At 38.2% G+C, this 71,830-nt stretch overlaps 3 protein-coding genes and 1 long non-coding RNA gene across 13 annotated transcripts in view; 2 read left to right on the top strand and 2 right to left on the bottom strand.

Moving 5' to 3' along the window:
• Positions 1-766, bottom strand: part of LOC112166904 — a 3,215-nt gene extending 2,449 nt beyond the window's left edge. For 6 of the 7 annotated variants that reach the window (XR_005800084.1, XR_005800080.1, XR_005800078.1 and 3 more), the window contains exons 1-2: positions 628-766; positions 58-334 (exon numbers count right to left, since the gene is read on the bottom strand). This is a non-coding gene — a long non-coding RNA (uncharacterized LOC112166904). The remainder of the gene's footprint in view (positions 1-57; positions 335-627) is intronic. The other variant, XR_005800079.1, reaches the window with a different exon arrangement.
• Positions 767-44,532: 43,766 nt separating this feature from the next.
• LOC112202552 (glutamate receptor 2.8) lies at positions 44,533-49,562 on the top strand. 2 transcript variants are annotated; one of them, XM_040507119.1, is made up of 5 exons: positions 44,533-44,814; positions 46,431-47,734; positions 47,871-48,180; positions 48,307-48,713; positions 48,823-49,562. In XM_040507119.1, exons 1-5 carry the CDS (start codon positions 44,547-44,549, stop codon positions 49,423-49,425), a joined length of 2,892 nt encoding a protein of 963 aa, XP_040363053.1. In that variant the 5' UTR covers positions 44,533-44,546; the 3' UTR covers positions 49,426-49,562. The 2 variants fall into 2 exon arrangements, with proteins under 2 accessions (XP_040363053.1, XP_024199330.1); XM_024343562.2 differs by having other exon boundaries at positions 47,868-48,180.
• A 7,238-nt stretch (positions 49,563-56,800) lies between these two features.
• LOC112201503 (AUGMIN subunit 4) lies at positions 56,801-66,431 on the top strand. 3 transcript variants are annotated; one of them, XM_040507401.1, is made up of 14 exons: positions 56,801-56,961; positions 62,146-62,610; positions 62,684-62,731; positions 62,840-62,905; positions 63,368-63,715; positions 63,943-64,042; positions 64,309-64,357; positions 64,803-64,896; positions 64,994-65,065; positions 65,200-65,258; positions 65,462-65,530; positions 65,609-65,660; positions 66,002-66,079; positions 66,246-66,431. In XM_040507401.1, the coding sequence occupies exons 2-14, from the start codon at positions 62,476-62,478 to the stop codon at positions 66,387-66,389; spliced, it is 1,314 nt and encodes a 437-aa protein (XP_040363335.1). In that variant the 5' UTR covers positions 56,801-56,961; positions 62,146-62,475; the 3' UTR covers positions 66,390-66,431. The 3 variants fall into 3 exon arrangements, with proteins under 3 accessions (XP_040363335.1, XP_040363336.1, XP_024198155.1); XM_040507402.1 differs by having other exon boundaries at positions 62,131-62,610; XM_024342387.2 differs by having other exon boundaries at positions 66,146-66,382.
• A 141-nt stretch (positions 66,432-66,572) lies between these two features.
• LOC112201504 (uncharacterized protein At4g14342) lies at positions 66,573-69,232 on the bottom strand. Its single transcript, XM_024342388.2, has 4 exons — positions 69,092-69,232; positions 68,833-68,918; positions 68,598-68,721; positions 66,573-66,916 (listed from the first exon to the last, which is right to left on the bottom strand). The coding sequence occupies exons 1-4, from the start codon at positions 69,095-69,097 to the stop codon at positions 66,869-66,871; spliced, it is 264 nt and encodes an 87-aa protein (XP_024198156.1). The 5' UTR covers positions 69,098-69,232; the 3' UTR covers positions 66,573-66,868.
• Positions 69,233-71,830: the final 2,598 nt, after the last annotated feature.

The following is a 71,830-nucleotide window of genomic DNA, read 5'->3' as shown; positions in this document are numbered from 1 at the left end:
ATACAATGCTATTAGGAAAAAATCCCACCATGAAGCTGAAAGCAATAATTTGCTTACCTCTTTCCAAATCAAGCAAGTTACAACAAACATTCATCACAATTGATATTGTAAATCTTCAGGGGAATGCTCAGTGCCTCACATAACAACAAACTGATGTATGGCCAATTCTTCATACCCTGATCTATGACAACCCCAAATCAAACTGTTTCAAGAAATGACAACCGCCGCCTTCATAGTCAAAAACACTCCAAAAGCATAATCCAACGAACCAATCTTTCCATACATGGCAATCAACGAATTCCCAAGTAGCAAATTCGACAAATCCAGACCTTTCCTAATTATAAAGACAACAGAATTTTAATTTAGCTATCTAGAAAACGCATCCTAGATTTACAATTGACAATATAAACCTCTTCATGACAAAACAGAAAGCAGAGAGAAAATACAATTCTATATAATCATGATTAAATCCATATATGTATACACACATCAATACAACACTGAATTTCAGAAATCACCACCAAACTACTTCAGAAACCATCAAATTTTTATAGACCAGTTGGGAAATTAAAGATTCAATTTTGAAGAACCTCAACAATCAATTATCAGGAAATTGAGATAGTTTACCTGAGTATTGGAAGCATTCACCAACAATCAATTACTTGATTTCTTCATGGCTTCTTCCTCCTTTCCAAAGAAGAAGAGATGAAACAGTCGGAGATTGGAGAGGTCGAACACCGGCCTTGAATCGATTATTGATTCTTCACCGAAGATGGAAAGAATCAACGACTTTCCTTATATATCACAACCAATGGCAACGTGTAAATCGGCAAAAGATGAGTGCAAGGTTGTAATTCTAAAGGTCATTCCCTCAAATTTGAACTATTCTATCTGAAGTAAACAATGTTGCTTACATTAAGCTTTTGGTCAACTGCAAATTTACTATGCTTTCATCTTCTTCCAGATGCAATCATCATCTTCTTCCAGTTGCAATCGTTTGTTTCATATGCATTGGGTCCACATTTAGATCCATTGAAACTGATAGAACTTCACATATATTTTCAAATATTTATTTTAGTGACCACTTTCAAATATTTATAAGTGTACAAAAATTTTTTTTTTTGTATTTCAAGTAAAAAACTATAGTAACAAAATTATTCATAATTCCATCAATATATAATACAATATATGTTCAAATGTCTAAACCTTGCAAAACATCTTTGTACACTATATTTTTGGTATATTTGTTTGGTATATCATCGCTATTGTTTATCAAAATTTTTAAACCATTTATTGACGTAACTCTTGAAAGTGCAACATAAAACTGTCCGTGAGTAAAAACAGGTTCAGGGAAATATATACCAACTTGATTTAATGAATGACCTTGACTTTTATTAATTGTCATAGCATAACATGGTCTAACTGGAAATTGATGTCTTTGAAAAATAAATGGCCATTTATTTTCAGTTGCTGTAAGAACAATTCTAGGTATAAAAATTTTTTTACCTGTATTATTTCCTGTTAATATTTTAGCCTCTATTAATCGATCAAATAAATTTGTGACTATTAATCTTGTACCATTACATAAACCAGATACTTGATTTAAATTTCTTAACAACATGATTGGCATTCCGATTTTCAATGTCAATTTATGGGATGGTAATCCGGTGAATTCAAGTTTATTCAAAAATTCTATGGGATACAAAAGATCAATATTTTCTTAATAGTGTCTGAACTTAGATAAGTTGTTACGTTACCTAGTAATAGATTTATAGCATAATCATTTATATCACATACTAGTATTCGTTACCTAGTATTCGTGGTGTTATTATTGCTCGTTCTTTTAAATAATCAAATTTATTGTAATTTGTGTTAAAATTTGAATAAGTTGCCAAAAAAAATTTACGTTACCTAGTATTCGTGGTGTTATTATTGCTCGTTCTTTTAAATAATCAAATTTATTGTAATTTGTGTTAAAATTTGAATAAGTTGCCAAAAAAAATTGCTTCTATTGGATTTGTATAAGCACGAATAAGTATATCATTTGGAATTTCAATCCAAGATGTATCTCTATCATTTTCATAATTAATTGAATGTATTTTACCCTCTCTGATTTGTAATAACCAGTTTGCAAAAGCTAAAATATTTTTTTATCTTGATCACTTAGATTTGGTCTTGATAATCTCATATTTTCTATTAAATGAAATATTTTAAATGATTGCCACAAATATGAGTGGTTTGATGAGGCTTCAATTATTTGCTCTTTAGTTCCTCCTGATATAACAGGTAAAATTTGTCTAAAATCGCCTCCCAATAAAATAGGTTTACAGCCAAATGGTTTATCAGCTTGTGTATTGTTTGTATCAGATAGAATATCGCGTAAAGATTTATCTAATGCTTCAAAACAATATTTGTGGCACATTGGGGCTTCATCCCAAATAATTAATTCTGTTTTATAAATTAATTTTGCAAGGTGAGTACCTTTTTTTATTGGACATATTGACAAATTAGTGATCATTCCTGCGTGAATGACTACGTATATATATATTTACGTGAAATATATATATATATATATGGATGGAGGGCCAAGTGGTCCGAAGTCTGACGGTTACAGTGGTAACCTGTTGTTAAGTTATCGGATGCTTGCACCTTGGTCAAGGGGGCAGGTTACAATACAGTTGGGGTGTAAGTCATCAGGTGCTTGCACCTTAGTCAAGGGGGCAGGTTACAATACAGTTATCAGATACTTGTACCTTGGTCAAGGGGGTAGGTTATGATACAGTTGGGATGTAAGTCATCGGATGCTTGCACCTTGGTCAAGGGGGCAGGTTACGATACAGTATGAGTTCTAGTCTGTCGTAGTTCAGGGAAGGTTTCTGGGATTCTTTCTTTAGTGTTTACGTGAGATTTGAGATCTCCATGAATTCTATTATTGATTTTTAAGTAATCTCCTGAACTAAACCATATGCACGGATTACTAAGGTTTCTTTGTTTGATTTTTATGTAATCTCCTAAACTAAACTATATGCAGGGATTACTATGGTTTGAATTGTTTGTTTTAATGTAATTTCCTGAACTAAACTATATGCAGGAATTGCTATGATTTGAATTGTGTGATTTTGGGTGATCTCCTGAACTAATTTTCTATACAGGGATTACTAATTGTTTACCTAGTGTGATTGTATGTTTGGTTGTGTTTTGTGGAGTTAAATGTTGTTGTTTTAATTTATCTCATGAGTTGAGAAATTATAAGCATGAGTGACGTGACTCATTTTAATTGAGTTTACTCATACGAGCTTAAAAATCTTACTGGGTTTGTTGTTTGCAATCCCGGTGCACTATTCTATGGTGTAGCGGTTATTCTTGCAGGTGAGGACCATCAGGAATGAGTACGAGGGCATGGTTGCAGCAGTGTAGGTTAAGAACCTATTTTTGTTAGTGTACTACTGTGTTTGGTATGCTCCTAGCGAGCGTCTACTTTTGTATTTCTTTCTTTCGAGCCTTGTAAACACTTGTTGATGTGATATTCGACTTAAGTGATCGAATCTTTATTGACGTTTTGTTGTTGCTTAGATTAATTTGAGAATGTTTCTATAGTATTTTTGGGAAGTTGGTTAAGTTATTACGTTTTGAATTCGAATATCTTTATTCAAAATTCAGGGCGTGACAACCCCAACTGAATTCACTATCTTACTATGCCCCAGTTATAAACAACAGTCAAGCTGTGACTGGAGGGACCTCAGAAAAATAAAAAAAGTGAGCTCAGCAGACAAAAGAATGAATGCATTGTTGGCATGAGTCATGCCATGTAATTAGGATTGTGAATTTTGTGTATTATTAGGATTATTCTCTTGTAATTAGTTTCCTAATAGGTCTGGTAATTAGTTTCCTAATAGGTCTTGATGTATCTTGTATATATATACTCCGTTCTTGGAGAAGGTAAAATACATCAGAAAATTCTCAATCTCTTATTCCTTTGTTCTGTTTGACTTGGTATCAGAGCCGAGATCCATTCGGACTCGGTTTGTTCTTTCCGCTGCGAATATAGGGTTCTTTTGATTCAGTCCTTTTTGATTTGGTTGAATTGGTTCTTTTGGGTTAGTTGATTCTCTTGCCTTGGTTCTTCTTGTCGAATTGGTTCTTTTGCTTCTGCAAGTCGTGAATTGGTTCTTTTGCTTCTACAAGTTGATTTCATCCTTTGTCCATCAGTTCATCCTTTTTTTTTTTTTTTTTTTTGTTCTTGTGTCTGTCCATATCCATCCTGGTTCTTTGGTATTCTTTTGTTACAATTTGTAGGGTCTGAAAAAGAAAAAGAAAAAAAAAAAAAAAAGATGGTGGATTTGACTGAAATTTCTGGTTTAGCAATCCATGCTACACCTCCACCTCCACCTCAACCTCAGATTGGGAATTCTACCCTAGTTTCATCTCAGAGTCAGTATCAGCCACAGAATCAGGGATATCAGCAGAACCAGAATTATAATCAAAGGTCTTGCAACTATTGCAAGGAAGTTGGCCATTTCAAGAATCAATGTCCTAAGCTGCGAATGTTTAATTACAACAACTCTGGTTGGAGAGGAGGCAATAATACTGGAGGACGTGGTGGTGGTCAAAGAGACAAAGCGGCAGTCCAATTGGTGCCAGAACCTGACTTCTACGGCATTGCAGGGCACGATCCCTCACAGGGTAATGTTTCCTTGACTAAGGGAACTCGAGGTAAAATTGGTGTTGCTTTACATGTTTCTGACTTTACTGGTAGTGATACATGGATAATTGATTCTGGTGCGTCTGACCATATGACCTATGATAAGTCTTTCTTTATGTCTATGTCATCCCCTTCTATATCCCATGTTTCTAATGCGAATGGTGCGTTTTTTCCAGTCTTAGGTATTGGGTCTGTTCAGGTTACACCATCCATTGTATTGCATGATGTGCTTTATGTACCCTCATTGTCTCATCATCTTTTGTCTGTATCCCAGTTGGGGTCACAAAATAAATGCTCTGTAACTTTTTATCCAATGTATGTTATTTTTCAGAATCTGTGCACCAGGGTGATCATGGGCAAGGGAGACCTGAGGGGGAGACTGTTTCACTTGGATTGCATGTACGCAGAGCCAACACAAGCACCGGAACAGCCTTTAGCCCTGACATTGAATTCTGACAGGTTAAGTAAGCTATGGTTGTGGCATAGGCGTTTGGGTCATCCATCTTTTGGAGTTATGAAGAAGTCCATGCCTTCATTGTTTCTGGGAGTTAGTGAGTCTAGCCTGCATTGTGAAACTTGTGCTTTGGCTAAGAGTCATAGGTCTAGTTATCCTTCGAGTTTTCATTCTAGTACTATGCCTTTTGAGTTAATTCATTCAGATGTATGAGGTCCTTCTAAACATTCTACCCTTTCTGGAATGCGATATTTTGTGTTATTCATTGATGACTTTACTCGATTATCCTGGGTGGTTTTACTTAAGTCAAAAGATTCTGTTTTCTCTGCTTTTACAGCATTCCATAAGCTTGTTCGTACTCAATATGATGCTCATGTTAAGGTCTTTCGTTCCGATAATGGGGGTGAGTTTGTCAATCATTCTTTTCATGAATATTTCCAACACCATGGCATCATACATCAAACTTCATGCCCATAGACACTTGAGCAAAATGGGGTGTCTGAACGGAAAAATCGTCATCTTCTGGACATGGCTCGGTCTCTTCTACTTAGTGCTAACATGCCTAAGTATCTTTGGGGAGAGGCCGTATTGTGTGCTTCTCATCTAATCAATCGTCTTCCGTCTGTCCCTCTTCAAGGTCGTGTCCCACTTGAGGTCCTGTCTCACTATGTTTCTATTCCATCTTCTAATACTCTTCCTGCTCGTGTCTTTGGTTGTATTGCTTATGTTCATCTATATAAGAATCAGAGGTCAAAGTTGGATGCTAGAGCCCTTAAGTGTGTGTTTGTGGGGTATGGTTCTCATCAGAAAGGTTACAAATGTTATCATCCTCAATCCCAGAAGTTTTATGTCACCAGGGATGTTACGTTCAGTGAAGATGCATGTTATTTTTTGCCTCCTGTGACTCCTCATCAGGGGGAGAAGTCTTGTTATTATGAAGATTTGTTTAGTGGGCAAGAAGGGAGACTAGCATCCGAGTTCTCAAGGCTGGAGTGTTTTAGAACGGAACTTGAAAAAGAGGACAACAGCCCACCGAATGGAGAAGAGAATTGGGGTAGTCAGCTACTGACCAGTCTACCGGATCAGTCTGACCGGTCGGTTGAAGAGGAAGTTTCTGATTCTGTTTCCGATGAAATTCCTGATGTCACCAATGCCGTTTTGAACAGTTCTTCTGTCTCTCCCTCTCCTTCAGTGGTCTCGCCTACTCAATCATCACCCGAGGTATGTTCTAATCCTTCTTTATCTAATACTCCTTCTGTGTCAACTAGTGTTCCTTCTTCTGTGTCAGATATTGTTCCCACCAAAACTTTGCCTAGTCGTTCCACCCGTGGTCAACCCCCGAAGCACTATGAACCTACTCTAAATGCCAAAGCTAAATACCCCGTTGCTAATTATGTGTCGACCCATAGGCTGTCTAAACCGTATGTAGCCTTTGTGAATCAATTATCTTCTGTGTCTCTCCCTAGTAAAGTGCAGGATGCAATGAGGGATGAGAAGTGGATGCAAGCAATGACAGTCGAAATGGATGCTCTTGAGAAGAATTGTACGTGGGAGCTAGTATCATTACCACCCGGGAAGAAGACAGTTGGTTGTCGGTGGGTGTATACTGTGAAACACAATTCAGATGGATCGGTGGACAGGTACAAGGCAAGACTAGTGGCTAAAGGCTATACTCAGAAGTATGGAGTGGATTATGATGAGACATTTGCACCAGTGGCCAAAATTAACACAATTCGGGTACTTCTTTCGTTAGCTGCTAATCTTGATTGGCCTTTACAATAGTTTGATGTTAAGAATGCATTCTTGCATGGTGATTTACATGAAGAGGTTTATATGGATTTGCCTCCTGGATATGGTACTTCCACTGGAGAGCAGGTGGTGTGCAGATTGAAAAAATCTCTTTATGGTTTGAAGCAGTCTCCCAGAGCTTGGTTTGGCAGGTTCACCAAGTTCATGAAGAAAATTGGCTACCGGCAAAGCAATTCAGATCACACCTTGTTCCTTAAACATCGGTGTGGTAAAGTGACTGCCTTGATTATTTATGTTGATGACATGGTTGTGACAGGTGATGACTTTGAGGAGATTCAAAGGTTACAAGGTCAATTATCTTTAGAATTTGAGATGAAAGATTTAGGTAATTTGAAATATTTCTTGGGAATTGAAGTTGCTCGTGGGAAGGATTGTATTGTGTTGAGTCAGAGGAAGTATGTTCTCGACTTGCTGGCAGAAACAGGTATGCTTGACTGTCAACCTGTTGATACTCCTATTGAGCAAAATCATCGATTAGCAGAGTACTTGGATCAAGTACCTACAAATAAAGCAAGATACCAGAGGTTAGTTGGCCGGTTGATTTATTTGTCCCACACTAGACCAGATTTAGCCTATGCTGTTAGTGTGGTGAGTCAGTTTATGCATAATCCCAGTAAGACTCATATGGATGCTGTATTTCGTATTTTGCAGTATTTAAAGTCTGCTCCAGGGAAGGGATTACTCTTTTCAAAACACAGTCACTTGGATGTTTCGGGATACACAGACGCGGACTGGGCAGGTAATATTACAGATCGCAGGTCTACGTCGGGCTACTTCACATTTGTGGGTGGTAACTTGGTTACTTGGAAGAGCAAGAAACAAAAGGTGGTGGCTCGTTCTAGTGCAGAAGCAGAGTATAGAGGAATGGCCCGAGGACTTTGTGAGTTGTTGTGGTTGAGAAATTTGTTGAGGGATTTGGGGTTCAGGCAGGAAAAGGCTATGCCACTTTATTGTGATAATAGAGCTGCAATTGAAATTGCTCACAATCCTGTTCAGCATGATCGCACGAAGCATGTGGAGGTAGATCGACACTTCATTAAAGAGAAGCTGGATGGACAGATCATTATGTTTCCCTTCGTTCCCACTGAAGAACAGTTGGCGGATATTCTTACAAAGGCTCTCTCAAGTAAAGCCTTCTATGACTCACTTGACAAGTTGGGCATCCGTGATCTGTATGCACCAACTTGAGGGGGAGTGTTGGCGTGAGTCATGCCATGTAATTAGGATTGTGAATTTTGTGTATTATTAGGATTATTCTCTTGTAATTAGTTTCCTAATAGGTCTGGTAATTAGTTTCCTAATAGGTCTTGATGTATCTTGTATATATACTCCGTTCTTGGAGAAGGTAAAATACATCATAAAATTCTCAATCTCTTATTCCTTTGTTCTGTTTGACTTGCATCTCAACTGTTGGCAGTGTTCCAAGCTAACCAAGAATCTGTGAAGATCTACTTTTTAGTTCAAGGATTGATTGAGAAGGTTAGTAAATCCCCTAATCTCTGTAAACATTTAATCTTCACTGTACCCTTTAGTACTGAAAGAAAAAAAAGGGAAAACAGAGATAAATTGAAAGAGCACTCAGTTTTTTCAATTACATGGTCAGATCAAGTTGATATGCAAGTCACAAACATAAAGCAAAGCAACTAAGGACGAACATAATAGGTATATTGCTAGACACAAAACAAATCCCCAAACCCAATCACCAAACACCAATATTTTGAACCCAAACTACCAAAACACCAGTATCTTGAACCCAAATCAAGAACGAAGACCATTACCTGGTCAGATTGACCAATGAAAGAAGCAAAAAACAGTGAGATTCCCTGGTACCTCTAGACGGAGAGATTTCGCACTCGTTTTCAACCTCTGTATCTCAAAGCCTGATTGATGGGGTTGACACTTGACCCTGATGCTACGCTTCTATCGGATAGATTGATGGCCACGGCTGTATCACCAAACTCAAGGAGTGATTTTTAGGGTTTGAGGTGGATTTTGACTTGGGTGTGAGAGATTAGAGTAGATGCTCTAGAAGAGAGAAGAAGATTAGATCGATGCACAGCAGAACAAAAAAATCTCAAAGAGGGCAGAACCGTCCTTTCCAGCCCCACGCACTGTTCCGCATTGTTGCCTTAGGAACAGTGGCACAGAGGAACTCATCTTTAAAAATATCAGAGGGCAGAACCGTCCTTTCCAGCCCCACGCACTGTTGCCTTAGGAACAGTGACACAGAGGAACTCATCTTTAGTATATAGTAAATATGCAGTTCCTTATGAGTTGATTCCCTATGCATATCCTAATGGCACTAGCACTGGCACTTATAATGATTTAATCTATCAAGTATACCTTGGGGTAAATTTCTTTACAATTGTGTTGATGCATACTTTCAATTTTTCTATTTAAATTTTTGTTGGAAAGATATAAACTAATTTGTTTACTTGACATTTCTTTTCTGGTGGCCTACTTGATAGAATTTCGACGGTGTGGTCGGAGATGCAACAATTAGAGCAAACAGAACATTATATGTGGACTTTGCAATGCCATATACGGAGTCTGGTGTAGTGATGGTTGTGCCAATCATAGACAGCAGAACCAAAAATGCATGGGTTTTTTTGCATCCTTTAACATGGGACCTTTGGATGACTACTTTGGGTTTTTTCATCTTTATTGGTTTTGTGATTTGGGTGCTTGAACCCCGAATTAATGAAGATTTCCGTGGTCCTCCTTCACATCAAGTTGGCAAAAGCGTTTGGTTCTCTTTTTAAAATTTCAACTATGGTTTTTTTACTTTTTTCACATAGTAATTTCTCATTGCCTCACACTACCTAATTACTTTCTTTTTCCTTGGGTGAACCATGTCTATTTAGATTGAATACTTTCAGCATGTTTTTTTTTATGTGGAATTCATTTGACATGTAGGGGAGAGAGTGGTGAGCAACCTCGGAAGATTTGTGATGATTATTTGGGTATTTGTTGTGCTGATAGTGGCACAATGCTTCACTGCTAATCTAGCGTCACTATTAAATGTCCAACAACTCCGACCAGCTGTCAATGATATAAATGATCTTCGAAGGAATGGTGATAACGTGGGCTACATGAGGGGTGCTTTTGTTTATGATCTCTTAAGAGAAGTAAAGTTTGATGATGCCAAGCTCAAGGCTTATGGATCTATGGAAGAAATAGATGACGCTCTTTCAAAAGGAAGTGCAAATGGTGGTATTGCTGCAATTGTTCATGAAAACCCCTACATGAAGCTACTCATTGCAAAATATTGTTCCAAGTATACTATGATTGGACCAATATTTAAAACCGATGGCTTTGGCTTCGTAAGATCTCTCTCTCCCCTCATACTATCTTATTTTCTATATTTTAAGGTTTACAAAATTCATATATACGAGATTCTAAAATTTCTCATGCATATGATTTTTTTCTTTGGTGGTGACTTTACAGGCATTTCCAAAAAATTCCCCTCTTGTATCTGACATTACACAAGCAATCCTAAATTTGACGGATGATGGATTGATGACAAAGATTGAAGATAAATGGATCAAGAAAGATAGTAACTGTAAAGACTCTAATGGGAATTTTTCTAGCAGTGCTCTTGGTCTTGAGAGCTTTTGGGGCCTTTTTTTAATTGCAGGGATAACGTCAATATTTGCTCTAATCATATTAGTAACTTCCTTCTTGTACGAGCATAAGCATGTCTTGATGCACCCTGATTCAGGCACCTCTAAGTCAAAAAGGATCAGAACCATGTTTGAGATCTTCAACAAAAAAAAACTCAGCTCTCATACATTTAGAAGCAGCCAACATTCAGACAGTGGTGTTAGTGCTCAAGATCATGAAGTGAAAGTATCACCAAATAACAACTCGCCAGAAAGTCCACAGAGCTATACCAACCACACCGATGCGACTTCTGTATTTTCTCAGGAACAAGAAACACCGTCTCATGGTCAAGCATCTCCGGAAACCATTCCAACTATTGAGTTTGCCATCACTATTCAAGAAACCCATGAAACTCTTGATACAACTCGATCAAGAGCATAAAGGAAATGGAAAACACTAGTTGATACAACTTTTCTTCTCTTGTCCTTGACTTTCTTCGCTCTCCCCAATTGGTTCCTTGGCAATTAGGAGTTCAATGGAGAAACTGTTTGCACCGTATTTTTATGATGCAATTTCGCTCGTCTCACATTTTTCGGGAAGGTAATAAAGTTGCAGACTTGTTAGCGAACTATGGTACTACTTCTACAGCCTTGGTTTGGTGGGATTTGATCCCAGCCTTCATTCTTTCATCATGTATTAGTAACCGTTTAGGTCTTCCGCAATTTTGTTATAGATAGTTTGTTCTTGTTTGCCTGTTATTACTCACTAGGGAGGTATTGGTTTAGTCCCCCTATCTTTGTATCTCTTTTATTTTTCTTTTAATAAATTTTGAGGCGATAAGGAGGTTTTTGGCTCCCTTATCCCTCTATTTAGTTTATACAACTTTTCTTCATGTACATAAGCATTCAACATTAATAGACAGTTAGCTTTTAATAAGAAGCTTGTATATCCTTTCGATCATCATCTTGTATTTATGGTTATTTATGTCAATGTTAGGGTGAAACTCATAAACAGGCAACCCTTTTTGTTGGACTTTTGATTGTTATTGATCAACAAGAAGTTAATAGGAAAGTTGCAAACAAATTCTCCAATCCAGAAAATATGTTTTACGTAGTGGAGGTTGAATGAGATGCCGTAGGGCAAAGATAATGAGTTAGTGGTACCCATTCCAAAGACGAAATTCTATTTTTGATACAAAATGACATTTTGGGATAGGTAAAGTCATAGATTAACAAAAGGAGTAAAATTTTGTTGTGAATCTTGTTTGTATCTATATATTCCATTTTAGGATGGGATGCACATGAGGTCAAAGGTTCTTCTATAAGTTTCCATAGATGCATAAATGCTGATAAAATAAATTGGAAAAAATAAGCTAGCGTTCACTTCTTTGATACTTATGTCAGTAATAGTGTAAGTTTGAAACAGTAACAGAAAAATGTTGCAGGAAATCAAGATATTGTGTGCCTAGTCCAAATATGTTTAGGATTACTTAACCTGGTTATAAACTTGTAATAGAGTTAGCATATTCCGACTTGGACTCGAAGATATTGTATATGTAATCCTTTATATATAGAAACCCCTATTATTAATGAAAGTATCTCAATCTACTCCCGCATTCTCTTTCTCTAAAACATGCTATTTTCACGAGCCATAACCCTGACCTCATGTGCCTCTCCTACACCACTGCTGCTGCCGTGAAGCACTGCAGCGCTGCCAACAAGCAACTCTCACCGATCGGGATCGCAAGCCTGCAATAATCCTGCAACAGGATCAAAATTACCATTGCAATCCTAGTAAATAGCCTCCGCGAAATTTTCCAAGTAAGTTATATTAAACGTTCCTGCTTTGTTTAAATTTCTCACTTTCCTTTTAGGATTCTTATATTTGTAATTCTACCTCTCACATTTCTTGTAATATGGAATTTAAAGCCAAATTGTGGGGGTTCATGCTAGTCTGAACATAGCTCCATTGAGAATTTGAATGATCAACCATTTATACACTATTGTTCCGTTGAGAATTTGAAAGATCAACCATAACTCATGGAAATTAATTTCTTGGTAGCGATTTGCGCTTAGAAACTTACTTTGTTTTCATGGAAGATTTAAACTCCGAAACTAATTGTTCTTGTTTTCCAACATTAGTCCTAGCTTTTCTTCATATAGGCTCATCCAAAGTGGATACGATGTCTAGGCTTGAGTTGAGATAAGTGTACTTAAGCGAGCTTTGCTCCACCAACATCTATTTTTTCTTACTTGGTTGTGTTTATTTTGGAGTTACCAAAAGAAGTTGAGTGATACCATTATTAATATTAATAGTTATTTGGATTAGATTTTGGGGTTAATTACATATAAGTGTATCTTGGAATGATTTTTTAGCCATAAGGCCACCAATTAGTTTTTTCCCTCATAAGGCTACCAGATTAAAAAAAGTGTTATATTTTGGATATTAAAAACCAATATATTTATATAAATGCCACTAGAGTACAAAATCAACAGGCATTCTCTCTCTCCTCTCCGGCGAGGTCTCCGGTCAACTTCGGCGGGTCTCCGGCCGACCTCCGGCGAACTTCGGCTGATTTCCGGTGGGTCTCTGGCCAACTTCCTGTCAACTCCGGCGACCACAAAAGCTACTGTCACTAACACCAAAAGCTACTATAGCTAGCAACAAAAGCTATTCTGATGAGATTTCCGACAACCTCCGGTGAGGTCACAAAAGCTACTATCACTAGCAACAAAAACTACTGTCACTAGCAACAAAAGCTACTCTGGTGAGATTTCCAGCAACCTCCGGTGAGATAACAAAAGTTACTAAACCAACAATAAAAGCTACTGCTTACCAAAAAACATATGCTCCCCAAAACGAAAAGCTACTATCACTACCAATAAAAGCTACTGTCACCAATACCAAAAGCTACTCTCACCAGCAACAAATAGTACTCTCACCAACACTTGAAAACTACTCTCACCAACACTAGAAAACTACTCTCACCAACAGCAAAAACTGCTTTCACCAACACTAAAAGCTACTCTCACTAGCAACAAAAATTACTGTCAGCAACACCAACGAGCTACTCTCACTAACATTAGAGAGTTACTCTTGTATTAAAAACTACTCTCACCATCAACAAAAGCTACTCTCACCAATGCAAAAAACTACTATCACCACTGACAAAAGCTACCCTCACCAACGTCAAAAACTACTATCTCCACCACAAAAAGCTACAATCATCACCACCAAAAGTTAATTTCACCAACAACAAAATATACTCTCATTAACATCAAAAACTTTTCTCACCAACAACATAGCGCTACTTTCACCAAAGACGATAGCTACTCTCACTAACTCCGAAAGCTACTCTCACCAACATTGAAAACATAGATACCATTAGATCAAAATTGAACAATGAGGCATAGAGATCCAATTTCAATACCATAACAAAAATACCATCAATCGAGGGTAGAATTAGTTCAAATAATAATCTCTAACTGTAATTCAATTTCAACAAAAATGCTAGAAGGATTGAGGTTGAGACCAAATAACTAAACCAAATACAATGACAATAACGAATCGAATTGAAAGGCTTATCACATTTCTTGGCCGGCGGTGTCCCAAATCTGGGCCTTGACGATCTAATCATTGACGTGGATGCTCCGGGTGGCAAACTCGACACCGATGGTGGACTTAGACTCGAGGTTGAACTAGTTGCGCATGAACCTAGACAACAAATCGGATTTGCCGATGCCAGAATCGCCGATCAAGAAGACTTTGAAGTGGTAGATGTCATCCGACCTGTGGGCCATGTCGAAGAGCCGGTGAGACTTTCCTGTTGGAGATGAAGAGGCCACGGGCCTTGTTGTCATCACAGGAGAATCAGTGCTCGTTTAGGTTTCCGATGCAGGTAAGGTGGAGGAAGAGGCGATGGTGGCGGTGGAGGAAGGGTGCTGCCGGAGCTGAGCTAGATGGTGAGGAAGGGAGCTGCCGGAGCCGAGGAGCGTGAGGCGTCTCGAGTCAAAATTGGAGATCTGAGTGAATCGGAGAGATGTGAGTTGGACTCCAGTGAGGTAGCTCCGATCGGAGCTTCTTCGTCGTTGTCATCGTCTTCAGGCATGGCGGTGCTGTTTCGAGGTTTTGCAAGCTTGGATCCATTGGAATTTCACCAGATCAGAGGCAGTGGTCGTCGGAATCGGGGCAGGGGGTGGCTGGGCTTTGGTCAGGTTTGTGTTGTGGTTCAATTGATGGTGACGGTGATGAGAGATGGTGGCCGGAATTGATTCTTTCCAGTTATTGCAGAGGGAAGAGAAGAAGAATAGAGATCGGGGAGAGAGAGAGAGAAAGAGAGAGAGAGAGAGAGAGAGAGAGAGAGAGAGAGAGAGAGAAGAGAGGGAATGAATTTCTTTTCATTTTGGTCCGCTGATTATGGAGTTAGTTGAAGGGTAAAATTGTCAGGTTGAAAATAATTTAAAGCTACAAGTGGTCTTATGTATACAAGAAAACTTTGGTGGCCTTATGACAAATTTATGTTTCAAACTGACACTTGTGTGTAATTTTCTATAGATTTTGTTTCAAAACTTTGGATGTAAATCGTTGGCTTTCGGTATTGAATAAAATTTGAGTTGCATTCTATCTCTCAAACTTTATTCGAGCGTTTTCTTTTAGGAATGGACTCAGGAGAATTATGATGTCTCACAGATAGTGTGACTACGTAAACCATTCTCCACCATAGGCAATTATTTTTGGATATGTTGCCTACTCATCCCTCTGTGCCAACAATGGTAGGCTCATCAAACTTGATTCAAGGCCATGGAAAGGCCCAATGTAATACCCCAGAAATTCGTTATTATTTTCCGAGGATTTTCCGGAATTAATTTAGTAATTGTTGGTACAAGTATGTGGTTCGTGGATGGAGCAACAATGGTAGGCTCATCAAACTTGATTCAACGCCATGGAATCGAAAGGCCCAATGTAATACCCCAGAAATTTGTTATTATTTTCTGAAGATTTTCTGGAATTAATTTAGTAATTGATGGTACAAGTATGTGGTTTGTGGATGGAGCAGAAGTGTTTCGGTCGAATTTTTATTTGAAAAGTATGGTTTTAGGGGGGGTGCAAAGATTGACTTTTTATACGTTGGGTTTATCGGAAAACTTCCTTCATGAAAGTCGTAGAGCACGTCGATACAAGTTCGTGGACATGTGGAACGCAGAAATCGGAGTTCGTATGAAGAAATTATGGCCATCGGAAAAAGTTTCCATTTTAGTATATATTGGGTTTTTTCGGAAATTGGGTCACAATTCCCAAATTTCCATTTTTGGAAACCCCTATCTCTCCGTTTTCTCTCCTCCATGCAACCCAGACCTGACAGAAACCCGTCGACCCAACCCGACTCGTTCTCTCACCTCCATCGACGGGACAAGCCAAGACCGACTCAGACCAGCCTCCTGCGTCGCTTTATGGTGGTGGTTTGCATGGTGGTTCACCGGAAAGTGGAGATCGCAGACATGAACAGTGGCGGTGGTCCGACCCTGTCAGAAATCCACTTTTTCAGCGACGTCTCGGCCGATCCTTCTCGGTTTTGGAATCTCCTCCTCCTCTTGATCATCCTCATACCCTCCCTGAAGGACGATTTTGAATGTGGAGTGAAAGATCAAGGGTTGAAGATTAGCTGTGCACAACGAATCTAGAGCTTGATTAGACGGTAGCGATTGGCCGATCTTGCAAGCTTGATCTAGGATGATCTAGACCGATCTAGGCTTAGCTCCAGTTATGAAAGTACCTCAACTCTTCATGATCAACATTTCTGGATGGCTTTATTTTTGTGATTTTGAGTTTGGCCGGCGACGGTGCACCACCGTCTGTGGCGCCTTTTCGGTCATGTAAGGAACAGTTTCTGGTTTTATATATCATCTACTCGTCAATACAAGCGTTTTGATATATAATACGTAATTTTTGGAGATCGTATGAATATGATTTTTACTGTTTCGTACCGTTCGATTATTCGATCGGTGTGGATTCGAGCGTCCGATCGACTTGTGGTTTTGGCATATCGATCATAGATGTATTCCCAAGACTCTGGGTGGTCTCGGATGAGGTTTCACCTCGATTGGCATTACTTTCGGGTTGTAGTTCGATTTGGGGATTCAAACTTTAATCGCTTGCTTTGAAATTAGCTGCTTTCGTACCACAAGTGGTATTAAGATGTGACCTTGATGTGATTAGGTACATGGAAAGTGTGTTGAGTGGATTGCGGCGATTAGTGCTTCTCTCGATTTGTGTGTGAAGATGCAGCGCGATTTAGAGGTGAGTAATCTCACAATGTTCATTTACGAACGAAGTTACCTTTATTGTTTTGAGAGTTATTTATTTAACAGCAAACTATAGTTGGTATTAGTGGGCATTCCTAAGTGAATGACTACGTATACATATATTTACGTGAAATATATATGTATTGGTGGTTTTTGTTGATTGATGAAAACAATATGCATGATTATATTCATTTATTGTTTTGTGGTGTGCTTTTCTGAAAACAAATGATTGTGGAAATGTGGATTTCTATTGTTTTGAAAAGCATTGAGATTTGTGTAACATTTTGAGTCTTGCGCGACTTCTTTAAATGTTTTACTCTGAGGGACCGAGAGGCCCGAAGATTTAATGTCACAAGTTGACTTTTGGCAGTATATCGAGTAATCACGTCTTTGGCCGGACGAGTGGTTACTATTTCAGTTAGAGCTATAGTATGTCTGCCAATGTAATTCATGGGGTAACGGAGTGAGGTTATATCTAACTCATGAGTTTGTGTTTTAAGGAATCAAGGAGTGAGTTGCTTTCCTTATATACGATTTGAAAGAAATCAAGGTGTGAGTTGCTTTCTTTATTTCGTGATTTGAAAGAAATCAAGGTGTAGGTTGCTTTCTTTATTTCGTGATTTGAAAGAAATCAAGGTGTGAGTTGCTTTCTTTATTTTGTGTTTTAAGGAATTAAAGAGTGAGTTGCTTTCCTTATATACGATTTGAAAGAAATCAAGGTATGAATTGCTTTCTTTATTTCGTAATTTGAAAGAAATTAAGGTGTGAGTTGCTTTCTTTATTTCGTGATTTGAAAGAAATCAAGGCGTGAGTTGCTTTCTTTTACTTCGATTTGAAAGGAAATCAAAGCGTGAGTTGTTCTCCTTTATTTTGTGTGTTAAGGAATCAAAGTGTGTGTTGTTTTTCTTATCATTTGGGTGATCAAGTTGCTTCCTTGAGTTGCATTACCATGACTTTGGATATCGTGATTTGGCAATCCACCTTTGAGCGTCAAATATGATTTCAAATATTACTTGAAGGGTTTTGTTTTGGACTATGATCATGGATTTGAATGTTGAATAGAGACATGAGCATATAGATTCCTTTATGAGTAGCCTTATTGATACATGCTATTCAAATAAGTGGAAATGATAGTTGATGCTGTGAAATATGCTTATTGACTGTTAGGTTGAGATGACTTAAGCATGTTGTTGTTGTTGTTGCTGGTTTTGAATTTACTCATACAAGCTTGCAAAAGCTTACTGGGTTTATGTTTGCAACCCGGTGCACTATTCCATGGTGTAGGGGTTTATCCTGTAGGTTAGGGTGAGCATGGTTGAAGCCGTCGATTTTCCTTGCTGTTGCAGTGGTAGGTTTATTACCTAATTGTACTATGCACTTATTAGTCTTCCGCTGTGTAATGAGCGTAGTGTGTGCAGTTACTTATTGAATTGATGTTTCAGTTTAATTTGTAAACTTTGCTTAATGTAATATGTGACTCTAAAGAACGAGTCTGTATTAATATTATGGGTTCGGGACATCGTTGGGTGCCTTGTTTAAAGGAAAAATTTCTCAACTATTTAGTCTTGGTGTCCGAACCATCATACTCGGTGCTCTGTATTTGATGTAATTGTATTATTATTAATGTGTCTGAAATTCGGGGCGTGACACCCAATTTCTGTTGCCCAACGTTACCATGATCAATGTCACAGAAGCTCTCTACGCTCCTCGGGATAATAGAACCTTCTAGGGTTTTAGAGATATTCGAGCCAACAGATATCATGCAGAAACTCATTGTGAAAATGGGAATGAAATTCATTACCTCTAATGATTGTGGAACTAGGCGCATCTTACAGAAACTTGTATATCTCTTTAGTGAACTCTACGTTCCACTATTCGAGCTATTCAATCAAACAATATTATAAGAGATGATTTATGGGATTTTGAAATATATTGGCTTTGGCACCATAGATTACGTCAAGGTTGTGATATAATGATCCATATTCTTAAGACTTCAGAAGGACATCCTTTCTTTTTAGCTACATGAAGCGAAAATCAAAAGTTGATTCATAGAGACCCTCAGACCACCGCCACCGTCCACAGCAAGCCACTTGTCGACGCCGCCGCGGTTCCCCTGCAGATGCCAAAAGTTATGCCATAGTCTCCCATTATGCTTCTACTACCGATAGTGTTGCCATGACCCAACCAAAATCCTCATCGGTTGCCTGTAAGGCCCATCGCTCGTTTTTGCAAAGCTTGTTTCTTAGGAAAATTAGGACTGAGACTGTCATACGCAAATGATACGAAAGAACTCATTCCGTTTTTACACAAAATTCAATTGGATATTTGTGGACCTATTCAACCACCTTGCGGACAATTTAGATATTTTATGGTGTTAGTTGACGCATCGTGATTACACCAATTTTTATGCATGTAATCGTATCTAAAACACTAGAAATAAGTTAATCATCAAGTCAATTATTATGTAATTAATCAACTTTTATTTATTTTATAGGAAATAAGTGTAGTTGCGGAAATTGAGATCAAATGGCGCGAAATTAGAGCAAAATTGAATTGTTGACAAAAAAACGAAATAGACAATGCCGGTCAACTAAAATTGTGGAGGAGCAGAATTCAAAACCATAATATTGCACACGGTGGTGTCGTGGAATTATAAAGGTTGAAGTTAGGATAAGAATGGAGCTTAATTAATTAAGATAATTAATCAATGATTAATTACTTAATTAATCAAGTAAGGCATAAACTTAATTAAACATTAATCATGTTTAATTAAACATTAAAGCATGCACGTGCAGCTTGTTTCTTTTTCTTTTGGTCACTTACCACAAAATGGTGACACGTTGCCCTATTCATTCTTTCTCCTCTTCTGCACAGCCACACATCCTTTCCTCTTCATACTATGCAGACCACGATCTAATTATATATGGGGACATTACCATACAGATCACAGCGACCTCAACAGCCGAACACCCCATTCCTCTTCCTCTCTTCAACAGCGCCGCAACTCACCCACTCTCTCATTTCACTCACTCTTCCGCATTAAATTATTGGGCTCTTCTCAAATTTCATCAAGGAAGATCATCAAGACCTTAATTTCATCTTGGGTAGTTAGGAGGATTCAAGCCCGCTTAGTTTTCTTTGCTTTCTAGCACTGTTGAAATTAAGCAAAGTTTATCCTCTCTCTTCTCATCGATTTTCCATAATTGAACATGGTTTTGATGTTAAATCTTGTTTTAATTATGAGTGAGTAGTTCAATTTAGGGAGTTAGGGTTGTGAAGCCCTAACTCATTTTGCATAAATGTTGATGCTTTAATTTTAATAAATGCAATTTTCATTGTGTATGCTTTAAATCCGAATTTATTTGTCATTAGAAGCATGTTTCTAGGCTTTATCACCCTTTGAAATTATGTTGTGGGCAATTGTGATGAATAGATTGATAAATTAACAACTTATTGGTCTTGTTGCATCTAGGATTTAAGTGTGGTAACCACTAGCTACCTTAATTGTAGCTAAGCTTGCTTGGGTCTCTATTTTCTTGCTCTCTAGGCCTCTAATTTTAGATATTGCGGCCTTGACAAGCGTAATGCCCAAATTAGAAAGTTGATTGTGGCCCTAACCGGCATAATCGATACACCGAAAGTATAATTGGTTTAGTAGCCTTGACCGGTACTAGATACGGGACTTAACACATATAGAAAATGCATGTATTTATGAAATTGGCATCGATGTTTACAAGATAGTTAGTGTGAATTACCCGACACTCCCATGTTCCAATTAATTTGAAATCCGAATTTAATTTCTTGCTTGATAATTAGTTGTTTGCTTTTATTTTAGTTTGCATTTAATTTAGTTAATTCTCAATTCAAAACTCCCCAACAAAATTCTACCTTCCATTGTGCATAACTCATTTGGGCTATAAGTTAGTGGCTTTGAATAGACTTAGTGTGAGCTAAGCCGAGTATTGCCGAGGCTTGGTGCCTTATGAATATTATTTTGCTTTATTTTATTTTTATTTTTCATTGTATGCTTTTAAGTTATTCTAGTGCCAATTACCTCGGTTAGATCCAACACCTAATCCCCGAGGTACGATAATCAAGGTTTTAATACTTCCCTTACTTGACACGATTCGTACGCTTGCGAGAGTATATGAACCAAGTCAACGACACGCTGGTCACATGTCACACTCTTGTCCACACGTAATGCTGCTTATGCTAAACTCCTAGCCCAAATTATTTGTGTATGTGCTCACCACCCAGATTATTTTATTAAGTCAATATATCTTGACGGTGCTGGAGAGTTTACGTAAAAAACTTTCGACGATTATTGCATGTCCATTTTGATTGATGTTGAACATCTAATTCTCCGGTTCACACCAAAAATGGTCTCACAGAAGCCACTATTAAAAGATTGAAAATGGTCGCTAGAATGTTGGTAATACGTACCAACCTTTCAATTTTTGCATGGGCCTATGCAATAATTTTGCACACAGTTGTACTTATTCGTTTACGACCCACCACCACTCAACCATTCTTTGCGTCACAGTTGATGATTGAGCACAAGCCTGATGTCTCGCACTTATGCATATTTAGGTGCGCAGTTTATGTGCCAATTGCGCCATCGCAATGTACCAAAATAGGGCCTTAACGATGAATGGGTATTTATGTATATAATTCTCCATCCATCTTTCGCTATATAGAACTCTTGACAGACGATCTCTTTACCGTTAGATTTGTTGATTGTTAATTTGATGAGATAGTCTTACCATCGTTAGAAGGAGATAAGAATGTTAACGTTCAACAAGAACGACGGGAATTGTCATGGTCTATCCCCACTTTGTCTCATCTTGATCCCCGAACTGCAAAGTCCGAAATTGAAGTGTGACAAATTGTCGATCTTCAGAACGTGGCAGATTCGTTACCTGATGCATTTTCTGATATCACTACAGTGACGAGATCACAATACCGATTGCAAACGTGCCCGCTAGGATTGATGTCCCTAATGCGTCTCCTGGAGGTCAGGTCATGCTGACACCCCTTAACATAAAACTTATTGGACATAAATGGGTATTTGTTAGAAAACGTAATGAGATTAGAAAGTCTCCTTGTGGTGCAAGGCTTCTCTCAAAGCTCTAGAGTCATCTACCAGAAGTCATAATCTCTCGTAATGGACATTATAATATTCCGCTATCTTCTCAATATGGTAGTTTCTGAAAAAATGAACATGCAGCCTATAGATATCGTCATAACGTATCTCTATGGGGATTTAGATACAAAGATATATATGAAGGTCCCTCATGGACTTCAATTGCTCAAATCAAGTAGCTCTCAACAACGGAGCGCATTTTCGTTTAGATTAAAAGGCTTACTTTATGGATTAAAACAATCCGAACTAATGTGGTATAACCGTTTAAGTGATTACTTGATTAGGAAGGGATATACCAATAACGAATTATGCCCATGTGTTTTCATTAAGAAGACCAGTTTCAGGTTTGCTATTATTGCAGTATATGTCGATGACATGAACCTATTTGGAACTTTAGATGAGTTAAAGAAAATCGTAGAGCACCTAAAATCCGAATTTGTGTTGAAATATATTGAGAAACATGATTTTGTCTTGGTTTAGAACTTAAGCACTGTACTGATGGAATTCTAATTCATCAATCGGCATAAACTCAAAAGATGCTTAAGCACTTTAATGAAGATAAAGTTAAGCCTATTAGAACTCCCATGGTCGTCTATAGTATTGGCCGTAAAAAGGATATGTTTCATCCCAAGGATGATGACGAAGAATTGTTAGATGCTGAAGTGTCATATCTAAGTGTAATAGGTGTATTGTTGTACTTAGCACAATGCATAATTGCTGTACTTAGCACAATGCACAATTGTTGTACTTAGCACAAAGCACAAGACCGAATATCTCATTCGTTGTGAACTTGTTAGCTAGATATAGCTCTGCACCAACGCGATGCCAATAGATTGGTGTAAAAAATATCTTTCGATACCTAAAGAGTATGATAGATATGGACTTATTCTATACCTACAGAGAGAAAACTGCATGATGAAATTGGACTCCGCATATCATGAAGCCACCGCTGGCAGCGTGCGTCCTCCCTCCATCAAAATTGGACTGACCTTTTGATGGGATTTGCTGATGCTAGATACCACTCTTATCCATACAAAGAATATTCCCAAACTAGTTATGTGTTTACTAGGGGAAACGCCGCGATATCAAATGTCTACTAAACAGACACTTAACGTCGTTATTTCTTCGAATCATGAAAATTATTCGTGCTACATGTGGTTTAAAGTTTACCATAGATAAACCTACGTGCATTTATGATGATAATGTCGCTTACATTGAACAAACGAAGCAAGGATTTGTCAAAGGCGACAACACCAAGAATATATTGCCTAAGTTTTTCTACAATCAGCAACAACGGACACTCCTCAAGATTGAAGTGAATCAAATCCGATATGAGGATAATGTTATAGACTTATTTACTAAGTCATTGCCTAAATCCACATTCAAGAAACATGTAGGCAACATGGCCTAGGAAAGTTATCCGACCTTCCATGATTGTAGTAGTCAGAGGGAGATGTTAGTATCAGTGGGAGGTTTGACACTAATGCTATGTTCTCGAAATGTGAAGAGTGTGTTGTACTCTTTTTTCCCTTCAATCGAGGTTATTTTTGTCTCACTGGGTTTTTATTACTTGGCAAAGTTTTTACTGAGACAATGTGAGGAGCACCATTGACGTCTAAAACATCATATTTGGATGACACAAGGGGGTGTGTTGCAAGAAATCAAGTATTGTGTGCCTAGTTCAAATAGGTTTAGGACTACTTAACTTGGTTGTAATAGGGTTAGCATATTCCTACTTGTACTCGAAGATTTGTACATGTAATCCTCTATATATAGTCATATAGATGCCTCGATTATCAATGAAAGCATCTCAATCTTCTCCTAAATTCTCTTTCTCTAAAACAAAAAAGTTATTTTTATAATCAGGGATTGTCCATACTAATATGTCAGAAGAATCAGTAATTGAGTATTTATCGGTCATCATAAATGAGTAGAGAAGTCTGCCATATGGGAGAAACTCGAAATGCTAGATATATATCCCGAATCATTTGCATGATATATATCCCGAATCATTTTGGCCAGAACGTGAGACCTAACCTCTTGTGAGATCCGAGTCGGCTCTTACTTTGGTATGTCATATCAATGGATCCAGCTCCTCTAAAGTTAGGAGCCGGAAAGTTACATGATTGAAGTTAATAAAATCCAAACCATTTAAATTTAGGGTCCTTGACCCAAAACACCAAAATATGCAAAAATTATCTCACTTACCAGCAATAGATTTTTGTTTCCACATACACAATTTAACAACAAATGACCTTTTTTCCCTCAACTCAATTAAAGAATTACAACCACGCCACACTCTCTCTCTCTCTCTCTCTCTCTCTCTCTCTCTCTCTCTCTCTCTCTCTCTCTCTCTCTCTCTCTCTCTCTCTCTCTCTCTCTCTCTCTCTCCCTCCTACTGACCTCCAGCTCCGGTAATGTCCCAGGCCCTACAGTGCACAAGTATATAAAGGTAGGACAGCATCAGATCACGGCCCAGACTGACACTGCCTTCGACCCGTTTTCATTTCAATGGTGATCCGATCGCAGTTCTAATTTCCGGCATCACTTAGATGTTGGACCGACGCCGTTCTACTTCTCAAGGTTGCGCGAAGTGAAGACCGGTTATCTCCACTACAAATGACTGGCGGGGGCGGCAAGAGCAGCCCCGAAAGCTTTCTGTGTTCGCCAACATGTTTCCAATTCCGGCCATTTCACGTTGTCTCACCGGTGTCGGCAGATTTGTCTCGAGGTCAACAATCTTTCTCTGGTCTTCCTCTATCCAAACAATGACTTGTGATCGAGAAATGAAGTCAGAAAGCTTCGTGAGTTCTTCGGTATTTTCTGGCAACTCCAGCATTTTTTTAGGATGATCGAGGTATCAGAATTGTTCCTCCGGTTGAGTTCTACATATTGGTACTCTTAGTTTTCAATTTCAGTTGGAGTTCAAAGAATTGAGATTTTGGGGCCATCTCAGGAGAATGATGATTTAGGGCCCAGAGCTTTTCTCTGGGTGCCCAAATCAATTTCTTTCTTTCATTTGTTTTTTTTTTTTGGGTAAAATGGGGGCAAAAGGACTAGAAGGAAAGAAAAATGAAAAATAAAATAAAAAGTTCTATTGGGGCAATAGAGTTCTATTAAATATCTATTGGGGAGCAATAAACGTTTTGAATTGATGTAATCTCCTAGTTTTTTTTTTCTTTAATCAAAGTTTTATTTGTCTAAATTTAGGGAGATTAGTTCCCATTCCGGCGATGAAAATTCTATTGAGAGGCAATAGACGTCTACTGGGAGGTAATAGAAGTTTTGAATTGATGTAATTTCCTCTTTTTTTTTTCTTTAATCAGAGTTTTATTTGTCTAAATTTAGAGAGATTACTTCCCATTCTGGTGATTGAAAGTTCCATTGGAGGGAAATGGACGTCTATTGGGGGGCAATAGAAGTTTATTGTCCCTCTATTGGGGGCAGTAGAGGTTTATTGGGGACTAATAAACCTTTCTCGCAACCTATGAGACTCCCCAATAAAACTTTCTCGCGACCTATGAGACTCTGACGACCTCTTTGGGGACCTCCGGCGAGGTCTTAAGAAAAGCCGGTGGGTGGCAACCGATGACCTGAATCCAGCGGCTGGTGATTGAAATCTGACGGTCGGTGACCGAAATCCCGCAGCCGGTGACCAGACTTCTATGGTTTCTCTCTCTTCCATTTTCTCTCTCTTTCTTTCTCTCTCTCTCTCTCTCTTTCTCTCTCTCTCTCTCTCTCTCTCTCTATGTAACAAAGGGGTGAGGGTAAAATAGTCTCAAATTTTTTTTTAGGGTAAAATAGTCTCAAATTTTTTAAAAAAAAATTGGGTATTAGGGAAGACCTTATTAGAGTTTTCATGGATAAGGGGGAATTAAAAATTCTTAAAGAGGTAAGTGGGAAAAAAAACCCTAGAATTAGGGTAAATGGTAAAAAATCCTTAAACTTATCTAATGGTTCAAGGAAAAAAAAGGTCATCAAGAGTTTATTTTTTAATTTTTTTTGGCACAACCAACAAAGCATAACTGAGGGTAGCATTTGCTGTTCAATCCTCACGTTACTTTTTCTCAACATAGATTCCAGGTCCTATTACTGAATGATTTTCCCATTTGTTATCTAGAAAGAAGTAAAAGCAAGAGCAGCTCAATCTCCATTAAAATTAAGACACCAAACCTTAACAATTAAAATAAGAAATTTAAAAACTTTGGAAAGATGGCTTCCTGTGCCATTAAGAGAGTACAGCTCATGAGTAATTTATATACAGTTATTTATCATAGCTGATGACTCCTTTCCTATTGAATCGAATGATCATATCGAGTTTCTGTGGTTACCATCAACATCAGCCACATCATTCAAATTATAGCTCTCTGTATCTGGTCTTTGTATCCTGATATTCAAATTGACTACTTGAGAATTAAGAAGAGGAAGCAATTCGATCATTGGTATCAGGAGATATATATATCCTCACAGAGAATGTTGAACAACGATGAGAGATAGAGGAGATCGATCATGGTTTCATGAGATTGACGGAAATTTTTGTTGGGAAGGAGGTTTGACGGCAGTTACAAAAATAAAGGTACCTATGTTAATTTGGCTTATATGGACAATTTCGATTCATTTGATCAGTTAAGTGACTTAGATTTTACTAACTTCATGTAACTTCATGGCTCCTAAATTTAGAGGAACCGGATCCTGTATCAATATAGGGAAGTCACGCAGTACTAAAAGACCACACAAGAGAAATTGGAAGTTTACATATTTTTGGCTTACTGGTGAAATGCGCTCGATACGTGAACCTCCAAGCTAAAGAGAAAATACAAGAACAATTCTTATGTTCATCTCTAGGGTGAATGAGCATATTCACCCCCATTGTCGATAAATTTAGAATCCAGCGGTCCATATCTTAAATAAACCTTTAAAGATCATCTCTGTGAAAAATCAATCGAGTTAGAAATCGTTTAATTATTTAATTGAATCATGCAAATGGATGGTTCTAATAACATTTACTACTATTATGATAAACCGTCCATGTATTTCATAGAAATAAATAACTAAAAGGTCTCCAATGTAACGTCCCGAACCTAACTTCACCGGTTTACTAGTCATTTGGACAGTAAACGATAATTACTTTTTACTTTTACTCTATTTCGATACTGTTAGTGGCCCTAAAAGTTAACTTTTCATTCAGATTAGATTTTGAGAAAGTTTTCTTCACGAATGTCGTAGAGGACGTTAAACCGAGCGTGTGCATATGTGGTTCGTAAAAATCTGAGTTCGTATGAGAAAGTTATAAGCGAAAAGGTAAATATACTGTTCATGGTAATTAGTATAAATTTGAAATTTTGCTGTGGCTGGGTAATTTTCCTCTCTCTCCTCCCCCACACGTCTCTCTCTCTCTCTCTCTCTCTCTCTTCCCTGGTTCGCTTTCTCTCCTCTGCACCTCCGGCAACTTTCGATTTCGGCCACCTGGGGACAAACTGTGACCATCGTTGGCTTCGCCTCCTCCTCCTGGACAAGCCTGCGGTGGTGGCTCGCCGTGACTTGACCGGAAAACCACGAATCGACGCCGAGAACTTTTTGGTGGCAGTTTGAGTCAACGCCAATTTCTTTCTATTCCGGCCACCTCCGGCCACAAACCTTGGTCCATTGGAAGCAGCTTGAGACGTAGATGATGCTTCCCAAGTATTACAAAGCGACTTGAAGCGTGGAGGAAGAATCGAAGAGATGAATTTCTGGGTTACTATTCACAGATCGGGTTCAACCTTCTCCTTAATTGTTGAGGACAAGGTACCGACCCATCACTCGACGAGGATCCATACTCATAGGTACCACATTAGCCGTATATTGTGAGTAGACTTTTGTTTTAAGTAATGATGCATGCATTTATTCTAGAATTATTGTTTCTTCTATTTATCGTTTTGTTTATCGAGCATATGTTTTGAGATCGGATTATAAATTGATTTCAGAAATGAATTGGTTTCAGATCTTATTTTGGATTTACGAATTATGATGATTTTCGACGAATCATTTTCTGAGGTGGTTTCCGGAAATTAAATATATTTCTATTTGTCAAATTCTGAGATTTCTGAAAGGTTTACGAAAATGGGATTTTCGAGGGAAGTATACTCATCTATTATTTCTCACATACTGGTTTATGATTTCAAGAATATTTTTGGCGTGCGAGGTCACATCATTGGTATAATGTTTGCTCGTGAGATGTTGGGGAAGCCTTATTGGTTTTCGGTTTTCGTACGGATTTTAACCCACCATACCTGGGTCGTATTATTTATTGCTAGCTTGCCTATTAGTACTCCTTCCCACTTACTCTGTGTTTGTGGGTGAGTTGAGCAGAGCATGGGATGCTCAAGAGTGTGGGACACTCCGACCTGAGCCTGGGAGGCTCCCTCCTCGCATGGTGATAATTTCTTCCCCATACTTTTTCGTGACTTGACTAGCGAGCCTAGTCCGATGTTATCGTAACCAGCGGGGCTGGTGTGTTTTTCCAAGAATCTTGGATTTAAAGATAAATTCAATTTTCTTAATTGTTGCATGAATCGGTTTTTTAAAAGGAATAAATGTGGGAAAGTATAAAACCCCTTTTTCTTTACAATTACTTATTTATTTATTTTTGTCCACTCACGCTAATGTTTTTATGTGCTTTTCCCCTAGGACCTTCGGTTTCAAATGCCCAGTTTGCAGGCTAGATTAGTTGAGGTTGGGCGTACAGGGAGTTGAGGCATAGTTAACAGCATAGCTTCCGAGTATTTCTTGTTATTACCGTTTTCCTTGTTTACTTTTTGTATTAGATTTGCTCTGATAACCTATGGAATTAATGCTTTTTAGTTGAGTATGATGGCTCCAGGAGTATAAGGTTGGTTTGCTTGAAGTGTTTTGTGTGTTTCTACAAGTTTTAGGTAGTCCATTTTTAGGGGAAGTTCTGCCAAATTTTTGGTAAAATTTCTTCTAAGGCGGGTCCCACTGGGCCACTTCTGATTTCAGGGTGAAATCAGGGGCGGGTCCTATCATCCAATTAGATTGGTTTTTTACAGAACTAATTTTTGTATTATGTTATACAACATGAATGGTCGGATTAGAAAATTATAAAGTTATTATGCCTTAATCGCAAGAGAGTGTGAATATGTTTATTCACCCAGGGGATGATCCTAAGAATTATCCAAAATATAAAGAACAAATTGTACTTGAGAATCTTCAAGTGAAAAATACAAATATTGAAAGGATGATCGTGCACGATTTGGGCATGGCCTAAATTCCAAAAAAGGTCCATGTTCAAAAGATTATGGGGAATGCTAGCTACACACTCACCCTGCGTTTGGGTCTAACACCACACTGCCACGTGTCATGTGGCAGCAGAAATAGAGTAGCTTATTAATGCATTTTTTTTCTTGTTACTTTTGCCCTTCTGCTATTCTCTCTCTTCTCTTTTTGGTTACAAACGTGTTTTTATTCTCTTTTCTTCTTCATCTCCTCTTTTGGAAAAATAACAATCATGCTCTGGGTTCATCAAATTCATTAAGGAGAGAGAAACAACAGATGAGAGAGAAAGCTCGAAGAGAGAGAGAGAGAGAGAGAACAGATATAGGATCTTATTTCTCTGTCGGTCAACCGGAGCTCTACCGGCAACACTTACACCAACACTGTGCTCAATTGCCTTTGAAGTATGCCTCATCAAAAAGCCCGCGGATCAAGTGGGCCGATGGAGATCCGCCGGCCCGCAGGGCCAAAAGCCCGGCCCGTTAAAAAGCCCTCCTTGGTGGGTAGATGACCAGCCCGTCAAAAAGCTCGCAAAAACCAGGCCCAGCCTGTAAAAGCCCGTAAACTATTATATATGTATGTGTTATGTATATTTATAAACACACACACACACACATATATATATATAAACACATATTCTATATAAAAGTATGAGAACTTCCACACATATATAAACACACACACACACACATATCTATATATATATATATATTTGTGTGTATGTGTGTGTTTGTGTGTGGGTGTGTGCGTGTGTATTTATATATACATATATATATATATTCTATATATATAAATATGTGTGTGCGTGTGTGTTTATATATATATATGTGTGTGTGTGTGTGTGTGTGTGTGAAGTTCTCATACTTCTATATAGAATAGGGAAAATTTTACAAATGGTACCCCAAATAAAGTCCATTTGTCATTTCGGAACCTCAATCTTTAAAACTATAACAATGGTACCTCAACATTGAAATCCGACACAATATTGATGCCTTCCTTTAATAATACCGTTAGGGCAGATTTTTTCAATGGGCAAAATCATCTTTCCATCTTTTCCCCCCTTATCCACTGGTGCACACAGCCAAAACTAGTCAAAACGACTTCTCTCGGTCTCTCACCGTCATTCTCACTCTCTCTCTCTCTCTCTCTATTCAAGTGAATCTGACAAAAGGCAAAGGATAAGAGATTTTGTTCTAATCCAGCCTGGGTAAGTAGATTCAGGAATCCCTTAAATCCTGAATGGACACATAGCAAATTATTGGAGGTACTTTCGGATTGATGGAGATCCACCTGTAGTTGGAGGTATGCAAAAATGGTCCCCCCATATGACTTTGTTTTCTTTTAGGGTTTTGTATCCCTAACTCAGTACTATGCTTGTTAGTGGTGTAGAAAGTATAGATTGTTTAAGAAAGTGAAGAATTTATTGGCTAGGGTTTGTTTTGGTCCTAGGGTCTGTTGTCATGTTCTATCATACTATAATATTCTTGCTGATGGGAATGGAGTTTAATGTGGGGCAAGCTTTGAATATTGGTGGGTGATGAAGAAATTTGAACATTGAATTTGGTTGGTGAAGTATTGAACTCATTGACGTTGAACATTTGAAAACTGGGACTAGCATAATTAAAAAACACACTACTTATTTAGACTAACAAACATAAATAAAAGAGATATTGAATTGAGTCTATTTACTATGCAGTTGGCATCATGTTTATTGGGTTGAGTATATTAGGTTTAAATATGACTATAGCATACTATTGTTCACTACTATTGATTGTTATTGACTTTGGTTTAAATCATGTTGAATGATGCAGGTCCTAATTTATTTACTGTAAAAATACATTATGGGGGGAGGTTTTATAGCCAAGGTGGTGTTAACAGACATTACAGGGGTAGTTCAGTTGTTTTCGTGAATGGTGTGGTTCCAGAGAAATTGTCATTTACAGGCTTCAACTATTAGGCACATGACTTAGGTTACACCCAAGGTCCAATTGCATATTGGTTTCGGGTACATGGCAGTGAAGCAGGAAGTGGCTATTTACCAATTGCAACAGATGCAGATGCTGTGGATATGGCTCAATTTATTCCAAGCACTAGAAGATTATTGGATGTGTATATTGTCTGTTTGGGTGAGAGGAAGGTTTTTCAGCTTTGGTAACTAGATGCCTATGATGATGAAGTAGACCATTTGTCATATACTGGGCATGTCATTCATGATCTAGAAGATGATCCAGGACTATTGATGAATGACGTTGATGGGGTAAATGCACTTGGTTTAAATTTCCCAATTGAGATGGGATCTGACGATGATCATGTTAATGGGCCAACTATTGACTCTATATTCCAAGAAAATGGAGCTGCATCTATTTCTAATAAGCAAAAAGATAAGGGAAAAAAGAAGATGGAATATGCTGAGGTGAAAGTAACAAAGAAGAAGGTAGGCAGACCCAAGAAAGTATTAAAAAGGAGATATGAGACAAGATTCAATGGAGAATGTTCTCATGCTACGGACTTAGTAGATAATTCATCTAGCTCAGATGATCCAGACTATGCTGATGAAATAGTTGATAGTGATTGGGAATTATTTGACGAAGATGATGAGATGGGATTTGGAGGGAACATATCTGATGGTGAGGGAGAGGATTCTGATGGGCTTGCTAGTTTTCATGGGTCCTCAGATGAGTCTGCTGAAGATGCAAGAATTTTTAAATTGAAGTCTAAGAGGAGGTTTTCTAAGTGGAAGGAATTCAACAAGAACTTTGATATGAAGAGGCCAACTTTTGAGCTTGGCATGGCATTTCCTAACTCTGTTGTCTTCAAGAATGCAATTAGAAAACATCCAGTTTTGACAAAGAAAGAGCTCCGGTTTGCTAAAAACACAAGGTACAAAGTGAAGGTCATTTGTAAGACATCCCCTAATTGTCCTTTTTGGATTTATGCAGCAAGTCCATCTAAAAATATTCCTACTCTTTATATTAGGACTCTTAGGCCTCAACACATGTGCAATGAGCTGGTTGGGAAAGTATACTATTGTCATGCTCCTTTTATTGCTAATGAGTACCTTGATTGTTTTATGAATGATCCTAAGTGGAGTAGGGAAGGAGTTCAAAATGTTGTTGGAAGGGACTTTGGAATGGACATTGGTTATCAAATATGCTACAGGGCTAAGAGAATTGCAATGAAGCTAGCTGAAAGTAGCTTTGAACAACAATACAATTTGCTTGAATGCTATGCCCATGAACTGAAGAAAACAAACCCGGGAACTTCTGTTTGGATATACACTGAGATGGAAGGTGATATTTATAGGTTCAAGAGAATATATATTTGTTTAGAAGCACTTAAAGTTGGATGGAAGGCAGGTTGTAGGAAGGTTATTTGTTTGGATGGTTGTCATTTAAAGGGTGTGCATAAGGGTAAGTTATTAGCTGCTGTTAGAATTGATGGCAATAACGGAATGTATCCCATAGCATATGCACTGGTTGAATTGGAGAATAAGGAAACTTGGACATGGTTTCTACAGTTCCTTCAAGAAGATTTGGAACTCTGGAATAGTTACCACTGTGCTTTCATATCTGATAAACAAAAAGGACTTGAACAAGCAATTGCTACACTTTTTCCACATGCAGAACATCGGCACTATGTAAGACACTTACACAACAATTTCAAGGGAGATGGATTTGCTGGGTTGCAATTGAAGCAGATTTTCTAGGCAATAGCAAGGGCAAATACCATGAGACAATTTACTAAATCAATGGAAGGTTTGAGTAAAGTTTCTTATCAAGCATGGAAATGGTGCAATGATAGGTATATAATTTGCACATTAAACTTTTTTGTAAAACTTTTAACACCAACATGCTACTGCATTCATTCTTAAAAAAAAAAAAAAAAGTTGCTGCTATATTATACTTTTACTTGATCATTGGGTATAATTAGCAATAACTTACTATATAACGTATAAATTGATCATTGAAACAGGCCCGCTAAACATTGGTCGAGGTCTCACTTCCAACAGGAATTTAAATGTGATAACTTACTAAACAATCACTCTGAATCCTTCAATGGAAGTATTCTGCCTGCAAGGAAGAAAGCAAATTCTGGGACTTCTAGAGGACATAAGAATTTCAGTTATGGTGAGGTTGGGAATAGAAGAAATTCTGGAGGTAAGTGGAGGTGCAAGGTAAGACCAAGGGTCGAGAAACTTTTGAAAAAAAAAATGCTAAATGGAGCCATGAGTACAAGGCATTGGAGTCTAGTTCAATGAGGTTTGAAATTCATGGGAGGGGTGTGACTTGTGCTTCTGGTGTAGTTTCTCAGCATTCTGTGCAATTGGACATGAGGTGTACTTGCAGACAATGGGATTTAAGTGGAATTCCATGTGCACATGCAATTATTGCTATTTACTCCAAGGGATGGTCTCCGGATGACTTTGTTGATGATTGTTATACTCAAAGAAGATATATGATGGCTTATGAACCCATGATTAACCCAATTGCAGGGGTTAATGAGTGGGAGATCAAACAAAGGCCAATAGCACCTCCATTGTATAGGAGACAACCAGGAAGGCCGAAGATGTCTAGGACCAAAGCACCATGTTAAATATTATGATAAGTCTCAATGGTTATTTGAAAAATTAGTTTATGTTTAAGGAAAACCGAAATTGGGACAGAATGTAGTCGTGCTTTCATTGATAATAGGGGCCTCTTTATATAGAGGATTACAAGCATAGAAATAGTGTTGTACATGGAAACATAATCGTACATTGATTGGATATCTCCTAAGATTCTCCTAGAATATCTTTAATATAAACCTTATTTCAACTAGAGCAAGTAACCTCGAGTTTGGGCCAGACACATATTCTGGATTTACTTGAACACTCCCCCTTGTGTCGCCCAAACGTGGTGCTTCTCTCGTTGTCTCTTTAAAAAACCTTGCCGAGTAACAAAAACCCTGTGGGACAAAAATAACCTAGGTCGAAGGGGAAAAAGAGCACAATACACCCTTCACATTTCGAGACCATACATGTACACACCTCCCCCTGATGTCTGCATCTCCCCCTAATGACTATGGTCATTGGAGTTCGGATAACTTCCGCAAACAATGCTACCAACATGTTTCTCAAAAGTGGAATTTAGGCAATGACTTAGTGAGTAAGCCTGCCACACTGTCCTCAGATTAAACCTAGTTCACTTTGATCTTGAGGAGATTTTGTTGTTGCTGATTATCCTTGGTGTTGTCGCTTTTGATGTAGCATTGCTTCATTTGTTCAAAACAAGCAGCATTATCCTAAATGCTTGTAGGCTCATCTGTGGTATACTTCAAACCACAATTGTTCGAACATGCGTAATTATGGATCCAATCCATATACATTCACGAACCACTTCGTGAAGAGCAATAATCTCTGCATGGTTTGAAGATATAGCGACTAGGGTCTATTCTGTAAACCTCCAAGATATCATGGTCTTTACCTATGGTGAACACTTAAACGGTTTGGGAATTACCTTTGCGTGGGTCAGAGGGATACCCAACATCAGCAAAACCTTCCAAAACACTTATCTTGTTTTGGGGTGGGGATAGAGAATGCAAGCCAGCGTTGGCGGCGTTTCTTGTGCGTGATGGGTCCAAATCCATCAACTCTCTGTAGGGATAGAACAAGCCCTTATCAATCGTACATCTCAAGTACTGAAAGATATCTTTTACACCAATCTAATGGTGTCGCGTTGGCATAAAGATATATCTAGCTAACAAGTTCACAACATATGAGATGTCCGGTCTTGTGCATTGGGGTAAGTACAATAATGTGCCTATTATACTCATGTAAGACACTTCTGCCTCTAGCACATCTTCGTCATCATCCTTCAGATGAAGAGGATCCTTTTTGGATCAAGACTACGAACAATCATGGGGGTGCATGGGGGTGCTTGAAGTCTTGACCTTGTCAAAATGCCTAAGCATCTATCAACACGATGCTCAAGTTCCAAACCGAGACATAATCTTGTTCTCCCAAAATCCTTCATCTCAAACTCGGATTTCAAGTGTTCAGCGGTTTCCCTTAACTCTTTAAGCGCTTCCAATAAAGATCATGTCCAACATGAACCGCGATAGAATCCGAAACCTGTTATGGAAACGCGCGGGAACATCCCTTCCCAATCAAGTACGTAGTGACTTTAGTGAGTGTTTCAATCTTATTGTAAACGCGCTCCATGGTCTAGAGCCACTTGACTTGGGTAAATGAAGTTCATCATGAACCTTCATGTATGTTCCGTATCTAGATCCCCATAGAGATACGTTGTGACCACATTTGTAAGTTGCATGTTCAATTATTCGGAAACTACCAAACTGACAAGGTAGTGGAGTGCAGTGACATCCATTACGAGAGAATATGTCTCATCGTAGTTGATTCCAGGGTGTTTTATGAGAAGCCTTGAGCCATAAGGCGAGATTGCCATTTCTTTTTCTCATCACGCTTTCTAACGAAGACCCATTAGTCAACAGATTTTGTGTTAGGAGGTATTGGCATCACTGGCTCGTAAACCTTCCTCTTCGTTAGAGAATCCATCTTAACCTGGATTGCATCTTTCCATTTAAGCCAAATCTCTCTATGTTGGCACTCATTCATCAACGGAGTGTGGTTCGATGTCATCGGACTCAAACAAACTCATGCACAACAAAATGAGCAGCTACATCATCAATTATGATGGAGTTTCTATCTCACGTCTCATGTACACTAGTGTAATTTTCATAGAGCTCTATCCAACATGGCCAGACATCCCCCTCTCTTTCCACGTTGACCTCTTCGGTTCCGTGTTCGCCTATTTTGGCAGTTACCTTCCCAAGTAGAGCGATTATATGGACCAGAACATCTAGAAGTATCCCTAAGATTAGGGTTTCGCTCTTGGCGCCCTCTCTTAGGGGCGCAGCTATAATTGGATTCTGGAATATACTCTGTTTCCACGGATCTCGAATTATAGTTCTTCATAGGGATGTTGTCATGCTTTTCAGCGACATTCATAGCTCCAATGAGCTCATGAAACCTTGTGATTCGTTCTGTAGTAACATCAATTCGATAGTTCTTAGCAACCATTAATGCAGAGACGGGGAAGGTAGAGAGAGTCTTCTCAATCAACATCGCATCTGTGATCTATTTACCACAGGATTCCATTAAGGATTTAATGCAAAGTACTTCCGAGTTGTAGTCAAGAACTGACTTGAAATCACAGAAGCAGAGGCTATGCCATCTCACTTCTAGGTCAGGAAGTAGGGAGTCACGGACGTTGCCAAATCTTTCTTCGAGTGAGACCCACAACTTTTTGGGGTCTTCTTCAATCATACACTCGTACTGGAGCGAATCATCCATATGAAGAGTCATTAGGATGATGGATTTCGCCTTATTTGCCTCTAGGGCTGCTCTATTTTCTTCCAAAGCTTGAGCTTGTTCAACGGTTAGCACGTCCTGGCTAGGATCGAGAATCTTATCCAGGATTCCATCAAGCTTGAGATGCTGGCGGACATCACGAACCCACCTGTGATATCCAGAGCCAATTGTTCCCAATGGAGCAAAGTCCAATTTGTTCAGGTTACTCATCCTGAAAGAGAACAAGAAAAATTGTTAGTTTCGGAGCAGAAAAAGCTGCAACGAAAGCATATAAAATTTCTGAGCGTAATCGCTTCCAAGAAATTCAATTCCAAGAGGTATTGGATTAGATCAAAACAATGACGTAAGTGGTCGATCGTAAATTCTCCACAAACTCTAAGTTTGGAGATCTCAACAAGCTCCAAGCTCGGAGTGAGCATGAACCCCCACAGTTCAGCTTTTGGTCTCCCCTATGAAGAAGAAAGGGGGGTAGAAGAAAGGAGTTTGCAAATCCCCGAGAAAAATCTCGTCGGAAAAGTCGCCGGTCGCCGGAGGTTGACCTGTGGGCTGACTGAGGTTGGCCTGCTGCAGGTGTTACGTCCCGAACCTAAATTTATCGGTTTACTAGTCATTTGGACGGTAAACGACAATTACTTTCACTTTTTACTCTGTTTCGATACTTTTAGTGGCCCTAAAAGTTGACTTTTTGTTCGGGTCAAAATTTGAGAAAATGTTCTTCATGAAAGTTGTAGAGGACGTTAAACCGAGCGCGTGCATATGTGGTACGTAAAAATCGGAGTTCGTATACGAAAGTTATGGCCAAAATACTAAAATTACTGTTCATAGTAAGTTTCTATAAATAGCCGAGTTACTGTGTTAAGTTTCCATTTTCGGAAACTTACCGAGCTCTCTCTTTTCTCTCTCCCCGATTCTGTCATCCTCTCCGACCTCTTCACCTTCTTCCGGCCATAACTTCTTCATCCGACGACGGATTTTGACGTATAAGATGTTGTTGGAAAGCTCTCTTCCCTCTCTTCATTTCTATGGCGGTTTGGTGATTGATTCTGGACTGTGGAGGGTGCAGCAACGAGAAGAAGAGGCCGATCACTGTAGCAGATCGGGATTTCCATCGATTTCCGGCGATTCCGGCCGTCTCCGGCCACCAAACTGGCGTCGAAGGTTCGGTTTTTGTCAAGGATCATTTCGCCCCTATCGTTGAGCCACGATTTGTAGTGTGGAGGTCGAATCGACGATTTCAAGTTCTAGGGTTCTTGGGTTTTTCTGGAAAAATTTCACCGGCCAAATTGGAGCCCTTCAAGGTAAAATTGGAACTTGTTGTAGTTGTGAAAAATGTTGGGTCTATTGAGTAGGTGGTGCTGCCAAAATTTGGTGGCCATCGGAGGTAGTGGCCGCCGGCACGTGGGACCCACGCGCTGCCACTGTTGGTGGCGCGTGGAGGCGTGTAGGACAGTGTTTTAATTCTAGTTTTTAGCCCATTAAATTGTAGAAATGTTGTAGAGCTTGTATGTGAAGTTTGGTGAATTTTGGAGGAGTTTGGAATTGTTTGTGATTTTCCGAAATTCGGAGTTTTGTGATTGAATTGTGGGAAATTCCGGCCGTCGGATTTCCCTTATTTTCGTTGTGGAATATGTAAAATGAGGAATTGGTGTTGTGGGTGTGATTTGGGTTGAATTTGAGAAGTAATGGAGATAGGGATGTTCGAGGTTTCGTTTAGGTTCGTAATTATTTATTCGGATTGTCATTTACGGAAATATAATTGTCTACAGGACGATGTCGCGAGCTACGGGTAGATGAAAGAACTCGTTTGCATGGTCGCCCAATAGTACTGTGAGTGGACCTTTGCTTTTAAATATGGATGCATGCAAATGTTTTTCCCGAATTAATTATTTAATTATTTAATCCATGTTATTATATTTTGCTTTCGGGAAATTATTGTTGATTTGTCTTGATTTGTTTTGGGAAATGAATTAGTGACTTAAATTATTGTTTTAATTTATCGAGCATATTAAACGGATTTAAATATTTTTATTACTATGTCGATTGGATTTTCGAATTGAAGTTGTTATGCTCGATTTTGAATTTGTGATTTATGTTAAATTTCGTTGAAGTCATTTTCCGAGGTGATTTCCGGAATTAAGTATCTTTCTATTCATTGATTTGAGATTTTTGGAAAGATTTTTGAAATGGGATTTCAATGAAGTTATTTCTTATTTATTTATTCGACTTTCGGTTTTGGCATTGGGAATGCCTGGATGATGATCTAATTATTCTTTTAGCGTGTGGGACACGCTGTTGATTTATGCGACTTTTTACGAGAATTTCCGGGTACGGTTGGGAATCGTACCCGTGTTTTCTTTATTTGCGGGACTTATGGGGAAGCCTTATAGATTTACTGGATTTGAATGGTTTTTACCCGCCATACATGGGTCGTCATTTAGTTCTCCTCCTCACGTGGGTGTAGTCGAGCCTTATTAGTACTCCTCCCTGCTTACTCTGTGTTTGCAGGTGAGTCGAGCAGAGCATGGGATGCTCTAGAGTGTGGGACACTCCAACCCGAGCCTGGGAGGCTCCCTTCTTTCGTATGGTGATACTTCTTCCCCATATCTTATTGTGCTTGACTAGCGGGGCTAGTCTTATCTTCTTGAGAAACAAGATTTCGGTTTTACGATATATCTTTTCGAATGTTGTGACTAGCGAGGCTAGTCGGTTTATCGTTTTGAAATTCTTGGATTTAAAGCTAAATGTGTTTTCTTATGGTTGCATGCATCAAATTTTTAAGAGAATAAATGTGGGAAAGTATGAAATCCTTTTTCTTTTAAATTGTTTATTTTTGTCCACTCACGCTAACGTTTTTCATCTACTTTCCCCTGGGCCTTTCGGTTTCAAATGCCCAGTTTGCAGGCGTTATTAGTTGAGGTCGGGCGTATATGGCATTTGAGGCATAGTTGTCACTACTTTCGCAGTGTAGGATCCCTTGATCCTTTCCTCTTCTTTTTATATCTCTGTGTATAGTAGTATTGCTCTGATAACCTTTGGGATTAGTATTGTTGAGTTTTGTGTTTTGTGAAAGTGGAGTTGTTGGTAATTGGGAGCAGGGTGGCTCCAGGAGTATAAGGTTGGTTTGCTTGAAGTGTTTTTGTGTGTTTACAGGTTTTTGGGTAGTCCATTTTAGGGGTAACTCTGCCGAATTTTTGGTAGAGCTATCCTTAAGGTGGGCCCCACAGGGCCACCTCGGATTTCAGGGTGAAATTCGGGGCGGGTCCTGTCAGCAGGAGGTGGGCCTGCTGACGTCATCAGCCCACTGGGCTGCTCAGTCTCCCCTTTCTTTTTTTTTTCTTTCTGTCTCTTTTCTTCTCTCTAGGCCCGCTTCTTTCTTTTCTTCTCTTTGGTAGTGGGGTCGTGCCCTTTGTTTTCTTCTTTCTTTCTTCTTCCTTTTCTTCTTCTTCTGATGTTACTCCCCTTTTTTTTTTTTCCTTTTCTTCTCTCTTTTGACGGTGGGGCCGCGTCCCCTTTTTCTTCTTCTTCCTTTTGCTAACGTGGGCTGAGGCAGATGATTTCTTCCTCCACCTTTTTTTTTTTTTTTTTTCTGCTTTCTTGGATCTTAGTTCCTAGGTGGGATCGAGAGCTTCAAGGTAGGGGTTGGTGGTTGCTAGGGTTTTAAGGCTACGATTTTAGAGTTTCAGGGTTAGGGCTTCGTGCTGATAACGTATTTAAGGAAAACTGAAATTGGGAGAGAATGTAGTCGTGCTTTCATTGATAATAGGGGCCTCTTTATATAGAGGATTACAAGCATAAAGATAGTGTTGTACATGGAAACATAATCGTGCATTGATTGGATATCTCCGAAGATTCTCCGAGAATATCTCTAATATAAACCCTATTTCAACTAGAGCAAGTAACCTCAAGTTTAGGCCAGACACATATTCTGGATTTACTTGAATAGTTTACTATTTGTCTAAATATGTTGCACTGACATTAAAATACATTTGTTTCTATAGGTGAAGAACCGCCTCCTCCACGGATTACAAAGTTGCCTAAGAGTTTCTACTCAACAATTACATGCCAGATATGTTTTAACAAAGGCCACAACAGGAGGACTTGTGAAAGAAGAAGAAACCAGGTTCCATTACTTCATCTTTTGAAGTACATTAAATTTATCAGTTTATGCATATATTCTTTTTTTTTTTTTTAAATAAAAAGTTATTTCACTATTGTTGTGCAGCAACAAGTGCCAAATGTGAATGTTGAAGTTCCAAATGTGAACATTGAGGTTCCTATTGTGAATAACGTCCCATCCCCAACTGAGCCTACCACTGTTGATGGGCCTCCTATGCAGTCTCAATCATCATCTAATGACCACTTCCTCAATGTCAATCTTAATGTGAATGTGAATTTAGGTGCTTCATCTGACATGGGTGTTTCGGCTTCTAATGTACCATATGTAGATGCGCCCTCTATCAATGTGCCCTCTGTCAATGTACAAGTGCCAAAAATGACTGAAGATCCAATTGATCAGTCTCAATCTCAGGTAAACCATTTGGTTAACACTTGATGTTGTTCAAATACCTGAAAACATTTTCTCATAAACCTAAGTTGAATTTGTCTTGTTCAGCATTCTATGAAGAGATGCAAGGCACCTGCAAGAAGGATCAAGCCAATGAAGCAACCTTAGTCATCAAGCTCTACCACAACAACTCAGAATGCAGCTCGAACAAAAAATGAAGTGAAGAAAAAGCCACTATGGAAGTGTTGAAGGCTTCCACATCTAATCTTACTATGATTATTTAATTGACCTATTGGAATGTACAACCAACTGATTATGGTAGCATTTTTGCGTGCTTCTGTGATACTGCTATCAATGCTCTTTTGTGAATTTTTGGAAGCAGCTGTAGATTTCAAGTCCTTGGCTTGTGAACTTTTGTGTAACAGTGGTTGTATTTTAAGACAATATTAATGGCCAATAGTGTATTCTAATTTTCAGATGCCTCTAATTTTTGTACAGAGACAAAACAGCTCACTATAAATATTGATATTAATGGTGAAAAGAATATTGTTTTTGGAGGGAAAAAGCTAAGGTGGATAACCAAGTACAGATGGTGATTGGCGGGAAAATAATGGAGGTTGAGACTTGGGACTACTATTGTCAGGTTCTACTATTTCTTGGTGGGAAGGAAGATGGTTTTGGAGGGAAAAGGCTGATGGGTCAGCTGATGGAGTTGTCATTGGAGGGAAAAGATAGAAAGACAATTTTGCCTATGAAAAAAATCTGTCCTAACGGCGTTATTAACGGATGGGATCAATATTGTGTCAGATTTCAATGTTGAGGTACCATTGTTATAGTTTTAAAGATTGAGGTACCGAAATGATGAATGAACTTTATTTGGGGTACTATTTGTAAAATTTTCTCTATAGAATATGTGCATATATATTCTACATATCATGACGATTCAATTGGATTCGAAAATATGGTGAAATTGGCTAAATTTTTTATCACACTCATAATTTATAGTAATAATCTCATCCAACGGTCAGTTTTTCCATTTTTATTGAATTGATAGGGGTTGCTCTTTGGAGTGTATGATATATAAATATAGGTTTGTAAGAGTAACTAAGTTTGACCTTGTTGATTGAATTCGAAACGAGAACCAAATTGGCTGAATTTTTTACAACCACCATAAAACATTACAATCTCTCCATCGAGCGGTTGGTTTCTCTAAATTCATTTTCTCCTTCATGGTTGCTTTAGAATGAACCTCAACAATTTAAATGCAATGTACAAGTCATACAACTTTAGGAGGCAAATTGATATAGGCCAACGTCTTTGTAATTAAAATTGAAATTTTTATCTTATGTACACGCACATCCATCGATAGGATATTTATAGACGTGATGTGAAAAAATAAGCACGTTTTGCGGTTGTCAAGCCATTGATCAACCAAGAAAACATACAAGTGATGACGGTTGACCAATTCGATCGGATTCAAAAATATGGTGAAATTGGCTAAATTTTTTACTACACTTATAATTTATTGTAATAATCCCATCCAACGATCGGTTTTTCCATTTTCTTTGAATTAATAGGAGTTGCTCTTTGGAGTGCATGATATATAAATATAGGTTTATAAGAGTAACTAAGTTTGACCTAGTTGATTGAATTCGAAATGAGAACCAAATAGGTTGGATTTTTTACAACCACCATAAAACATTACAATCTCTCTATCAAGCGGTTGGTTTCTCTAAATTCATTTTCCACTTCATAGTTGTTTTAGAGTGAACCTCAATAATTTAAATGCAACATCTAAGTCATACGACTTTAGGAGGCAAATTAGTATACGTCAAAGTTTTTATAATTAAAATTGAAATTTTTATCTTATGTCCACGTATATTCATCGATGGAATATTTATAGACGTAATGTAGAAAAATAAGCACGTTTCGCGGTTGTTACGCCATCGATCAACCAAGAAGACATAGAAGTAATGACGGTTGACCAATTTGATCGGATTCGAAAATATGGTGAAATTGGTTAAATTTTGTACCAGTCATAATTTATTGTAATGATCACATCCAATGGTTAGTTTTTTTATTTTCTTTGAATTGACAGACATTGCTCTTTGGAGTGTATGATATATAAATATAAGTTTATAAAAAAAATAGTATCTTTAAAGATTTATTTGTAAATAAAACCTATAAGGCCCGGCCCGCAAAAACCCAAAAAAGCCCGCAAGGTCTGCTTTATATGGACGGGCTTGGATCCTTTGATTTACAATAAAGCCCGGCCCACTACTATTTAAAAATATAGTAAGGCCCGGCCTGGCCCGTTGATGAGGCCTACTTCGAAGAGTCCAGCCCAGCCTCCATGACGTCCGACGACTAGTGTCGAATTAGGATATGGATTATGGATACATGACGAAATAGGACATGAATCTTTGTTTTATTTGGTGGAATCCTGCTTAAGTTATGACATAAATATGTGAAATTGAAAATCATCAAATCCAGGATTCGGGCATCTAAAAGCAAGAACCTACTATTTTGTGATCGTCTCCAAATTAAATTTTACAGGTCTCTGGTGCTTTAATGGGTTTGATGAGAGAGGAAGAATTCGTAGAAGAGGAAGAAGAAAGAGAATGGAGCAGAAGGGCAAAAATGACAGAGAAAAAAAATTTATTAATTAAGGATTTCTTTTCTGCTGTCACATGACACATGGCAGTGTGGTGTTAGACCCAGACGCACCCTGGGTGTGTATCTAGCATTCCCCAAAGATTATAATAAACCCGAATTTCCATTCAGCGTGTTTGACTGAATTTTGTCCCTAAGGCTTTGAAATAGTATACGAAGAATTAATATCACCATGCGACCAAATCTATGAATAAAACAAAAATCTAGTAGTTGGGTTTCTTACTCAACTCAGAGGTTGAAAGCCACCTTGCGCATGCAGCATGTCTATTTCAGTCGAAGAGAATAATATCTACAGCGATTTGCCATGCATCTTCCATACTTGGACTTCTACAAATTACATCCGTGAGTATTATATAGAACATTTGGTCGTATATATACTACTATGTCAAAGCAGCCCAAGCAACACGAAGGATTGACGATCACATTGGTCATGATCGAAATATAGCCATGCAGGTTAAGAAAAAGAGAAAACATAAACACTTAATTCTTACGCGTCTGAACGAAGAGAGACTAGTATAAGTCTTCGATCAGTCCAATTGTATAGATTGGATTGAAGTGTTTAATCAAATTATGAGTTTGTTTGACCATTCATTTCCCAGGACTTTCGCATCTGAAACTGAAACCTCATCGACGTAGCTTTCTTGGTTATTCTTATATAAATATGCTGGAGCCTGACATTTGATAGGAGCGAGTGACCTTGCAATTCGAATCATATATGAGCTCTATGGAGAATCAGAATAGAACTATCCTTCTTCTTTTCTCATGGATTTTCATGGTCGCCACCATGGTAGCTGCAAGCACAACGATAATCCCAGTGAACGTGGGAGTTGTTGTAGACCTTGATGAACCGAGTGGGAAAATGTACTTGAGTTGCATCGAAATGGCGCTTTCGGATTTCTATGCCATCCATGCTGACTACAAGACTAGGCTCGTTTTGAACACCAGGAACTCCAATGGAGATGTGGTTGGAGCAGCTGCCGCAGGTTTCTCTCTCTGCCTTTTTTCTTTGAACAATTCTTTTTCTAACCTCTTGCATATAGCTATTATAGATGATCAGATCCTATCCAGAGCGGAGCTCCGCTTTGAAATTAACTTGTAAAGTTCGAGTTTTATGTCACTTTTCGGTCGCATATCCACATCTCAACCGTTCAGTTTTTAGGTACTAGTGTATAGATCATCTCTGCAAATTTTCAGCTAAATTGATGATCGTTAAGGTATCTAACTCGCTTAAATCAATGGACGGACTGAATCTGTCAACCTAAACCATACTAGCTTTAAGGTAGTTATCAATGCCTTAACGATCATCATTTTGGCTGAAAATTTGCAGAGATGATCTATACACTAGTAACTAAAAACAGAACGGTCGAGATGTAGATATGCGACTGAAAAGTGACCAAAAACTCGAACTTCACATGTTAATTTCAAAGCGGAGCTCCGCTCTGGATAGGATCTGTATAGATGATATATGTATACATGCGTACATATGCATATATTCAATAATCTACAAATGCCTACCCAATATATAGGCCAAATTAGGTATGCTTTTGGTTTAGTAATTATCAAACTAATCAAATACCAACCGATGTTTTAGGTTTAGTTAATTAATTTTTTGTTAATGAAAGTAAATAAAATTGAAATAAAAAATTATGAAAAAATTTGATTTGGTTTTAATAAATACCGAATGTACCGATTATTAAAATTATATTATTTTAGAGTATATTGTGCAAATTCTCTTAACATGGTTAAATTGTAAAATATTAGAAAAAAATGTGGGAGCTGCAACTTTTCTGGACTGCAATTGCAGTTGGAGAAAAGAAAACAGTTTATCCAACAAAAAATTATTAAAAATAAATAAATAATTATTCTGAAATGAATAGAAAATAAAATAAAAACTAATTGAAACACGTGTGAGCGTGTGTTAAGAGATTAATATTATATAAACATAAATATTTTTATAATAGTGTTAACATTATTGCTCCTACTACAGTAATAATACAATATACTCTAATTAAACAAAAAAAAAATCAGTCATATTTTTTTTCTTATCTCCACCCACCGTGACCTTCCGGGTGTCAATTATGCTGGCTAACAAATAAGCCACATTTCACCGGCTTAAACAATAGGTGATATATTATTGAGTAACTTGGTAGAAGGTTAATATAACAAGTTTTATTAAAATTGGTAAAAATCTATGGCAAATGTACAAAAATAAGGTATAACCAAATAATTAGATGAACAAAGTTTACAACAATTTATAATATTAAAAAAAAATTAATATTGTTCATTCTAATTTTTAAGGAAATACTTGTTATAAATTGGTAATACCGAAATATCGAATTTGGTAGAAACGATTAGATACCAAAATTTTTTGCTGGTTATTAGTAGCTCAATTTCAAAATCAAAATTTTTTGCTTTGAAGTTGGTAATGTCTTTAACTGATATGAACCAATCAAGTGGCAGTCCTAGACCAAATGTTAGAGAACTGTACGATATAGACCCTAAATTACATTTGGTTTTCAGCCATTGTAAAGAACACATGAATTCTGAAACTTATCAAACTAATTACATTTTTTTTCTTTACAATGAACTGAAAACACAGCTTTAGATCTAATAAAGAATGTAGAAGTGAAAGTCATCCTAGGACCGGTGTCGTCCATGCAGGCAAGTTTCGTTGTTAATCTTGGAGAGAAAGCTCATGTACCCATCATATCATTTTCTGCAACAAGCCCTTCTCTTACTTCACCAAGGAGCTCCTTTTTTTTCCGATTTGCACAAAATGACTTGAACCAAGTGAAAGCTATAAGTGGTATTGTTCAGAACTTTGGATGGAGACGAGTTGTGCCCATCTACGTAGACAACATGTATGGGGAAGGAGTCATACCTTTTCTAATTGATGCCTTGCAAGACGTTGATGCTCATATCCCCTACAGAAGTCTAATTCACGAACTAGCCACGGATGATCAGATTGAAAAAGAGCTTTACAAGTTGATGACGATGCAGACTCGAGTCTTCATTGTGCATATGATGCCTAATCTTTCCTCTCGGTTATTTGCCAAGGCAAAAGAGATGGGAATGATGAGTGAGGGTTTTGTTTGGATCACAACTAATAGTATCGGAAATAATTTAAGGTCTATGGCTTCAGTCCTTGATTCGATGCAAGGCCTATTAGGTGTAGAAACTTATATTCCAAGGACATTGAAGCTTAGACAATTCATATCAATGTGGAAAAAGCAATTCCAACAAGACAATCCAAAAATCATTGATGTTGAATTGGATGCTTTTGGATTGCGGGCATATGATGCTGCTTTTGCAGTAGCCATGGCCGTTGAGAAAGTTGCCAACGCAGGTTTTAAATTCCAAAAGAGGAATGCTTCTTCCTTCAACTCTCATTATGGCTCAAAACTTTCTCATGCATTATCCATCATTAATTTCAAAGGTATGGCTGGAGACTTCAATCTTGTTGATAGGCAACTTCAGGTATCAACTTTTAAGATTGTTAATGTGAATGGTTATGGACCAAGAACAGTTGGATACTGGACACCAGAAAATGGAAGGGTAGTAAAGCGGTTGAAATCGACAAGGAATGGTACAAAATCAACTTCCAAGTGCGATCTTAGACCTATTATATGGCCTGGAGAGTCATTATCAGTTCCTAAAGGATGGGAGATCCCGATAAATATTGGTACCAAGTTAAGAATAGGAGTTCCTATGAGGGAAGGTTTTCAAGAGTTTGTTAAAGTAACTAATACAAGCACTAATACAGTTGACGTCACTGGATTCAGTATTGACGTGTTTAAAGCCGTATTGGAGATCCTACCATATGCACTTCCTTATGATTTTGTTCCCTTTGCAATTGCTAATGGAAGCACATACAATGATTTGGTGTATCAAGTACATGATGGGGTAAAGTACTTCGTCATTATTATTTTCGCATTTTTTATTTCTGCTTTACCCTATGTTGAAAGAAACTAAGCAACAAAATTTAATTAGCTTTTTATTGCTTAACAACATTTTGTTTTGTTGGCTTACTTGACAGAAGTTTGATGCTGTGGTTGGAGATATAACAATTAGAGCAAATAGGTCATTGTATGTGGGCTTTACTATGCCATATACTGAATCTGGTGTAGTGATGGTTGTGCCAATACAAGACAAGAGGACCAAAAGTGCATGGGTTTTCTTAAAGCCTTTGACATGGGACCTTTGGATGACAACTTTGTGTTTTTTCATCTTTATTGGTTTTGTGATTTGGGTGCTTGAACATCGAATTAATGATGATTTTCGTGGTTCTCCCTCACATCAAGTTGGCACAAGCTTCTGGTTCTCTTTCTCAACCATGGTTTTCTCACAAAGTAATTATCCATATACTAATTACTAATTCGTTTTTATTTTATTTCTCCATCAAACATATGTTCATATTTGATATATACTTACTTTTCCAACCTTTGTATGTACACTTCTTTAATTTCGTTTTACAGGGGAGAAAGTGGTTAGCAACTTGGCAAGATTTGTGATGATTATATGGATATTCGTTGTACTAATAGTGACACAGAGCTATACAGCTAGTCTAGCATCACTATTGACAGTCCAACAACTCCAACCAACTATTACCGATATAGATGATCTTTTGAGGAATAGAGATAATGTGGGCTACATGACGAGTTCTTTTGTTTATGATCTCTTGAGACAAAAAGGTTTTCATGCTTCCAGGCTTAAGGATTATGGAGCTATGGAAGAAATAGATGAAGCTCTTTCAAAGGGGAGTGCAAATGGCGGTATTGCTGCTATTGTTCATGAAACCCCCTATATGAAGCTTTTTGTTGCAAAATATTGTTCCAAGTATACCATGATTGGACCTATATTTAAAACTGATGGCTTTGGCTTCGTAAGATCTCTTTCATCATACTATTAAAAATTGCATGTTTTGTATGGCTTATAGTTATAGAGTTCCTAAGATTTCTCATATGTGATTCCATTTCATGTTAACTTTACAGATATTTCCGAAAGGTTCTCCTCTTATACCCGATGTTTCACAAGCAATCCTTAATTTGACAGAAGGAGAGAAGATAATGAACATTGAAGATGAATGGATGAAGAAAGAAAACAATTGTAAAGATCCAAGTACCGAGAAATTTTACAGCAATAGTCTTGGCCTTGAGAGCTTTTGGGGCCTCTTTCTCATTGCTGGGGTAGCTTCAGTATTCGCTCTCCTCATATTTGCAACTTCCTTCCTTCACAAGCATAAGCAAGTTTTGATGTCCTCTGATTCAAGAGCTTCCAAGTGGAAAAGGATTAGAACCATATTCAAGATTTTCAATGAAAAAGAACTTAGCTCTCATACTTTAAAAAGCAGTAGGCATGAAGCTAGGATCGCTGGTGCTCCGGATCATGAAGTGAATGCCTCACCAAATAACAACTGGCCGGAAAGTCCTTTCAGCTATACCAACCAGACGGATGCAACTTCTGTATTCTACGGAGAGCAAGAAACACCATCTCACGGTCAAGCATCTCCGGAAATCGTTCCAACTTTTGAGCTTGCTGCTTTCACTAATCAAGAAATGCATGCAACTCCAGAAATAGCTCAAGAAAGAGTTTGAAGGAATCAAAAAAGAAAAAAGATGGAGCACATATTCTATGTTGACAATTCATCTGAAGCATATTATTAACTAGCTGTCTATAAATTTTCAATTAGTATAGTTTCATCATGTATATCGCTATTGATTAACAATTTTTAAGACACTTTAATTTTTAACAAATTACATATAAGTTATTGATAAAAGATGACTTAACAGATACATCCTTTAAACATTGAATTAAACATATAAAGATTAAATCTTACTAATAATTAAGAACAATCTGCTCTCTATTTATCACCTGTCATGAGTTAATTTACTTTTTTACCCTTAACTACTTCTTTTGACTTCTAATCCCTTTATGTTACTTCTCAAAGAAAAAAAAATCTCTTTCCATGGGAGAATCTCAGAGCTCTTCGTCAAACTTCTTCTTCTTCTTTATCGCTGAACTTTTCCGTGGTTCAGTAGCAGCTTCATTTACAGTAGCATGAACAGGAGTAGGAGCAGTAGCAATTAGATCTGTCAACCCATAAATGAAATTGAAAACATAGAAAATCGCATTATTCCCACAGTAGGATTACCAAACCAGTAGCAATTAGTAATAGTAATCAACATGCCAAAACAAAAAGGTTTTGTATAACAACAACCGCATTGAGGACTTTCATCAAACACCTCATGTGCGTGAGTTCATAACCCACCAAAACTCCCATAGCCAAGAAATTGCTCAAGAGCAAGAAAAGACATAGATTAATCCTACACATTCAATTTGTATGCATTCATGAAACAACAATTTGACAAACAAACCAACTAAAGAGATTGATCCAAATCTAACCACCGAAACCATAAAGGGTTCGGCCCTTCCTCTTGAGAGCATAGACCACCTCATGCTAACATGTTCCTCTTGCAATTTCTAAAAACCGAACGAACATAAACGAAGGTAGCGAAAGAAGAGTAAGGGCTTACCTTATAGACCTCCATTGAAGCCAGATTCGAGCTGAGCATGCAAGCTCCAGAGAGAGAGAGACTCTGAGGGGGTTTGGGCGGCAAGGCTGATGTGAGCATAATTATGCGATATTAATAGCGTTATCTCTATACTTTCTTTGTTAGTTTAGTGTATTTTCTATTAATTTATGTTGTTTATTTTTTTTATAGGTATCTTGGAGCAAAGAAGAAGAAAAGAAGCAAAAGAGGGATTGAAGTGCAAAATTGGTAAATCTGCCGGTCCAGATCAGTTAAATTCGACAGATCACTGACACTAGCTCACAACGATCTAGAGGATTATCTTTATATTAATGGAAAGCCTCGGATGTCTAGGTTCCAGATCTTTTTACGGCTCATCAATATCATTTTTCTAGAGGAAGTTATGGCCGATTTTGTACAAGAAGGTCAGGCTGCGCGTGAATATGAGGTTGGACGAGAATTTATGTTTTAAGGCCCAAATCACACCAAGAAGCCTGAGGACGAGTTTTAGCTTCATATTTCAGATTAATATGGACAAAAGGCACAATATGAATGGTTGGAATAAGTCATCAAGTTCAAGAGCCAATAGGAAAACTCCACCTAAGCACGTGAACCCTAATTCTTTTAGGTTTTGGATTTCCTACACAACAAGAAAGATGAAGGCAATCTTTAAGCATATAAAAGGAGATCAATATGCAGCAGCTCTCTCTCTCGTTCTTTTCCTCCCCTTCTTTAGTTTGTTTTATTTCTTCCATGTTTAATTAGTTTTTATTAGTTAGGGGGCTTCTTGAAGCCCCTAGACATGAACTACAAGATGATTTGACCTTTGATTTTATTTTCTTTTAATTCAAGATGAGACTTTTGTTTACTACTTTTTCATTGATGAATGCTTGCTTGTATGCTTTGAGTGCACGCTTAGTATGCATGTTAGGATTCTACCGCTTTGATTGTTTGATGCCTGTGTCAATAGTTGGACTCTTCAAACCTTCTAGAGAAGCAATTGTTAGTTTTCACTATCAAGTAAACTAAGCTCTAGGTTTAGCAAGGCTAAGTTTATTGCGTGCCTAGTGATGTCTCAAATTCTTTCAAACCTTAATGACCTCTACATGTTTAATATAATATAATTGTGCCTTTAGGTTGCATTGCTTGGGAATAGTCTAGGTGTAGAGCACTTCCTGCCTAGCGTACGAAGTAAGAACTGGTAATAGGTTTTGTTCAAGCGTACCGAGCCAACCTGAGCATCTTCATCTAGATTAATTGGATTAGGATTGAAAAAATTATCTTGTGTGTGATTGTCCGGGGGTGGATGCATCTTCCCTAACTATCTTCATCATATTGTTTTCAAACCATCTTAAAACCAGTTTTTGTTATTTTCAGCTTCTGTACTCTATATTTTCGTATTTGTTTAAAATAGTAAATCAATTCCGAATAATACCAAATTTTGTGTGCTAGACTCTCTGTGTGTCTAGTATATCTCTGTAAATTTTCGTAATTTTCTGAGTAGTTGAGATTAGGTTTTTAATTAGGTTTTCGACTGCTGTTCGCTAGGAATAGTGGTCACTTTTGTGACATTATGTAGAATAGCTGTAAATCTTATGTAATTATGATTCTTATTTATTTAGGTTATCATGTAATTATAGGAATGATTGTTTCCTATTAGGGTTAGACTACTCCTCTTGTCCTTGTATATATACCCCTTTGTGGGATGAATAGTATTATTATTGAAAACCCTAAAATCAAAGTATTCTTTTCTACTTGGTATCAGAGCAGGTTCAATCCTTTGAACTTGCCTGCATCCTTTGAATCCTAAATCCTGAATCCTGAATCCTGAATCCTGAATCCCAAAGCACACCACAAACCGCTGCGTACCACCACCATTAAAATCAAGCCATCCCTGAATTTTTGAAACCCTAGAAAAACCAAACCTGAAAAAAAAAAAAACAAACAAACCCCAAATTCCTCAATGGCAGTTCAACGCCGACCAGGTCCTCCTCCAGGCTTCTCAGGTCCTTCTCCACACCGTCCTCATGACAAACCAAACCCATATGCAAACAAAAAATGTGTTGTCTGTGGGGAAGTAGGTCATACCAAGGAGCGGTGCTATGAAGTGATTGGCTACCCTGATTGGTGGGACTTCACCAGGAAACCGCGAAAGAATCCGGGTAAGGCGGCTATTGCTACTACAGAGGAAGAGCATCTCGACAATGCCTCCGCTAATGTAGCGCAGTCAGGTATGAAGGGTAAGGCTACTTTGAATAATACATGGATAATTGATACAGGTGCATCTGATCATATGACCAATGACCCTAGTCTTGTGAAAAACCTTAGACGTTCCTCTCAAAATATTGTCTCTACTACTGATGGTACTCCAACTCCAGTCACCGGAGAAGGTTCTATTGTTGTATCTGATACCTTAACCCTTGAATCTGTCCTAGTTGTTCCCTCACTAGCTTATAATCTCCTATCTGTTGGTCAGATTATTTTAGCACTTGCATGTATTGTGACCTTCTATCCATCTTTCTGTGTGTTTCAAGACATTCTGACTCGGCGGATTCTTGGTTATGGTGTTAGAAGGGAAAAATTATACTACCTGGATCTGACAGAGACTGGAGAAAACCAGAAGCATCTTTTGGGGCAAGCTAATCAGATTAATGGGGTAGAGAATGCAAAGAAAGCAGTATGGTTATGGCATCGCCGTTTAGGTCATCTATCTTTTAGTTATCTTAAGAAGCTGCAACCTCATTTGTTTTCGGTTGTCAGTGATTTGGATTTCCATTGTGACATTTGTGAACTGGCCTAGAGCCACCGTATTTCATATTCACCAAGTCTTCATAAAAGTCCTGTTCCTTTTATGAAAATTCACTCTGATGTCTGGGGTCCTGCAAAGATTCCTTCTCTTTCTGGAGCTCGGTATTTTGTAACGTTTATTGATGATTGCACTTGCATGACATGGGTGTCATTTCTGAAGAATAAGAGTGATGTATTTGGAATGTTTATCGAATTTCACAAAATGGTGGCAACTCAGTATCAACAATCCATCCGAGTGTTTCAGTCTGACAATGGTGGAGAGTTTGTGAATGGCCCTATGATTGAGTTTTGTCAGTCACATGGAATTCGTCATCAAACCTCCAATTCTTATACTCCTCAACAGAATGGGTTAGCAGAACGGAAGAACAGGCAGTTGATGGAAGTTGTTCGTGCTTCCTTATTTGGCATGAATGTACCTCGGTCCTATTGGGGAGAAGCAGTAAAATCTGCAGCATATCTTATCAACCGTACTCCTTCACGGGTGATTGAGTTTCAGAATCCTTATCAGAAGCTTCATACATTTTTGACCATCCCTTCTATGCCTAATTTGGAGCCCCGGGTGTTTGGGTGCACAGCCTATGTTCATATTCCCAAGCCTCAACGCAACAAGCTTGATCCCAGTGCCTGTAAGTGTATCTTTGTTGGTTATGCTGACTTCCAGAAGGGTTATCGATGTTATGATCCCCTTACTGGCACTTTACATGTCTCTCTTGATGTTGCTTTTCGTGAATCCGAGCCTTATTACTCAGGGGGAGCTTCTCAGTCTTCCCTTCAGGGGGAGAGAGGTTGTGAAGGGAATCCTCGTTCTATTATTGATTTTGATGTCTTTGAAGACTTGGAAAATTTGGAGGATACATTTGAGGGTAGAAAAAATTTGGAAACAGAAAATGCAGTTGCCGAACAGAGCATTGTGAATTCCGAAATAGACAATGCGACTGCCGAAAGAAGTGTTGCGAATTCCGAAACAGAAAATGCGACTGCCGAACAGAGTGTTGTGAATTCCGAAACAGAAAATGTAACTGCCGAACAGAGTGTTGTGAATTCCGAGACAGAAGAGACGACTTTTCTGGATAGTTTGAATCAAAATCAAGACGTATCTGAAGCTCACACACAAGATATTCCCCCTTCTACATCACCAACTGAAGATCCCGGTCAGAATGATCCGCCTCAGGTACCCCTAAACTTTAATGAATCTTCTGGGTTAGAAAGTGTCAAACCTAGAAAATCACAAAGGGTTACCAAGGGAATTCCTAAGAAACAATATGAACCAGATATCAAAGCCAAAGCTAAATACCCTATAGCTAATTTTATGTCTAACCATAGGATTTCTGGGTCACATGCACTTGTTATTGATCAATTATCTACTGTATCTATTCCTAGTAACGTGCAGGATGCATTAACGGATCCAAAATGGACAAAGGCGATGAATGAAGAATTGGAAGCTCTTCAAAAGAATGCAACATGGGAACTAGTACCTATGCCGGTTGGAAAGAAGATTGTAGGGTGTCGTTGGGTATTTACTGTGAAGCTTAATGCAGATGGAACTATTAATAGATACAAGGCGAGGTTGGTTGCCAAAGGATACACACAACGTTATGGGATTGATTATGAGGAGACTTTTGCACCTGTGGCAAAGATCAATATTGTTCGGATTCTAATCTCACTTGCAGCAAACAAAGATTGGCCCTTACACCAGTTTAATGTGAAGAATGCGTTTCTTAATGGGAATTTGGAAGAAGAAGTGTACATGGATGTGCCCCCAGGTGTTAAGAATTACCCAAGTGAAGTTGGCAAGGTGTGTAAATTGAAGAAGTCTTTGTATGGCCTGAAGCAATCTCCAAGAGCCTGGTTTGGGAGATTTTCAAAGTCCATGAGAGCCTTTGGGTACAATCAGAGCAATTCTGACCATACCTTGTTTATCAAGCGCAAGAATGGTAAGATTACAGCTCTTATTGTGTATGTTGATGACATGATTGTTACAGGGGATGATCCGAAAGAGATGAATGAGTTACAAAAGTATCTGTCAAAGGAGTTTGAAATGAAGGATCTGGGGCAACTGAAGTATTTTCTGGGTATTGAAGTTGCGAGGTCTAAGAAGGGAATTTCACTGTCACAAAGGAAGTATGTTCTTGACTTACTTACTGAAACGGGGATGCTGGACTGCAGTCCAATTGAGACACCCATTGAGATGAATCACAGACTTGCCATTTATCCTGATCAAATTCCAACTGATAAAGGAAGGTATCAACGTCTTGTAGGAAGGTTGATTTATCTTTCACATACTAGACCTGATATTGCTTATGCTGTGAGTGTTGTCAGTCAGTTTATGCATTGTCCTAGTGAAGAACATATGGATGCAGTTTTTCAGATTTTGAGGTATTTGAAGATGGCGCCAGGTAAAGGATTACTGTTTGAGAAAAAGGATGAATTGGAAGTTGGGGGATACACAGATGCAGATTGGGCTGGTGATAAAACTGACAGGCGTTCTACATCTGGGTACTTCACTTTTGTAGGAGGGAATCTTGTCACTTGGCGTAGCAAGAAACAGAAAGTTGTGGCCAGATCAAGTGCAGAAGCTGAATTTCGAGGTATGGCACATGGAGTCTGTGAAATGTTATGGATTCGAAATGTCCTGAAAGATCTAGGTTACAAGCTTAGACAACCTATGGATTTGCATTGTGATAATAAAGCTGCAATTGAGATTGCACATAATCCAGTTCAGCATGATAGGACAAAGCATGTGGAGGTTGACCGTCATTTTATTAAAGAAAATCTTGACAGAAAGGTTATTCGTTTTCCATTTGTAAACTCAGAAGAGCAGTTAGCTGATGTTCTTACTAAAGGAGTGTCCAGGAAGATATTTGACAGCTCAGTTGACAAGTTGGGCATGATAGATATCTATGCACCAACTTGAGGGGGAGTGTAGAATAGCTGTAAATCTTATGTAATTATGATTCTTATTTATTTAGGTTATCATGTAATTATAGGAATGATTGTTTCCTATTAGGGTTAGACTACTCCTCTTGTCCTTGTATATATACCCATTTGTGGGATGAATAGTATTATTATTGAAAACCCTAAAATCAAAGTATTCTTTTCTACTGTTTTGAGTAGTTATAACCTTAGTCCTCTACGGGAAAGACCCTTATTTACCTTTGCTACAATTAACAATCTTAAGTGTGAATAAGGAAAATCAATAGCTTATAAATTTAGCTATCAAAGTCCTAGCTGCTATTGCTTCTTTTGCAGATTTAGATTTGGGGTTTTGGGGCTTCTGTTTTGCGGCTTTCGTTTTGGGGTGTTGAGTATTGGGTCAGTGGCAATGCACGTAAATTTTGATGAAAACTAAGCATTTTGGTCATTTTCTATTAAAATTCGGAGTCAGACCTGCATCATTTGGTTTTTGGGTCTGGGCTCGTGTTATTATTTGTATAAATATAATTGAATGTGGGTTTCTTGTGCAAATTTTCTATTGAATTTTATTAGTAACAATTAACAAACTTTTCCATGAAGTGAAAAACTTTCACCAAAAGAACTTAAAAAAAAAAAAAAATCGAGAGTTATAAAATCCCCAGGTAAGATGACGACGTCGTTTAACAGAATAAAATCCCTTCCTCTCTGAGCTCTGATAATTAAGAAAAACATGGTCCAAATTGCTTTCACCAGGGGCGGCAGCTCTCGCGCTCAACTAGAAGGCGGATTTCAATGCCCTTTTTGTTTCAGGCGGCCGGTGACGGAGCTTCTCAGGCGACTACTCTGCTGTAGCTGGCAGACTAAAGCAAGCTTAAATATGTAAGTTCTAGTCATGTTTTGGCTTCCGTCTAGTTTATTTGTGTTGTTCTAATTATCTGATTTTCATCTTTTATGTTTGTATTTGTGGTATCATTTTCGTTTACGTAATACCCAGTTTAAAGTTTATTTAGTGAAAAGAAAATTGAACCAAAATCTATGGATATGTTTGATTGCTACTTCAAGTTTATAATGCAAGAAGACAAGAAGGATTACAATGCAAGTGCTTTGTTTCTTAGATAGAGTTGCTTCAAGTTTCAATTCCTCTGTCATTTCTATGTTGCTTTCTTATAAATTTGTATGCAACTTGCTGAGCAGTTTGAATAGTTAACAGGAAGTTGTAACACTCTGCTTATGGAATATATGATACCCTTCTTCTGCCTTAGTCAATTTGATTGAAATTCCACACACTCACATTCCTCCTCATGGCCTCCTTTAATGTGAACATGAGGCAGTTTTTCCATGAACTGCAGATAGGAAATAAACCGTCCCATAACTCCCAAGAACAGAATTTAAGCCGAACCAGAAGTTTAAAGCAAAACTAGATCTCAATGCAGACATTTTCATTGCAATACTACCAGAAGTCTATTACAATTACTTGTACATAAAGAGATAAAAATATAATGAACTTGCACATGAGTATAACCAAGAATTCTGAGGCATATGGTTGAGCTATATCAATCTGCATAATCATTTCAACGCCTCCACCTTTGGTTCATGTGAACCTGTCTTCTTTGAATACCAATTCTTTGTTCCAGCTGAGGGAAGAGCTTAAGAACAATTTTGTACATAGATCTGTAATACCATTCCCTCCATCTCTTGCAAAACAAAAGTGAACTGATGGCAATTCCAAAGCCAAATGTATATCCAATTTGAACACTGATAATATTCCAATCAATGTCATGTCCAGGATTAGGAGAGCTTTCACTTAGTGCTGGTAGTGACAATGTTGTTATGTTATCCTCCGTCAAAGGAGGTCCCCATAATCCCTCATTACCGACAAAGGCAGCTTTTGGAAATGTTGAAAACTGAGTACTTGTTGGGATCCCTCCAACCAGTTCATTGTCTGACAGATTCAAGTATGAAAGAAAATTAAGCCCTGCAAACTCTGGTGGAATTTGCCCATTCAGTCTGTTCTGTGACAAATCTAAGGACTCAAGTCGTCGCATGTTACCAATTGATGATGGACTCAACATCGGGATAAATAATTCTTTATCTTTCTTGTATGTAAGATCAAATGTTTGAGTTCATCAAGTAACATATCTATATTGAATTGCTATTGTTTGAACCCAAAATGAGCATTTTGACTTGACAAAGCGTGTCTTGGAGAAATTGAGCCAATGTCAGTGGCTCAAGCTATATATTGTCGACAAGTTCGAAATATATAATTTAGAAGCTAAATAAAGCCTATCTGCAGAATTATGAAAGATTATGCGAGCTGCAAGAAAAGGAAATGATGGAAGCATGGAAATGAAAAGTCAACTTTAGCACATTTTCCTACTTCGGCTAGGAGAAACCGAGCTAAACAAGGAAGCCACCAAGATCTCTAGTCAACTGCACACAGTTAGAGGTTTTAAGCCTCGGAAACAATCAGATAACAGATACATTTCCATGCTTATTGAAGAACATATCCACCTTGCGTGTCCTTGTTTTGCGATCCAACAAATTTTACGGACAGATTGAATGTCCTGGGACTAATGGTACCTGGCCAATGCTAAATAAAGCCTAACTGCAGAATTATGGAAGATTATGCAAGTTGCAAGAATGCGAATATTCATACTCCATTCAATTAAGGAATATGGCATGCACGTGGGGAAGCATTCAACTACATTTTATGGTGGCTTAATTGGAAAACCTATCACAATTCCATTAGTGTTTAAGTGCTTAAACCTAACAATTCCATTAGTGTTTAAGTGCTTAAACCTAACAATTCCACTAGTGTTTAAGTGCTTAAACCTAACAATTCCATTAGTGCTTAAGTGCTTAACCCATCATGATTTGCTTAAGACCAACCACTATGGCTTGGTAGCCTATATATAGAGGCTACGACAAAGTAACTAGACACACAATTCATCAACTAATCTCTACGACTACTCAAGTCTCTCCAGAGAATCCCTCTCTTTCTCTTACCGGTGATCACACTCTAGTCCTAGTCTCCTCAAGAGCTGATTGTCAGTGCCACCAAACCCTCTGTCAACGTGCTTCGGTCCTAGTCTCCTCGGGAGCCAATTCTAGTACCGCGACCACAACGGTTACGGAACCAGCCAAGCAAGGGTAACGCCCTCGCAAACCAGCCAATCTAAAGTCACGCTTTAGCAAGTTATCCCCACTTCCCAGTGATTTTCGCTCTGCTTGATCTACGACGTCAAGTATCGATTGTGTGATCTTAAAGAAGCTTAGCAAAAGTCCTCACCACGAGGCACAGAGAATCCCGTGACGAGGTTGGTGCTCTCCTCGTCCATAATCGCTCGAAAGAAGTCAGGTCAAGGGACACCCCCGACGACCTCACCCGAACGGTGCTGGCACGCCCGCGCAGAAAAGAAACTGTTGACCAACTGCAACAAAACTAGAGCCAAACAGATATAATTAATGGTCAATATTAGCGAGAAACTAAAACAACTCTAGATCAAGCATTCTTGCAAGAGTATGACCGATCACTTGAGTTCGAGAATCAGTATATTCTCCAAACTTACATATACTTGTATAATGAAAGACAATAAGTCTCAGTTCTACTGAGCCAGTAACTCAGGCAAGTGGAAAGTATGAGAAAAGTGGTAAATTTCTACATGAGATTGCTTTAGAGTGGAGGATTGACTAGGTAACCTGTGTATAGCTCTCAAAGACTCAAGGAAATTGAGTGGGGCGACAGTATACAGACAGACTGGCTGGGACCTTGCATATATAAGTATGCAGCTGCATTTTAGCTCAATGTTGCTTTCAGATCTTCATTTTAGTGGCTATTGGAGACTAAGGTGCTGCAAGAAAGCAACCGAGGAAGAAAGCGAGCTGAAATTTCACCCCTACAAGCTGTCAATCACTATAAGAGCCATCACGAGTCTCATTCACACCTCCATATATGCTCTGGGGTTGATGCTGAGTTTCTGACTTTCTAGAAGGAGAGAAGCCAAGAAAAATTCCACATATATAGTTCAATTGAAACAAAAAATGTATTGCTTTGATCATTTCTCTACCTTCCATTGCTCATCATTCTTCAATTCTATCTTCTTGTATTTGACCGCTCAAAAAAGTATGTATTCTACTAAATGTGAATTTTAAGTTGATATAGAAATGTACAAATTATTTAGGGTTCGTCTACTATACACCAATGAATTGATACATTATGCTAGTTCAATTTAGAGGTAAACTGACTTCATGTATTATCAGACTAGTTTAATATATCATTAAATTGATGTACCGAAAAATTTTCTAATTGTTTGATAAATATTTAAGGGAAAAATTCACCAACGGTGTCTAGACATTTAGGGGACTTTCAGAATGATACCTGAATTTACAAAGTTATCAATGTGATACCTGAACTCATTTTTTCGTATCAACGTTGTACCTACGACCAATTTCCTTCATAGAGCCATTAAATTTTGCACGTGCATCGCACGTGAGTCACTTAATGAAGGAAAAAAGAGTGATTTACCCTCAAATTTTTTTTTACTTTTCTTTCTTTCTTTTTCTTTTCTTTTCTTTCTTTCTTCTTCTTCTTCTTCTTTTTCAATTTCTTCACCCCCTGATTTGAATCATCAAGATTCAAAATCATCTTGCTCGTCCGATTCCCACCGCCTATCGCTGATCAAACACCGCCGCTGTGTCTCAATCCATCTGCATGCACCGCAGATGTTTCTGGTTTCCCCCACTTCAAATCCTACAGCAAATTGAAATTGTGCACTGAGGCTTCGCCGCTCACTCCGAGTTCATCCCCGCCGCCGCCAATGACTTAGCCACCACCACTCTCGTTCTCTCCTCCCACCCAGGGGCGGATCCAGGAATTCATCCTTGGTTGGGCTTGAATTTCTTAACAAATGAAAAAAAAAATGGCTCTGCACATCAGCAACATCCATGAACTCCATTCAAGTTTACACACAAATTCAACAAACCCAACCCAGATATCAAATTCACGTTTACACACACACAAAAATTCAACAAACCCACAAATTCACATATACACAATTTCAAATACCAAAAAACAACCCAATACCCAGAAGGCCAGAAATCAAAAAGGGTTTAGCTAATTAGCTTTATCAATTTCAATTTGGGTTTTATGAATTGGTTATCAGAATACCTATTTACCATCGGTGATTAGGTATTTCGGTGGACTCACTGATCAAGCCATCAAGGGCTAAAGACAGAGCCAGAGGAGGAGGAGAATAAGAGAAGAAATCTGGAGTTGTAGTCGGTGGAGTCACTGATCAAGCCATCAACGCATCGAGGGCCAAAGACGGAGAGGAGAAGAAGAAGAAAATAAGAAACCCGAGGATGCAGAGGGTTAGGTTGCCCATTGCTGAAGAGGACGAGGATGAAGAAGAAAAGGACCATGAGGAAGAAAGAGGGTTTCGCCGGAGATCGAGAAAGAAAATGGGCTTGATGGGCTTGGCAGTGGTGCTGGTTGAACTGATCGACCAGTGTAGTCTGGTGTTGGTTGCGGTGGAGTTGGCAAGGAGAGAAGGAGAGAATAAAGAAACTCAAAAAGAAGAAGAAGAAAGAAAGAAAACAAAACAAAAGAAACAGAAAGAAAGAAAAGAAAAAAAATAAAAAAATTGAGGGTAAATCAGTCTTTTTGTCTTCATTAAGTGACTCACGTGCAATGCACGTGCAAAATTTAACGGCTCCGTGACGGAAATTGGTCGTAGTTACGACGTTGATACAAAAAAATGAGTCCAAGTATCACATTAATAACTTTGTAAGTTCAGGTATCATTCTGAAAATCCCCTAAGTGTCCAGACACCATTGGTGAGTTTTTCCCAATATTTAAACATCCAAAAGTTGTACATCTTAATAAAATGTCCTATACTGGAACTGTGATCATTAGTATGCTTTTACATTGGTAGTAGGTTTTAGTTATATACTAGATTAATTTGATGATGGTGATTGATTAAGTCTTGATCATTTCATGTGAGATCATAGCAAATTCTTAGAAATTTTCACACCTTCTAAAATCTTAAGACCGGCCATGTTTAGTCCGCGTATTGGATCACGGATATTTGGGGCGAGAACTTCAGGAGCTAAAAGCCTAAAAGTGATAGTCATCCTCAAGATTGAGCCAAAAAAAAAACGACATGGGGCTTTAAGTAAACGACATCGTTCCCATTCCCACGAGGGCCTTTTGGTAAACCAACACATAGGTTCCCTGGAATTTTGGAACCGTGGTAGTCCATTTGAATTCCTGCAAGGGCATTGTGGCATCCATATTGTTAGGAAAGCAAGAAGAAGAACGAACACGGAATTCAACGGAGACGACACCGTTTCGGATCGATAGGGGACGACGCAGAAGAAGAAGAAGATCAGGAAATGTTGAAGAGACTGCAATTACAAGAACAATGCCAGCTACAGGATTTGAGCCAAGTCATTGATCATCTGGGGCGCCACTGCTTCGCTCCCGATGATTCTCTCGTCTCCAAATCCGCATACTACGACCTCCAACTCGTACTCTCTCTCTCTCGACATATCTCTATCTTATCGAATTGCCGTGCCATTGATTTGTTGTTGGATTTTGCAGGCTAGGGAGGAAATGTGCAGGGAAAGACTGCGTTACTTGGAAGCCATGGTGACCCTGTTTTGGATTTTGCAGTTGTTATAATTGAACTAGTTTTTCTATTTCTGCAAGAGTTTTAAATGTAAGTGTACATGTATGTTGGTTTGTATTGTAATGTAGGCAATTTATAGTGAGGCAATTGCAATGGTGGAAGATTATCACCAAGGCTGGGGGAACCCTCCTCAGGTTTGTATTTTGTTCATTTGCTCAATGTATTGGAATTTCGGAACGATCATCAATGTGCTTGTTGGGAACACTATATATGAATATTCAGTTGTTGATTCGAAATGAGCATAAGATCTTCATGCATGGAACAGAATGGTTTCATGAATTTATGCCTTGCGATGAAATATAATTAGGAGGCATAGTATTAATATAAAATTGACTAGAACTGCTACAGACAGTTAGATACTATGGGATGGTATGAATTTAAGTAGTAATCCATGGAAGACTATTCACTTTGAATTTAACCCTTTGTCTGAACTGAAATATGCACCGATGGACTTTGAATTTTAGATTTTCTTCAAAAGACAACTTGGTGATTCAATTTTCATTGAATGCAAATGTACTGGTCAAATTGTGTATTTGCCTGATACATGTGAGCCATTTAAGTACTGATGGAAATTGGGATTTTCATGTCTATATCAGCTGTTTGAGACGTTGGAGCATCTTATGATCACTGCAGAAGCCGCTCAAAGGTTGAGGCTTCCTCTGCTCTCTAAAGACGGTGATATTCATGAGGAAGAAATTGAAAGATGCAGCATAGTGTCACAAAGTTCCCTCGATAGTACTTGTACCAGTTTCACAGTCGGGTCAAGTTCTAACTCTCCAAATTATAGTGGTGCAAATAGCACAGTTAGTGCAGCAAACAACAATCTTTGTCTCAGTGCTACTTCAGTAGAGGAACCTGGACTTGGAGGCGTTCCCAATCGCTTTCTTGGAATTACACCTGCATATTTATGGAAAACACAGCTTCAACAAATCCCTTTCGACATGGTACACTGTCTATTATGGTTCTGCCATACAAAAGTGCCTTTTCTTTAATTTCTAATCTATCCTTCTTCTTTTTTTGTTATTATATCGCATCTGAACATTGTTTCTTATAATTGCTGTTACTTCATTATATATAGTCCATTGTAAAGAAGAATGAAGATATTATTTTGATATAACAATCCTATATATAATTGGAAGCTTCAGACACAACCATCATCTTTCAACTGCAGGATCTGGCAGAATACCAGCTGTGTCTTTCCGATGAGATTGAGGCTCGTTTACAAGCTAAATGTGATAAGTTAGCCCACCCCTTTGTAATGGAAGACATAGGTCTCTCTCTCTCTCTCTCTCTCTCTCTCTCTCTCTCTCTCTCTCTCTCTCTCTCTCTCTCTCTCTCTCTCTCTCTCTCTCTCTCTCTCTCTCTCTCTCTCTCTCTCTCTCTATTGATTTCTCTAAAGCAAAATTTGGTTTTATGAATGGCCGTGGGGTGATCAAGTTCGCTAATGTTCTAGAAATTTAATACACTAACAACAATGTTTTTGGAAATATGTATGGTAGTTATAGGGGTAATTGACACCAGTGCTTTATTGCTGCAGACTGGTTGTCATCCGGACAGGAAAATACAAGTGATCAGTTACCAGAAAGGTTTAAGTTCCTCTATAATGCAATTTTAGTTTACGGTAATTTCATGCATGGATAAAGATTCTGTCTCCTGATGTTTGACAAAATTATTTGGCATATAACAACATCTGTTACATGAGCTAGAAGCTGACATGAATGGTCCGCAATCATGGAATTATTTCTAAAATGTTTCGTGGCTTAAGATGAAGTGTTTCTTTCTTTTCAAGAAAATAGTTAAAATGTCATTCTCTGCTAAATGGTTAGCAGTAGCACCCTCATTTTTTAACACTACTAATTACAATGAATAGTCGAGTGACAAGAGTTTGTGGTTATCATTGTACCTTGCAATGCATCTATAGACCAATGCACTCGGTGAACAATTAAATTAATTTATAAATTTCTGAACCACTGTTCTGTTTCTTTCTGTTATGATCTATAGTGTGTTTCTCTTTTCTGGTGAGTATATCAGGGTAAAGTCAATAACTGAGGAGCTGGAAAGGGAGGAAGCAGCTCTGAAGGAAGATCTGTATTCAGCAGAAAGAAGATTTACTGAATACTACAATGTATGAAACAAGTATATATTTCCTGTTTCTGCAGATTCATACCGGCCATATTTTGTTCAGGAGGATATGTGACGGATAGTCTTTTTGCACAAACTAGGTTTTAGAGCAGATATTGGGAGTTCTTATCAAGCTGGTCAGAAATTTGAAGTTGCAACATCAACACAAATATGTAAGCTTCTAGTACTCAAATCATTGATATGTTTTCAGCAATAATTTTTTTTTATATGCCTTAAAAACTGTTGTAAATTATCCTTTCTGTATTTTTGTTGTGGATCATTCTTGCACTGAACAAATGATCTATAGGATGAACTGCAAAAGATATTCTTGTGCAAAAGGTGTGAGACCATAGATGCAAAATTGAGGTTTGCTGTCTGGTTTTTCTGTACTTCAATTATTTAATTTTTGCATTAATTTTAATTAATTAACTATTTTCCATATGTTCCCATATGTTTATGAACTTTGTTGCTTAGGTCTTCTTACAGAAGTTCAGAAGTGATTTCTGGCTAACACCAGGGTTTTCATTTATTCTAACATTATTAGTAAATATACCCCCATTTCATTTCAGGAGCCTGGAGTACGGTCTCCTTCGGGACACTTATTCCAAGGATTCAGTACCTGCCCTGCATAAAATAAGGTATGTATCGATGACTCATTTGAAAGCATGTGCAGGTCACTAGCTCAAGTTCATATAATCAGTTTAGCTCATTTCCAGGAAATATCTTCTTGAAGCTACAAAAGAAGCTTCAATCACACATGATAAAGCAGTATGTTATTCTAATTCTTATCTGTTTTTCTTTTCTTATGCGAATCCTCAGTTCCTGGTTAGAGTTTTCATTACTGATAACAGTTTCAATGATTTTAAAAACTATCTCAGGCTGCTTCTAGTCATAATGTATTTTCTTTAGCATCCTTTGGTTGGTTGTTTTTTTTCAATACTTGTTTGCGTGTTTGGATTGATGTGCCAATCGGTCAAGCTGTATATTGCTCATAACTTATTTGCTGCTAAATCTATGGTTTTTATGGCATTCTGTTAGGAAGTTTTAGTTTTGACTAGATCTCTCCTCCTGGCTATGTACTAGTTTGAGTTTTCTGTTTGTTTTACCAGGTTACTCGCCTTCATGAGTATCAGAGTGTTGATGCTCACTTCAATAAAATTGCAGAGCAGTACCGTGATATTTTAAAGGTAATAGGAATGCTTACAGTTGTCCGTTGGTTTCCTAATGCTAAACTAATCAACATTCCTCCACAGAAGTTGGAAAATATGCAATGGACGATCCAGCAAGTAGAAATGGACCTGAAACGCGTCCCAGAACTACCCTAATGCATAGAATTTGTTTCTTTTCCTGCAGTTCGCTGTGTTCCCTTTGGTTGTGACGCTTAGGGGCGCCCATCAGTTTGAAAGTAATGCATTAACAAGCGTACCCAATTCAATTGTAAATGAATGTCAATTTCTCTCTCTTATCCGTTTAAAATTTCTGCTCATAGATTTATAGCTTGAACATATATACCAAGTTTATAAGAATAAGATCCATATAGTGTGCTTAAGACTCATAGAGTATTTTGGAACATCTCGGCTTTTTACTTTTAATTTTTAGAAACTCTCAGCATCCATCCACATGTTTCTTGGAAAACCAAGACTGTAAAACCACATCACATGTATAACTCACCCTATCGCATAGCATAGCACATGTTAGAAGCATTAATACCAAAGAATCAAAGATCATAAAACTGGTCTCATACAAAGCTTTGACTTGGGGCTGTTTACCGACAATGGCACAACATGGCATTACAAATCTGTTACTGAAAAGTCTACATTCCAACTATTCACCCACAAGTGCAAAGAAAATAACTTCCAACTAGTCCTCAAACATATGAGAGGTAAAATTAGCATATGATTTACTTCCAGCAAACATAGAAGATGAGAACAGAGTAGATCAGACTTGTTCTCGTCCTTATCCTTACAAGAACATTCTCAATCGTCTTCTCTCTCTGGGGGAGGACCGCAAGGCAAAAGCATTCTCTGCACACCAAAATAGATTTTGGTAGGTAAAATTAACACAAGTATTTTGGAGTTAAAAAAAAAAAACCCAGATTTAGCCCGAATTAGCCCCAAGTAACACAAGATCATGATAAAATACACAAATAATGGGACAGATATGAGGTTGCCAATAGGTGTAGGAGAGTGTGGCACACACAAATATTAAGTTTAGTAGTGTAATTTAAAGAAAAAGATTTTACTCACAAGATCCTATTCAAAACTAAGTCTTGGTATAAGCTTCAAAAAGCATATTTGACACCAATTATTGACATAATTTTCCAGAAGCGCAACACTAATTTGATGAAATCATGCTCTCCACACTCCAAGAAGATAACATATCATTATATTTCAATTTTCACCTTAGTTTAAAATCTGTCCTAGAGATAATATTAAAATCTAAAGTCTCCAAGGCTAAAATTTTATGCTGAAGTGGCAATATGCGAAAACATAAGGATATTTATTTGTGAAAACAGTATTTGATAGGGGCATAGTTAGCCCCAGTAGTTTGGACAACAGTATGGGTCTAAATGTCCAGATCACCGGACAGCTAATAATACTTGTATCCGACCGGTAGCTCCCTTTTTACATGTAATGAAAAGGGACCAAAAACCCACTAAAAAAATTCAGTTCAGTTCAGTTTAACGGTACGTAAGCAAAATTGTACTTTGGACACATTTCTTCCAGGTATAGGAAACATCACGGCTTAAATTACATAATAAAGGCTAGTCATTGATTGCAATGTCATGTTCAACAAATAGGACTGGTGTGGCAAACTTGAGAGAACAAAACAAAACCTATCCCAACTACTTTTGAACTACCTATTTAAAATTTATTCTCTATCTGAACTACTTATGCACGGTAGTTATCTGAAAAATATTCTTTCTATAGCACTGAGCAGTATTCTAGTAAATGGTAATCAGTAGTCTAACTACTGGCAGTCAAATAAAAACTAAATTAAATAAAAAAGGGCCTTCCAGTGAACTTCCTCTATGTTTTCCAGAGCTGTACCTTCTGGAACTAGGCACAAATGCATTATCCACTTAACCCTCCTTTCCAGTCCCAATTACCTATCATATTCCCAGCCATCCTCTTTTAGTTATGCTCCGATAACCAACATTGTTAACATCCCAATGGATGTCTACTTAACCTAATGAACATACCACATTTAACCCCCTAAACATCATATCCAAGAAGCTATTCTTCCTCTAATTGGTTGCAAAAGTTCTGCCTATCATCAAAGACCATGCCAAGACAATTCCTAAATCTACTGAAAACTACTCAAACAGAAGAACACCTAACAAGCTAGCTTTAACCAGCATACATTCTAAATAAACTACTCTTGAGTACTTCAGTCGCAGTCTACCACATACAACATTAATGCACTTATCCTTACAATAGATTACAATTACTTCTGATATGAAATTTGTGAACTGCAAACCTCGAATTGAAAATCATGCTAGCAAGCCAATATATGATCTTACAAACACACAACCAAAGAACACATAGACAATAACAAATCTGAAATCTGAAATCCGAAAGCACTTGCAACAGTTTAAGAAACTATGTCCAGACACAGTGGCCAAAGCTAAGAACACGCCCAACACAAATCAAAAGCAAAACTTACGAAAAAAAGGCTATCAAAATCGAAGCAAGTAAATCGAACCTGCATAAAGTTGTAGCGTTCTCTCCCAATCGACTCATTCTCAGCAAGAGCAAAGTAGGCAAGAATCGGATAATGACCAACATAGGAGGCATAGCTATCACGCTGAATATTCACAGCCCATTCACTGCACCAATCCAAAATCCAAACCACATCAGAACTTCGAAACAACATTCAACCAACAAATTAACCCAAAAAGACTCGAACTTTACAAACCGAAATCAAAATCTCCACTCACTATCTATGCAAGTCGGCATGCCCTGTTCCGACGTACTTAGCTTGAAGGTGTTCGAGCTGGGAATTGATGTTGAACCTATCACTGGCCTGAAGAAAAAGAACAAACAATCAGATACACTAATCAATTTGAGGAAGATGGAGCAACATTGTTAAATAAGGATTTGAGATTAGGGTTTTGGGTGGCAAGCGGATAATTAGGGTTTTGAGCAATTATCAAGTTTGGATGATGAACTGAGATTAGATCGAGCTAGGGTTCATACCTGCATATTGGCTGCGGAGAAGAAGCACCGGCGCGAATTGGGTAGGGAGAGAGAATTGAAATTCCCAGCTGAAGGAGAAGACACCGACTCTGAAATTAAACCCCAAAAACAAAGGCGACCGTGGAGTGAGGGTCTATATATATATATATTATCGAGGGTGTTTATTTTTTAGAAAATTACATAGTAGCATATGATCAAAAATATAAACATAGAAAACTCACTTGCCAAAAGAATTATACAAATTAGGACATGAGCCCAGTCTCAAAAGTCAAATGATGCAAGTCTGACCCCCAAGTTTAATGCAAAATGACCAAAATACTCAATTTGATGAAATATTTACGTGTATGTACCAACACCCCAAAACGAAAACCCAAAGCTGCCCGAGTTGCCTCCACTCCCGGACCCACCCGCTGCTTGCCCAATCGTGCGACGCCCTATGGCGCTGGCGCCGCCAAGGTAAAGCAGTAGATCTCTTGCTTCCTGCTTCGATTTTTCCTTGTTCGAATTAAAACAATACAACAAGAATGAATATTCATGAATAATTTGGGGATTCAGGTGCCGGAGTCCAGTGGCAGCACAACATGTTCTTGGATCAAGGAGCCGCCTATGCAACCCCGGCTAGCAAAGCCTCCGCCATCGAAACTGGAACCAAGCTCTACATCTCTAATCCAGACTATGGCGTTTCCAACAAGGACATCAGGGAGCCTCCGCCATGTGATTCTATTGTTCCTCCCGATCCCCTACCTCCTCGGCTTCCTCTTCTTCTTCGCCGCCCTCATCCTTGTCGAGTTCTGATAGGAGCATTTTATGCGACGTGTATATGGTTAATCCCTATATTAATCTTTGTTAGTTTATTCTATTTTCTCTTTATTTATTTACTTTTGTGTTTATTAGGTTTTTCGGAGCAAATATACAAAAAGAAGATAATATTGAGGAAAGATGCGCAAATAAGGAAAAGCTTGAAGTCCTGGACTAAGCAGAAGACCTTGATGGATCGAGAAGCCCAATTCATGTAGATATCACAGCAAATTATGGAGATATTCGCAGAGATATTGATGATGACATGACGAATTCTCATTGGACAAAGTGATGTGGAGAAATCCTAATTCAATCAGAGAATTAAGGAGTTGATTTTCTCTACACTTTAAGGACTCTCAAACCAAAAAGGAATGAAGGAGGACTCAAGAGCACTATAAAAAGGCTAGAAAAGCTAACGAAAAGACTCTTACGCGCGAGAATCAAGCAAGAAACCCGAGCAGAAGAAAGCAGATCAGCCATCCACCGACCAGTAGGCAGATCCCGCCGACCAGTTGTTCTGACGATTTTTCCAACTTGATTTTTAGGGTTTTTCTATTTTACTTTGCTTATGAATTCTTTTGTGCTTCCAATTCAAACCATGTGCAACTAAATTCTAAGTAGTTAGGGTATGTTGAAGCCCTAATCATGATTGTATGGCATGCTATGACATTTAATTAGTTTTTGTTTATTCAATGGATGAGAACTTAATTACTATTTTTACATTGATGATTTCTTTATGTGTTTCCTTTGGTGGCCAACTTAGATTGCATGTTTAGGATTCTATTGCTATGAATGATCATTGCCTGTTCCTTTTAAGAAGGTTCCGTTGAAAGTTCTAGAGTAGTAAATCGTCTATAAGGCGAGTGATTAGGTTCCTAGATTAATTGAGACGCGTCGTACTCATGATGTCTTGTGATGTCTCGTTTTTCTTAATCTTAATGATTTCTATGTGTTAAATCTAGAGTTGCGTCAACCTAGGTTGCATTTCAGGAAATAGATTAGGTGTAGAGCGTCTCTCACCTAGCATACAAGTAAGGAAAAATAATAGGTTGATTCAGGCGTTGGGTTAACTTGAGCATCTTCATCCTTAGGTAAATAAGTCTAGGTTAAACATGGTTTGCATACTTGATTGTTTGGTGGTGGATACATTCCCTGACTTCTGCTTCTCTATTGATTCTCAACCTTAAGCAATTTCATTATTTGTTATTTACTTTCAATTGTCCTTACAAACTTCACAATCAACTCCTAAACTCGGAAAGTCTTACAATTAGTTCCATAAGTCGTCTGCGGGAGACCCTACTTCCTTATTCTACAATTGACATTCAAATAGGTAGTAGGAAAATTGTTGGCATAAAAATAACCGACCAAGTTCTGCTGAGGTGCCCGATCACGCAAGTGCAACCTCCATGGCTGCAAGGGCTTGAAGAAGGCCATGGAATTCGATTTGCAACTACAGACGGAGGAGTGTGTCAAGACCGGGTCTAAGGAGATCGATAAGTTGCCCTGGAAAGGCGGGAGTGACGCCAATCCGGATTACGAGTGTCTCCAATCCGAGCTCTGGAAGATGGCTCTACACAATGGCTTTGCCGTCTTGATTTTTTGAGCATGGTGTGGGTGCCCCGTCACCAAGCTTGAAGGTTGGGGTCCCAAGCGAGGCCGCCGGCATAAGAAGTGAGTTTTCTGGTTTTACCCTCAAATGCAATTGTGTTTTTTTTTTCTTTCTGGAATTTGTTTGTTTGTGAGGATTGATACAAGTAGTATAATGTTGCAATGATGATTCAGTAACTATAGTATAATGCATTGATTGATTAATTGATCGATCTAGATAATTATCAATTTTGAGTGGAGGGATTGCTTACTAGATGCTATTAATTGGGCATTTCAACTTCAAGGCGGTTATTTAGTGTTATGAAATCTCTAATAGGTTTTGGAAGGTTAATT

The sequence above is a fragment of the Rosa chinensis genome, chromosome 5, assembly GCF_002994745.2.
Source record: "Rosa chinensis cultivar Old Blush chromosome 5, RchiOBHm-V2, whole genome shotgun sequence".
Taxonomy (NCBI): domain Eukaryota; kingdom Viridiplantae; phylum Streptophyta; class Magnoliopsida; order Rosales; family Rosaceae; genus Rosa; species Rosa chinensis.
This window is presented reverse-complemented; position numbering and strand designations above follow the sequence as displayed.

What these genes read in the sequence shown, in the direction of transcription:
- LOC112202552 (XM_024343562.2), top strand. Translation starts at nt 44,547, where the DNA reads ATGAGCTCTATGGAGAATCAGAATAGAACTATCCTTCTTCTTTTCTCA. An exon ending in GGTTGGAGCAGCTGCCGCAG is followed by an intron (nt 44,815 to 46,430) that starts GTTTCTCTCTCT and finishes CTGAAAACACAG; the next exon opens with CTTTAGATCTAATAAAGAAT. An exon ending in TGTATCAAGTACATGATGGG is followed by an intron (nt 47,735 to 47,867) that starts GTAAAGTACTTC and finishes CTTACTTGACAG; the next exon opens with AAGTTTGATGCTGTGGTTGG.
- LOC112201503 (XM_040507401.1), top strand. Translation starts at nt 62,476, where the DNA reads ATGTTGAAGAGACTGCAATTACAAGAACAATGCCAGCTACAGGATTTG. An exon ending in TGCGTTACTTGGAAGCCATG is followed by an intron (nt 62,732 to 62,839) that starts GTGACCCTGTTT and finishes ATTGTAATGTAG; the next exon opens with GCAATTTATAGTGAGGCAAT. An exon ending in AGTGATCAGTTACCAGAAAG is followed by an intron (nt 64,358 to 64,802) that starts GTTTAAGTTCCT and finishes TGAGTATATCAG; the next exon opens with GGTAAAGTCAATAACTGAGG.
- LOC112201504 (XM_024342388.2), bottom strand. An exon ending in CATGCCGACTTGCATAGATA is followed by an intron (nt 68,722 to 68,832) that starts GTGAGTGGAGAT and finishes GGATTGGTGCAG; the next exon opens with TGAATGGGCTGTGAATATTC. An exon ending in AACGCTACAACTTTATGCAG is followed by an intron (nt 66,917 to 68,597) that starts GTTCGATTTACT and finishes TTTGGTGTGCAG; the next exon opens with AGAATGCTTTTGCCTTGCGG.